General features: G+C 55.0%; 1 protein-coding gene and 1 non-coding gene across 2 annotated transcripts; one reads left to right on the forward strand and one right to left on the reverse strand.

Annotated features, from left to right (window-relative positions):
- On the forward strand, positions 2,511-14,219 carry LOC102163206. Its single transcript, XR_002336781.1, has 5 exons — positions 2,511-2,864; positions 3,451-4,635; positions 4,775-4,870; positions 12,654-12,734; positions 13,940-14,219. It is a non-coding gene; the product is annotated as an uncharacterized LOC102163206 (transcript).
- TUBGCP3 (tubulin gamma complex associated protein 3) lies at positions 18,152-59,679 on the reverse strand. Its single transcript, XM_001928111.4, has 22 exons — positions 59,407-59,679; positions 55,387-55,494; positions 53,473-53,540; positions 51,870-51,947; positions 50,299-50,522; positions 47,995-48,170; positions 46,535-46,653; positions 45,724-45,849; positions 43,237-43,305; positions 42,821-42,953; positions 41,241-41,407; positions 36,156-36,266; positions 35,776-35,884; positions 34,409-34,598; positions 32,220-32,355; positions 31,426-31,494; positions 29,031-29,166; positions 28,042-28,130; positions 27,816-27,947; positions 25,097-25,237; positions 21,266-21,382; positions 18,152-19,177 (listed from the first exon to the last, which is right to left on the reverse strand). The coding sequence occupies exons 1-22, from the start codon at positions 59,480-59,482 to the stop codon at positions 19,019-19,021; spliced, it is 2,733 nt and encodes a 910-aa protein (XP_001928146.1). The 5' UTR covers positions 59,483-59,679; the 3' UTR covers positions 18,152-19,018.

Consider the following 70,403-nt stretch of genomic DNA (forward strand, 5'->3'; position numbering starts at 1 on the left):
CTAGAAAGACCCCTCGAAATGTACCGGAAAAGGAGTTCCCCTCGTGGTGCAGGGAAATGAATCCGACTAGGAACCACGAGGTTGCGGGTTCGATCCCTGGCCAGCATTGCCGTGACCTGTGGTGCAGGTTGCAGACTCAGCTCAGATCCCACGTGGCTGTGGCTGTGGTCTAGGCTGGCAGTTTCAGCTCCAATTTGACCCCCTAGCCTGGGAACCTCCATATGCCTCGGCGTGGCCCTAAAAAGACCGGAAAAAAAAGTAACAGTAAAAAAACCCCTAAACAATCCAGTTGGAAGAGGGGTCAGACTGTCGTCCGCAGAATAATGGTCCCCAAAGACACCCGTACGCCCAGGCCTGTAATCTCCAGAATCTGGGAATATCATGGGTTTTACAGTCGAGGGTCATGAGGCTGCAGGTGGACTCAGGAGGCTAATAAACGGAATTTGGGAATTTGGGATGGGAGTGCAACTGAATTGCCGCCCTCGGTCCATATTAGGGTTCCCCAAGAGGCAGAGCCACAGGCAGGGGAGAGCGAGTGAGAGGTTATTTTCAGGGAACCGGCTCACACGGCGGGGGGCAGGGGTGGCAAGTCCCAAATCTGCAGCACTGACGGCAGGCTGGAGCCCGCGGAAGAGCCGAGGCCGCGTGCCCCCCGGCTCCCCCCCCCGCCCCCACACAGACCCTGGGCACGACCCCCACAGGCAGGACCCAGCGGGCTTCCGGCCGTGATGTCACAGACCCTGGACGTTCCAGTGTCCTGGAGACCAGGGAGAAGCCCAGGGGCCTTCTCCTTCGGCCGGAGGAACATGGCAGCCACACAGCAGCCACCCTCTTGGTCCTGCTGCTCTGCTGCTGGCGGGGAGCGGACCTCAGCCACTGAACATGACCACAGGTCAGTCCCGGGGACGCTGTGGCCGGGAGAAAACGGGCGCCCCCCTGGGCTGAGACGGGGCCCCCGGCCTTCCCCAGGGTCTCTCCCCTTCGTTTCTCCCCCATTTATTCCCGGGGAATGGAGCAAGTGTGAAGACCTTTTCAGATCCAGGACTCCATGGGGAGTGGCATGCTTTAAACGTTTAATTTTTAATTATGGAAAAGTTCTAACTTCCAGGGAACAGTGAAAAGAAATTCCATCGCCCGGTTTCAATCATACATGTTTTGCCACCTCGTTTTCTACACACACACACACACAATCTCACACACACATACACTACACAGGCACACACAATCACATATGCACACACACCTGGGTTTTTTGGGAGTATTTTAGCATCGTCCAAGATATCCTATCATTTCACATAAACGCTGTCTTGCTAAGATAAGGGCATTTTTCTTCGACATATCTACTGCGTCCTTAAAACACTAACAAAATCAACACAGAGCCCGTGCAGGGCTAACACCGGCCCAGGCTCAGCTCGCCCCAGCCCCTCCAGGCCGTCAGCCCAGCCTCAGACCGTCCGTAACTGGTGGCCAGGTCCAGGGGACTGATCAGCAGCCCAGGGCCCCCTGAGGAAGAGGTCACTGTCCTGTTTCCCCAGACCAAGCAGAGCACAGGCGCAGAACTCAGCGCGAGCCTGTCCTGGTGGCCAGGAAGCGCACTGTGCAAATTCCAAGAAAGACCCGTCGGTTCTCACGACGCGGACGAGGGGCCGGTGGGAAACTGAGTCGGGAAGAGGCGACCACAGGCGAAGCCCGGCGCAGCAGCTACACTAGACGACGCGCTTCAGAAACCGGGCGGATGTCACAAAACAGATCAGCAAACATAAATATTTTTCTGCACACGCTCCCCGGCGGGCTCCTGCACAATGCCTCCATCATAATTAGGGACAGACACAAATGAAGGGAATATTTTTAACAAAGTGCTTGCGCCAGCAGCTGTATCCATTCGTAATGACTCATTAATGTCGCCTCCGAAGAGAACGGTACTTTTGTTTGCTGCGTTTACGAAGGTCAGCACACTGGGAGGCGACTGTCATCACAGCGCAGACCTTCTGGCGCAGCTTCCCCGCATTGTTCTAAGCCCCGCGCCGCAGATGAGGCGATTGGTATGCAGATTGTCCATCATTAAAACCATTTGAAAATCAGCGCCGTCATTGGTTTAGTGCTGGAACTTGAGCGTCTGCAGACGCCACCTGAATGCTCTGCCTGCGGCGAGGGGAAGGTGGCCCTGCCCGCAGGTCACAGGGTGGCTGTCCGCTCTCTGGTCGGCCTGCTGCTCCCAGGGGCTTCAGGAAGGGACTGACCTTGACCCAGAGAGGAGGAGATGGACTCGGACACCCAGCCCAAAGAGTGGGAGGAGCCCTGAGGGGTGCTGCCTGGGTGGGGGACCAGCGCTCAGAGGCCCCCCACGCCGCCGGCCCAGGCGCACGGCCGGCGCACGTCTGCGAGGCCAGGAAGGTTTGAGGCCGGGGTCAGGGATCCGCGGAGGACGGACGTCTGGCGGCTGGCTCGCCACCCCCTCTCCCGGGGACTCGGACCGCCCGGCACCGCTCTGCTGGTGGAGAGGAGCCAGCGGGCGGCCCGACTGGGTGCCCCCGGTCCACTCACTCGCTCTCCGAGCACGTGCGGGGACCCAGCGGTCCTGGGAGACGCGCGCTTCCTACCCTCCCCGCGGGGCGGCGCCAGTGAGCAAGGCCAGGAGCGCGGGGTCACTCCGTCCTCCCCTTCCCGCCTCTCTGCACATGAGCCCCGAGTCCCCGGGGCCCCTGGAGCAGGCGGGTGGACCCCCCGACCGAGTCCGCTTAGAGAAGTCGGTGCGAGTTCAACGAACACGGTTGAACTATCAGGGTCTTTATCCCCGCCCGCAGGTCAAACCACTGACCTGAGAACCGGTTCGAAAGACCACGAGGACATACCTGGAGTATTTGGTAAGGAGCCTCCTCTTCCAAAGCTCTGGTCCGGATCCGCAAGGGGCGTGGGTGACGCCCAGGGGACCTGGCTCGAGTCACACAAGGGGCGAGAAGGGGTTTGCTTTGCGGCTGGAATCACGCGCCCAGGGCCCGCGCATGCGTGACTGAGCGGACTCAGCCCCTTAGCGCGGCCGCGCGTGGGGTCAGAGGGCGTGAGGCCGAAAGGCTGCCGCGCGGGGGAGCCAGCAGGAAGGGTCCCGGTGCCTGCGGCTCGGGGACAGCTGGGGGCCGTCGGGGGGGGGGGAGCCCAGAGAGGGGACGGGAGGCAGCGGAAGGGGAGTTGTGACCTGCCCGGGGCCAGGCTCCAGGTCCTGTCTCTGGGGACAGTGCTGGCTGTGCCAGGAGCTGATGAGCTCAGGCCTCAGAAACTAGTGGGGAGGCAGCGGTCGCCCCTCCCCAGACCAGGGTCTTTAGAAACCAAGTCCCATCTCCACGGAGTTCCGGGAGCCCCTGTTTCCATCCTGCATCCACTGGGGGCCTAAGGGGAGCAGCGGGGCTGGGTCCTGCAGGGCTGCTTTAACTGTGCTGTGTGCTTTTTCCCAAGATGAAATCCTAGTCCAAGAGATTCTGGAACCCAATAAATCGACGTCTAAAATGCCAACGGCAGGAACAACGCTATCAACAAGAATATTCAAGGAAAAAAGCAAGTACACATTTTTTTGTTTAGTGCGTGTCCGTGTGTAAGGAGCATGCCTTTTACTTTTTATTATGTACTTATTTATTTTGATCTGGACAATTTACCTTTTTTTAATTAAAGTGTAATTGGTTTAAAGAAATCAAAGTATACGCTTGGAAAGCCTTCATCGCACGTGTCCCCGGAGTCTGCGCGTATGCGCACATGCCTGTCCCGGCAGCTTTCTCGGAGGCCAGCTCTCCTGGGACAGCGGCAGGGATGCGGGAAGGAAACGGCATTCCAGAGGTTTCTGTGCTCTCCGGAGACTCGGGGAGTCAAACCTGGAGATGCAGAGCCAAGCTCCCTGGATTCCGTGGGGTCTCTGGGTGCAGGTGCAGGAGACGGGGATGCAGGGGTCGGGGTTTAGCCTCCGCAGGCCCGGGGCCCCCAGAGACGGGTGCATCCAGCTGCCCAGTCTGTCTGGTGCTCACCCAAGCCTTCGGAGGGCCCCCCGTGACCGCCACCCCATCTGACGGGGTGCATGAAGGTCTGAAGAGGCCGGCCCCAGGCCACAGAGCTGGCGGCCACCACAGCGAGCTTTCCCGGGGCAGCCCCCTGTGGCCCAAAGATACACAGATACTGCAACAGCCCCTGAGACGCAGGACAGGACTGTCCGTGGGCCTCGATAGGGCGAGAGCCGCGGGTGGGCGTCTCCAGGCAGCGCCTGAGCCTGCGTTCAGCAGCGGGGAAGGTCCGCATTTTCTCCACGTTTTGCATCCAGATGTAAATTCCAGTTCTTAGGATGAGCTCGAGCAACGTCTGGCGAGGCCCAGGCAGCGGGGTTCGAGGAGGTCAGGGGTCTGTTCAGACGCCGCAGCACGTGTTCCGGAGCCGCTGAGACGCGTTGGCGGCCAGCCTAGTGCGTTAGCCACGGCGGGGGTGGATCACAGTGTCCCTGAGCTGTCCGCTTATGGTCCCTCGTCTCTTCCGTGCTCTTCCTCAAAGAAGCCAGCCTCGAGGAGGAGGACGCCCCGTCGGCTGCTTCCGAGGGTCACCGTGTGCTCTCGGCGGTTCTCCCCGTCTCTCTCGGCCCTGAGGACAAGATGGTCAACAACGGTAAATGCAGCCAGGCCGGCGCCCGCCCGAGGTCCAAGCTGGCGGGAGGACAAGCAGGGGACGCCTCCCTCTGGGGGGGGGGGCCGCAGGTGACAGGTGACAGCACGGCCTGAGAGCTTTTCCGTGTCCTTCTTCACAGAACCCAGTACTGACGACACCTACCAAGTCGGCGAGCCCGAGGGCTCCCCGGAGCCACAGTACCCCCCCGGCGTGGGAGACGTACTTCAGAATAACGGTAAATGCAAAACCCGGGGCCCGGGCCTGCTTTCTGCACGCGGGGCCGTCAGTGTGGGCGTCTGAGCCGGCCGGGCACTGCACCTGGCCACCCGGGCACCGGCTCGCTTTCAATTGCATTTTCCCATTCTGTGCACGTTTGGACATCTCAGGTTTTAAGGGGCAATTTTTTCATCATTTAAAAATCTTTTCTTTCATCCTCTCCCCCCAGTCTTTTTCAAGGCTGATTTTGAAACTATAATTGAGAACATACAGCGCGGACTCAGCATCATGGGACCTGTAACACAGTGACTGGCTTTTCTTCTCCCGGTTTTATGGGGATGTAAGGGGCACCCAGCTCTGTGTCAGGTTGAGGTACAGCAACACGATGGCTCCGACTGTGTCATGCAGGACCACCACCCTAAGTTCAGGGACCATCCGTCGGCTCACTCAGACACAAAGTTAAAGAAACAGAAACGAATCGTTTCCCTGTGACGGCAGCTCTCAGGATGTATCCCCTGAACCGCCTCCTAAATAATGTTCAGCAGGGTTGGTGAGCCTCACCGCGTCGCCTGGCACGGGTGTCTCCCACGGCCCCAAGTGTGCGCCGTGCGCACCCCCTCCTCGAGAGTCCCTCTCCTCCCGAGCCCCGGCACCCCAGATCTGATCTCTTGGCCTAGAAGTGTGTTCATTTGTTTTTGAAGATAATGGACCGACAACACTGAGTGAGTGCCTGTTCCTGATTTGTGGTGAATCAATACTTCTGTGTATTTCAAACCGATTCACCTGCATGTCTTGTTCCAATATGTCACCCCCCAAAAATATGACACAGTTATTGATACATTCCCTACTCGGGACATTTCTTACCTATTAGTTGTTTATAACTAAAAGTTTGTACGTCTATGTCTTCCCCACCGATTTCTTTTTTCTTGTTAAAATGTAGCTGATTTGAACATGTTAGTTTCAGATGCACAGCAGAAGGCCTAAGTTATATAGAGATGTATATATATAAACACATACACACATTTGTATACATGTGTATACATTTTTTTTCAGATTCTTTTCCATTACAGGTTATTACACCATCTTGGGTCTCCCCTGTGCTGTGCAGTAGGTCCTTGCTGTTTATGTGTTTTATATACAGTGGTGTGTGTGTCTATTAACCCCAAAGTCCTAATTTATCCCTCCGCCCCCTCCTGCCCCTTTTGGGACCATAAGTTTGTTTTCTATGTCTGTGAATCTGTTTCTGTTTTGTCAATGTATCATTTTGTCACATTCCACATAAAAGTGGTATCATATGACACTGGTCTTCCTCTAACGTAGCACGATCATCTCTAGGTCCATCCACGCTGCCGCAAACGACATAATTTTGTTCTTTTGTGACGCTGAGCAACACTCCATTGTGTGTATGCACCACATCTTAATCCATTAATCTGCTGACGGACATTTGGGTTGCTTCCATGTCTTGGCTATTAGAACTAGTGCTGCACTGAACAGTGGGGTGCGTGTATCTTTTCTTTTGTTTTTAATTAAATGAATTGACCACATCTGCAGTTGTATAATGATCATAACAATCCCATTCCACAGGATTTCCGTCCCACAGCCCAAGCACATCCCCCACCCTGCATGTATCTCTCCAAAGTAAAGTTTCCTCCGGACGTGTGCCCAGGAATAGGATTTGCTGGATCACCGGGTAGTTTCCATGTAGTTTTGTACGGACGCTCCATGCTGTTTCCCATGGTGGTGTACCAATGTATACTCCTCCCTAGGACCCTTTTCTTCTTACTCTCTCCAGAATTTACTTTTTTCAGACTTTTTGATGATGGCCATTCTGACCAATGTGAGGTGATACCTCATTGTAGGTTTCTGTTTTTGTTTTTAGGGCTGCACCTGCAGCACGTGGAGGTTCCCAAGCTAGGGGCTGAATCGGAGCTATCGCCGCCAGCCTACACCACAGTTCCCAGCAACACCAGATCCTTAACCCACTGAGCAAGGCCAGGGATCGAACCTGCATCATCATGGTTACTAGTCAGTTTTGTTTCCACTGAGCCATGAGGGGAACTCCTGTCATTGTAGTTTTGCTTCGCATTTCTCTAATAATTAGTGACATGGAGCATCTTTCCATGTGCCTGTTGACCATCTGTATGTCTTAGGAGAAGTGTCTATTTAGGTCTCTGGCTCATTTTTTTGACTGGTTTTTCTCTCTCTCTCTCTCTTTTTTTTAATATTGAGCTGTATGAGCTGTTTGTATATTTTGGAGATTAATCCCTTGTCGGTCACATTGTTTGCAAATATTTTATCCGTTCTGTAGGTTGTTTTCTTGTTTTTTGTATGGCTTCCTTCACTATGCAAGAGCTTTTATGTTTAATTAGGTCGCAATTGTTTATTTTTGCTTTTGTTTCCATTAGTCAAAATATTTCTGCGATTTATGTGGAAGAGTGGTCCGCCTCCTCCTCTCGGAGTTTTATACAGTCCAGTCTTCCATGTAGGTCTTTAATCCATTTCGAGTGTATTCTTGTGTGTGGTATTAGTGTTCTAATTGCATTCTTTTACACGTAGCTGTCCAGTTTTCCCAGCACCATTTGTTGAAGACACTGTCTTTTCTCCATAATATGTTCCTGATTCCTTTGTCGTAGATAAATTGACCATAAGTGTGTGGGTTTATTTCTGGGCTCTCCATTCTGTTCCATTGATGCATGTTTGTTTTTGTGCCAATGCCACACTGTTTTGATCACTGTAGCTTTGTAGTGTTGTCTAACGTCTAGGAGTCTGGGAACAAAGGCCTCCAGCTTTGTTCTTTTTCCTCCGAATTACTTTGGTGACTCTGGGTCTTCTGTGGTTCCATATAAATTTTAGGATTATTTGTTCTAATTCTGTGGAAAAATGCCAAGGGTGATTTGATAGGGATCAAGTCAAATCTATAGATTGCTGTGGGTAGTATGGCCATTTTAACTGTTAATTCTTCCAACCTAAGGGCATGGAAAGTCACTCTGTTTCTCTGAATCCTCTTCAGTCTCCTTTATCCATGTTTCAGAGTGCTCAGTGGGCAAGTCTCTCACCTTCTCTCCTTAATTTTAATCATTTAATCATATTTTTAATCATTAAAATCATTTAAAACTTGACTTTTAAGTATACAGCTTTCTAAGGAGTATTGAGGGGGGAAAAAAAAGCATGAGTTAAGCCTGTGTACTTTCTTTTCTTTTTTTTTTTTTTTTTGTCTTTATGTCTTTTTTCTAGGGCCACGCCTGTCGTATATGGAGGTTTCCAGGCTAGGGGCTCAGTCGGAGCTGTAGCTGCCAGCCTACACCAGAGCCACAGCAACACGGGATCTGAGCCACATCGGCAACTTTCACCACAGCTCACGGCAACACCGGATCCTCAACCCACTGAGTGAGGCCAGGAACCGAACCCACAACCTCGTGGTTCCTAGTTGGATTCGTTAACCACTGCACCACAGCGGGAACGCCAAGCCTGTGTACTTCATTGACATAACTGGGAAAGCCTTAGAGCTTCACACTGATAGACTTTTGTTTTAAAACAAACTGATAAATGTGGGGTAAATCTGAACAAGAATTCCTGAGTGGGCGTTCCCTTGCCAGCCTAGAGATTAAGAATTTAGTGTCGTCACTGCTATGGCGCGGGATCTATCCCTGGCCTGGGAACTTCTGCATGCTGCAGGTGCAGGAAAAAAGATTCCTGAAGAGAACAATAACTGAAGCACTTGCTACCTCACTGCAACTGTGCAGTAGGCTGTCCCCAACCTCAGACGGGCATCTGCACAGCGTCCAGATCGTCCAGGAGGCATGTGTGCGTCTGTGTGACGAGGGGCTGGAGAAAGTGCTGCCCCAGCTCCACCACCACCACGTCAATATTCGCTCCGTCCTTTTCACTTCGCAAGTGCCATGCTTCCTGCTTCCACCAGGCGTTGACATGCTCCCCGTTGGCTCTGCAGCCACCCATTTTGGACTTTGCAGGACCTCTGGGACGATGGGTATCAGAGCCAGAAGAGCTGGGTGACCCGCGGGACCCGCTAGTTTGCAGAGGACAGACTGGCAGGGGGGCCGCACGGCTGGAGAGGAGCTCCTCATACCCCCTTGGAGGCTCAGCCCTTTGCATCAAAAGGAAATGGCATCGTGAAGCCCACCCCCTCCCAGGGTCTGCACCTGGACCAAGGGCCTGGGGGGGGATGGGCAGCAGTGCCCGCGGTTCCCACCCGGCTGCCCCTCATTGCCCCCTGCAGACAGAGTCAGAACTTTCCATTTTTAGAAAAGATGAAACGGAAGTGAGAAGGCGGCTCCCAGCCTATCTGGGTTCCTGAAGGGGACGGGGGTGAGGCAGGGCTGCTGGGGGCTTGGTTTCCTGAGGGAAAGCGCCATCTGTGCTTTGTTTCAGCATCTGCCTCATGGGTGGCTTGGAGGACCCCGTAGGATGTGGCCTCCTGAGGACACTGAGTCCTCCAAGCCCCCAGGTGCTCTGGCAGGACAGGTGTGTGTTGTTCTGAATGCACGGCTGGACCAACATGTCCAGCTGGAAGGAAACGTGGAGCCTGGAGCTCACCTGAGCAGAGGCCTGAGCTCACCCAGCAGAGGACTGGCCTCGGCGGGCATGCGCTCATCAGAGGAGAAAAGGCAAAGTCCACGATGGTCAAGCTGCACAAGCAGCTCCAATGCTGCTGGACGGAGCTGCTGCTGTCCCTAAGGTGCAGCTTCCAGGGTCCACACGGGAAGCCCGCCGACAGCTCGCCCAGGACACTCACTGTCTTGTGGGGTCAGGCGGGGAAACTGTGCCAGAAGAGGATGCTGTGGCCACGGGGCACTGGCCTGGAAGACGGCAGGAGAGAAGGTAAGGGAACGTTCCCTGGGGTCACTGAAGGCAACAGGCAAGGACGACCTGCGGCTGAAGCAGAGGAAGATCGGGCGAGATCTGGCTCCAGCTGCGGGGAGCCTCTCCCTGCTGGGGGCTGGGACACGGCTGGTCCCCTCCGCCTGGCCTGGCCGCTGACACCCTTCCACAGAACGGGGGGCAAGCCAGGGGTCTTCCAGCTGCAGAAAGGGTTGACTGGGTTGGTATCAGCCTGTGAAAGAACAGGGAGCCGAGGAACAGAATGAGTGAAGGCACGTGCTGGCGAAGCTCGTTTAGAGAGAGCAAGCTGAGGAGTGCGAAAGGCACTGCTTCGGGGGACACTTCTGGTGACACTGCCCTGAGGCTGAGGTCTGGGCCCAGGCGTCTGTGGCTCCGCAGGTGCCACGGGCAGTCGTGGGTCTCCTCGCCACACCGGTCTGGAGGGGACCCCTTGCTCAGGCACCAGTGCTGGAGGGAGCAGCTGGCGTTTCAGCATCCGCCCCTACGCCTCGAGTCCACCTGCGTCCGTTCCAGGCGGGGCCAGAGTGAAGGTCCACAGCCCCGACGACCCACCTCTCAGCTCTGCAGGCTGGGGCCTTAATCCACACCCTCCCCGCCGCTTCTGGCAGTTTCCCACCGTCTTGGGCGTTCTCCAATCTCCGCCCCCAGGAGGTCACCTGGCCTCCTCCCGTCTGCGTCTGCGTCTGCACCTTCCCTTCCCTGTCCAGGGCCACCCCCTCCAGTGTGACCTCATGCTAAATAAGGTCGTGCTCGCCACCGGCACAGGAAGCCCAAGTTCACGGGCTCTGGCTCTGGCCCCCTGGGAGCTGCGCATGAGTGTGGACGGCACCCTTCTGAAGAGTGATGACTGACTCTCTCTGCGACAGGGACAGAGGAAGCTAACCCCACCGCAGGGCTGCGCTCCTGCCGGCACCGGCGTGTTTCCGTTGCCCCACCGACCCCACAGCAGTCCTCCTCTTCTGAGGCCAACAGGCCGAGGAACCCCCGTGAGGCCTGGGGCGAGTTTCCCAGAGGCCCCTGGGGCGGCGAGGGCCACCCCTGGGGACCAGCTCTGGGGACCAGCTGTGACGGCCTCCAGCCTCCCACTGCCGCCCCTCCTGCCTCTGGCTTGGCGGGCCCTGCCTGCGCTGTTAACGTGCTGCAGACGCGCCATGAGCAGAGCGAGGTGGCTGTGCCTCTCTAGCGTGTGTTCACCGTGGAACAGGAGACCGTCCCGAAGCCAGATGCCCGCCTGCCTGCTGTGACGCGGAGGGGCCGCAAGCCTGGCCCCTGCCGAGACCGGCCCCCTTGGAACAGGCAGGACCATCCCCGGACCTCGTGGGTAGATTGATCTAGAATTTCCTCTTGTTGCCAAAGATAGAAGCACGTCCCGGCAGCTCCCCAGGGCCGTCGGCACCAACCATCTGCTCCCGCAGAGACACACCGCGCCCGGGCGCTCTGCACTGATGCACACCCCAAAGGAACCCCGTTCCCCCACCACCTATGACCCCAAGGCTGGCAGTGACACGTCTAAACTCAGGAGAAGTCAAGCCTGTGTTTTTTGTGGACAAGTCGCTTATGTCTGGGGACCTGGGAACCTCAAAATTGGACAGGATGGGTCATTGTCACGCCTCCCAGGGGACGTATCGGGCTGAGCCACTAGATGGCCCTGTTTGTGCAGATCCAAAGTGGCCCCCACATCCGTGGTTTCATTGGTCCAGACCGTCCCTGGATCGCCTTCAGGGCCCTGGCCCCAGGGACGCTCCCCCGACCCTGGGGCCCCCACAGGAGGCAGCCCCCTCCCCCTCTACTGAGCAAACACTGCCCCCCCCCCGCTCCCGCTCCTGTCACCACAGGCAGAGCCCTCCCTGCTCAAGGGCCTCCCAGCTCCTCCCCAGTGGACACGAGGCCCCAGCTCACAGGTCTGTTCCTTTGTTGCACAAGCAGAGCCACCCCGCGGATTCCGGACCGGTTGTCCAGGGTTACACCGAGCCCCGCCACTGACGCACGGCTCAGAACCTAAAGCCCAGCCCCATAACCTCGTCCTTAGGAGCCAGGGGCCACGCGCCCCTAGAGCAGGGCTCCCAGGACGGACCTCCAGCGTGGAGTCCGGGCCCCGTATGACGGACCCTCTCAGACACCCAGCCTCCTGCTTCCAGGCCTGGAGCAGCTTCCTCACCATGAAGGGGGGTGGCCCTGCTGCCCGCACAAAGCGTCCTCCTCTCACACCTGATGGTTGCAGCCTAAGAGGAACTTGGCTTCTTAGCAGCACCTGTCACGGTCCGGCCAGCCCCCAACATCTCCCTCTGCTGAAGAGGTGTGGAGACGGCAGCTTCCGAGGGCCGTGGGGACAGGGAGACCGTGCAGGGTGGAGACTGAGAGCCGGGCCGCTCCTGGCTCTGCATCCTGCTCACTGTGCAACCCTAGTCCAGCGGCCTCGCTCTCTGAGCCTGGGTTCCATCCTCTGAAAGCTGGGGCTGCAGTACCTTAAGCTGCGGGACACTGTGAGGATGCAGCGGTGGCTACTTAAAGAACCCGGGGAGGCAGAGGTGCTCGTGGGAAATGCCAGGCACTGTCACAAACCGCTTGGTGTTTGTTAAGGTACAGTTTATGCACAGCGAAAGTCATCTCTCAGCGTGCACTTGTGCAAGGTTTGACACGCATGGGGCCATGTCCCTGTTGCCTCGAACAAGACACCGAACCGCTCCGTCCTCCACCCTTCATCCCACAAGCCGCCTCCCCGGGGGCGGTGCCCTCCGACAGAGGAGGCGTGCAACGCAGGTCTCGGCCCGCACGTGCTCTGGGCCCTGGGCTCCTGGAAGGAAGGCTGTTTGGACGGCCTCTGGGCCGTGGTCATGTGCCTGTGAAATGCCACTTTTCTAAAGTTGGAAGGAAAAGCGACTGGAAGCTCGCCTCAGCTGTTCACCCAAAGCTTGATCCGTATGCTTGCTTTCTCCCCCAAGGAAAGAAGAAATCGAAAAATGATCAGCACGAGAAACAATCAGTTCTGGACAGGATCCTGCAAAATACTGAAAAATCTCCAGGTAAACGGCAGCAATACTGTGGCTTAACAACATAGCAGCTCGTGGTGCTGGGCTGTCCCCCTGGTTGAAGGGAGCCGAGCATCCAGTCCAGGCACACACGTGTCCCGTGAGTGGCTCTGCAAGAGCAGGTGCCTGGGTCCCCATGGACCAGCCTCAAGCCAGGAGGCCCCGGCCCCCAGGTCCACATTCCAGGCCTAACTCCCTCCCCAGGAGCAGCTGGGACATGAGTCCTTGTCACACACGCACGTCACCACCCTGTGACCAGGCCTTCTCTGCAGGCCCCCCAGGCCCCCGGGGCCTCCCTGACTCACCCTTACTGCTGAGGTAGGTGCACAGGGCCCCGTGGCTTCTGCCCCTGCCCCACCCTTGTTCCTGGAGCTTTCCAGAACCACCCCTCCAGGCCGGCCCACCCGCCCTAGCCTCTCCCAGGCAGAAGCAGCACCAGGCGACCCTCCGGCATCTTCCTCGCACTCCTGTCACCTTCGTTCAGCTCGTCTGTTTGCTGAGCACCTGCACCAGGCTCACGCAGGCCTACGTTCTTAGGCCTCATCCCCACAACGCGAAGCCCACGGCCCAGGGGTGCTCAGCTGGGCTGCAAGTCCCAGCCTAAGGGGACTTCTGGGTTCTGGCTCTTCTGTCGCCTGCTCCTCCAAGCCCCTGTCCTCCCCAAATCAGCAAGACCGCCCTCTGGTCCTGGGTTTACCCACGAGGGGGTCCCAGGCTGGGCGTGGCGACCCCCCCCAGGGGTTCAGGTGTTGTCCAGCACAGGCCAGAAGCCACTGCAGTGGGGCCTCCCGGCCTCGGACTATGGGACCAGAGCCCGTCCTGGGGCCCTTGCCCCACTGCAGCCGAGACCCTGCTCCCCAAAGCCCCCGGGTCCCTCTCCTCCCCACTCCCCACCAGCCCCCCTGAACCCACACCCTGCTGTCCCTCCATGGGAACACACCGGGCAGCCCTGACCGCTGGGGCTCTGACCTGCATCTGTGACATCCTCTGAGCTTGACCAGGGTGATGTCCCCCCTTGGGCTCTGCCCCCACCCTGGACTCGCTTCCCTCCCACCTCTGTCCAGGCTCACAGCCCTCAAGGGCTGCCCGCAGACCAGGGCGCACAGAGGGGCGGCTGGGACTCCCGGGAGGCTCCGAAATGCGGGCTCGGGAGTGCGTGGAGCTCTGAGGGCTTCTCAAGAAAATCTCTCTTCCAACAGGAAACTCCGTCCAGTAAATGGAGGAGAGCGAGGCCCAGAGGAGGCGTGGAGAGCAGCCCGTGAGGCCGCTGGCTCCGAGGAGCCGCCACACAGGACGCACGGACTGCGTGACAACAGCCCCGTCCTCAGTAATAAAGAGCCTATGTGCACACACGTGTTGTTGGCCACCCCACACGCAGAAAGCTGCTCTCTTCCTGTCAACTCAAGTAGTTTGTTCGTTCGTCTTTCTAGGGCCTCATCCGCAGCATATGGAGGTTCCCAGGCTAGGGGTCCAATCGGAGCCATAACCACCAGCCTGCGCCAGAGCCACAGCCACGTAGGATCCGAGCCACGTCTGCGACCCACACCACAGCTCACGGCCACGCCAGCTCCTTAGCCCACTGAGCGAGGCCAGGGATCAGGCCCGCATCCTAATGGGTACCCGTTAGCCAGGGAGCCACAATGGAAGCTCCCAAGTTTGTTTACTTAAACGTCAAGCTAGAGGGTATGTGGTTTCTTCGTTTTTGTAAAGAAACAAGAAACAAAATCTTATCGGGTCTGAAAAGAAGAGCAAAACATTCCTCTTTTCAAACAGGGTGAGGTTTAAGGAAACGAGCTCGGGGCCTCGGAGAACTCTCTGCACGGAGCTCTCTCCACCGTGCTCTCTCCTGAAAGCCGGCCCTCGCTGCCTGCCTCTTCCTTCAGCAGCAGTGTGCACACACACGTGCGGCGTGCACACACACGCATGCACACACAGGACGCCACTGAGCTGTCACGCTGGGTGTCTGCGGGAGGTGACGCTGTGTTCCAAGCGGCGTATCTGACCTGCAGCATTTTCTCGGGGGAGCAGAGCTCGGGGCAGCTTCTCTTTCCCAAACCGACCCTGACTGCGCACAGCCACACCCCTGCCCGACCCGAGAGGTGAGCAGCCTGGAAAGAGATACTCAGGTTCCCAGGCGAGACTGTCCCATTTCTCAAGAGCGGCCGGCCGGGGAAGGTCGTGATCTTGCCTGAGAAACACGTCCTGTCCCGAGGCACCGACGTGGCGGTGGCTGGAGTTGGCTCTGAAACAGCCCTTCTCGGGGCGGCTGCAGAGTGAGTCGGGCGGAAGCCTCTCCTTTATACCTGCCCACCGGGCGCTCTTCTCACAACAGACAAAAGCCCAGCCTCTCTCCCTGACGTCGTCAAGTCGACCGGAGAGCAGGACGGGGTTGGAATCCGAGAAGGAGGCCCTTGATCCACCCTCGAGATCGCAGCTGAGGCAGAGAGGGGCCTGTGGCTCACTGCCACCAGGCGAGCCGGAGACCGAGCAGGAGCAGAGCTCTCGTCTCCAGCCCCTCCTTCTTCGAGGACAGCAGCCCCCTCAATAAAGGTGTCAGTGCTGGGTTCTGTTTGGGGTCATGCAGTTTGAACTTCTTTCCAAGCTTGAATCTCAGGAGGTTTTCAGAGCACTCTGATTTGTGAATGGTTTCCACGCAGTCACCACAGAGCTGGGAAGGAGCTGTGGCACAGGTCACAGAGGTGGCTCAGATCCCAGTGGCCTGTGGCTGTGGCCGGCAGCTACAGCTCCCATTTCACCCCTAGCCTGGGAACCCCCATATGCTGCTGGTGCAGCACTAATAAATAAAAAACAAACTCCTTTTAGCATTTTAGTGTGGGTCTGAAAACATCGTCTTCACTCTTGCTGAATATTTTCCCTAAATAGACAATTCCAGGCTTGGAGTTTTCTTTGTGTCTTTAGGATGGGTTTCCAGTGTCTCGTGACTGCCATCGCCTCCATCAGGAAGTCTGCTGTCTCTGCGTCCTCGCTGCTCCTTTGACTGGAAGGCACCCCTCTTTTCCCTCTGGCACCTTAAAGAATTTCTTTTGCCTTTTGGTTCCAGGAGATTTATAGGGACGTGCCCAGGTGTATCTTCAATGCATTTATTATGCCTGGGGTTTATAGTGCTACTTGAATCTGTGGCTTGGTTTCTTTTGTAAGTTCTAGAAAACTCTAGGCTATCTCTGCAAATGTTAATTCTGCACCATTTTTTCATCTCTCTTCTTCAATGATATATTTTCTATCTTTTCACTGTGTCCCACGTCTACTTCCCTTTCTTTGTTTTCTTTGGCTTTTTTTTTCCAGGTGTTTTTATTTCTTACTCTCCTTGGATGTGGTTAATCTATTTTGTACTAAACTTCAGTCTTTGTGCTTTTCCATCCTAGAACCTCCATTTGATTGTTTCATGGGGTCCCCTTCTCTGTCTGTTGCATCATGCTGGTCATCGGCATCTGTACCTGTGTTCACGACCCCATCATGTCTGGGTTACCCAGGACTCTGTTCAGCTGCCCGCACTCTGGGAGTAATCGGTGGTTTTTGACCGAATGCTGGACCCTGTGCTGCAGAAACCTGCGGACACAGTGGAGGGCCTTTCGCTCTGAGGTCTACTTGGAACAAGGGCCGATCATCTTGAGTTGTTCTGACGGCAGGTCTTTGTCAGGTCTACTCCATGTCCAGTCCCCTCACTCTTGACCTCTGCAGGAGTTCCAGCTTCAATCTCAGGGAACGTACCGGGCCCTTGAATTTCACTCTTGTCTTGATACTAGGGGACTGCTTGGAAGCTCGTCAGCTGCTCAGCCTCTTAGCTGCCGGTCTGTACTCACCTCACCTTGGTGCCTCGGTCAGGCTAAGAGACTGCGCTGAGGGACGAACAGACCAGCTAAGTGGAGTCACAGTGCTGCACGTGCCTTCTCTCTGGCCCCTCGAGTGCTGGCAGGTCCAGAAGCCCTGAACTCCCGTGTCTGTCTCACCAGCCCCGTGAAATCACTGAACTGCTGAGTCTCGGTGGCCACCTAACCCCAACCTCACTGTCACGTCGTACCTGACCGGCACGTCGGCTGCGAGCTTCATAGTCTCATTCTGTGCATAAACCCACAACGTGTGTCCTTCAGTTGGATCTGATTCCATAAACCTGTGCTGTACGTTCGGCTGATAGTCAAGGTACTGTGTGTGCAGAGACCTTAATTACAAACGAACAGGGTGGACTTCCTTGCCTTTGTTGAGACAAAGGGAGGACAATAAAAACCTCTAAGGAAAGGTGAGGTGACAAAGAAAACCCAAGGGTGATTCCGGAGTGGACGGTTCTCATCCAACCAGCTGTGTGGCTTCAGCCTGAGACACAACAAGCAGAAGCATCTTCTCCAAATCTCAGCAAACCCCCCACGTGCATGGAGGAGGGTGTGTGGGGGGGACAAGGACGCCTGCAGTCACCAGGCGACCCGCCCCCAGGAGCCCCAAAAGCCCCCAGTCAGCCTGACTGCTCCACGTCTCCTAAGCTCGGGGAGGGTCCCCCCAAAACCCGACAGTCTTTCACAGAGCAGCTCCTACCAGGACTCTCGTCCGGAGAAACCCTTCCCGCGAAGCCCAAGCCGGCTCCCAGGTCAGAAAGTCTCAGGCAGCTGCTCTCGGGCCCACGAGATGCTGTCACTTCTGGGAAGCTGTGCAGCAGAGGAACCTGCTTCAGATTTCTGACTGGATGGATTTTTACCTGAAATTAAACGCACACATCAGGAGTTCCTGTCGTGGCTCAGTGGTTAATGACTCCAACTAGGAACAATGAGGTTGCAGGTTCGATCCCTGGCCTCGCTCAGTGATGCTGTGAGCTGTGGTGTAGGTTGCAGATGTGGCTCAGATCCCCCGTTGCTGTGGCTGTGGTGTAGGCTGGCGGTTACAGCTCCGATTAGATCCCTGGCCTGGGAACTTCCATATACTGTGGGTGCAGCCCTAGAAAATGACAAAAAAAAAAAAAAAAAAAAATACCCAACCTCCCGAGAAGCTCTGACTTCGCCAGGGGTTCACCTCTGCAGCCTTGAGACCCTTTTATTCTAGAGGGACCCGGCGCCCAGAGAGGTCAGTGTGGGATCAGGACACGAGAAGCCTGTTTCACACAGGCCCCCGGGGGGGAATCCTGCCAGCTGTGCACCGAACACCACACAGGGTCTAACGCCTTGGTCTCACTGACGGAAGAATTCCTATCCTGAAGCACCTTGAATCAAACTTCCGAACCTGGTGAGTGAACCCCCTCTCCTTAGACAACTCAAGAGAGAACCAGAGTTCCCTGGTGGCTCAGCAGGTTAAGAGTCGGGCGTTGTCACTGCCGTGGCCCCTTGACAGCTGCGGTGCGTGTTCGATCCCTGGCTCAGGAACTTCCCAATGCCACGAGTATGGCTAAAAACAAACAAAGAACCAATACATCTGAAAGATAATTGCTTTTAATTTTATAAGTTTTCACTTATGCAACATGATAAAGGCAGATTTATGTGACCTGATATGACATTTTTACAAAAAATGTCCCCCCAACATCTGGTCAATAGTATACAAATATTTACAATGAAAAAATAGGCAAAGGAAAAAGAGAATCTTCATTATTCAAGTCAGCTGCTCTCCAACGCTTATCAGAATTTTGAAAATAAAATACTTCATCAGCTTTCTAGTCATTCATATTTACATGCTGATTCAGCTGATGGTTCAAGAAATCCAGGCTTCAGGATGTTTTGTTCTATGTCACACCTGCTCTTTTTCTACACTATTTTCCAAGTGATCTAAGAGAGTAAATTAAATATAAAAATGTAAACTTTGAAGGAAGAGAAAAAAAGATAAACGTGAAAATGCACTGAGATAGAAAGGTCCTTACAGAGGTTAATATTTTACACTAAAAAACAAAATAAAATGCTCTATATAATAGTTTTCTTAGTAGGGACATTCAGTTTCCATTTCATTTATTATATTAACAAAACGTATCTCTAAAGAGGATGTTAAAAAAATAGCACTGACATTTACCATCTTAACTGATGAATGAATATCCATCGCCCTAATTTTCTCTAAAAGAAATGAAGATTTTTTAAAAAGTGGCAAATATATCGTGGACGGCTTAAGAAGCCTCAACAAAGTGTGGAATATTTTAAATACGAAGACTTTAAAAATAAATCTGAATAGTGCAGCCAGCCTGTCTAGCGCAGTGATGTTGCAGACACCTTCACCTCCGACGTGGACAAGCCGTCTGGCCCCGCGGCAGATCCGAGGCAGGGCTGCGTGGCCGCGGGAGGAGGCGGGCGGGCGCCTCACGTGTGGGAGCTGCGGCGGCCTCTGGTGCCCAGGGACACGCGCAGCCGGGGCTCCCGTGCCCGGTAGTGCTCGTTGAAGTCCAGCCTGAAGCTCAGGAAGCGCAGGCTCTCGTCGGAGCTGGTCGTCAGTGACACCAGGAACTGCTGCACGACGCCCTGGGGTGCACAGTGCACAGCTCAGGCCCCCGCCCGGGCGGGGGGGCGGGCAGGGGTCACAGGCACCGGCTCACAGGATCCCCCCAAGAAAGAGGACTCCCAGCCAACCCTCCCGCTTTGCCTCAGGCCCTGCGAGAGGGAGGGAAGCAGCAAAGGCCCTGAAGGGAGGCCACCCGCCCCGACTCTGGACAGCCGGCCGCGCGTGGGCCTCACCCTGACGCAGTCACCAACCCAGGCTGGGCCACAGACAGGCGGGGTACGGCCGGGCCCGGGGCGGCCAGCTGCGGTCGCCTCCCCAGAGCGGCAGGGGCAGCTGTGTCCCCTCATCAGGGGAGTGGTGACAAGTGTCACTCAAACTTCAATACAAGATCCCCAGCTGCTTAGTGGGACACAGCCTGTCCCCACCCGGTCCCCGCCTGTCTCACGCAGCCAGACCTCGTGTGCTCAGGGAAGCCCTCAAAGAAGCTCCCATCTGCACTGAGGTCACCCAACACGCCCTCACCCACCGCCCCCCGCAAATGCGAAGGGCTGCCCCTGTCCTCTCCTGCTCCCGGGGGAGCTCCTGGGAGCTGGTGCGTGTGGGGACAAAGGGACCTGACCGCAGGAACCGTACACTGAGCAAGTATGCTGCGTGCGCGTGGGCGTGTGACACTACCACTGTCTCTCTAGGGACGGAAGGCTCAGGACAAAGTCCCTAAGAGCTTTCTCATGAGGGTGAAGCCGAGACACGCTGATCAGTGACGCCCCGGCCACGAGGCACGAGGAGCATGTCTCCCGGAGGGTTTGGGACCCGTGTCCACTCTCAGGCAGCAAAGGACGAGCAGCTGACAAGACCCTCATGTGCCAGCCTCCAACACAGAGGACAGAAAGGCCCTTTCTGCTCAAGAAAAGAAAGCTGAATGCTGCTGATTTACACGAGAAGACTCTAATTTGCATCAAACTGGGATTATATTGATTAAGATGATTTTTTAAAAGCTGTAAAACCACATGCTTTCCACTGGAAGACTGTGGCGTCACTGTCCTTCAGAAATGAGCACATGTCACATTCTCAGTTACCGACTCCGCCTGTGCAGCTGTGCCACTGTCTCAACGGGAGGGGACCAGCCGCTGGGGACCGATCACTGGCCCCTGGGGACTGATCACTGGAACTGACCCCTGAGGACGGACCACTGGGGACTGACCACTGACCCCTGAGGACGAACCACTGACCCCTGGGGACTGATCACCAGAACTGACCCCTGAGGACGGACCACTGGGGACCGACCACTGACCCCTGGGGACTGATCACCAGAACTGACCCCTGAGGACGGACCACTGGGGACTGACCACTGGGTTTCCATTTTTAAGAAACAGGATCACAGGGCGTATATATGACCTGGGTCGTGATGGTGTTTAACCATCAAAGCACCAGTCCAATAGAGGTATTTCTGCACGGAACATAAACCAGTCTTACCACCATTTGTGAGACATGTTTGCAACAAAAATACAACCGCAGGCCAAGGCCACAGTGAGCCCACTTACAAAAGGGACAGGTTTACCACTCAGTTACGCTGAAGAAAAATTAAGACGTGTGAGGACCCTGGGAAGCAAACTGGACACCTAGGGAACTGGGCCGTGGTGCTTCACTTAACGTTCTGTGCCAGTGAATGATACACTGGCACAAAACACAGTGCGAAAGGTGTGAGGTCTTGATCTAGTTGGTTACTGGCAACTGGATGGGAAAACTCTTCTTCATCAATCTTTTCATCCAGTTGCCGTCACTAGACTCACCTTGAGAAACAGAATCAGAAACCAAGCCCTCAAAGAGAAAAGCAGAGCACGCGGGCTCTGCCTCCAGCAGCTGGAGGCCCGTCCATCCCACTGGGTGCCAGGCTGCCCGGGCGTCTCAGCCCCTGCGGCCTCCCCGCCCAGCCCCAGAGCGTCTGCAGGGTGCGTGGCAGCCTCGCCAGGGCTCACAGAAGTCCGGAGCTGTGCCCGCCAGAGCAGCCAGACCCCTGTCTCCAGGAAGGGTCACAGCCGGACAGACTGAACAGCGCCTCCGACAGCAGGGGTCGGGGGCGGGAGGGCCCGGGGTTCGCGGACACGCACCTGGTAGAAATGTGTCAGGATGCGCAGCTGGGAGCACATTTTAGGGATGGATTCCTGGAACTCCTGCACCCGCCTCTTCTCCTGCTCTTCCTCGGCAGCGCTCACTCCCCACTGGCCCTGCAGGGTCAGGAGGGACAGTCACCATTCACATGGGAGGCAGGTGCGGGAGGGGCCACGCTGGACGCCAGGAGTGGGGGTACGGGTCTCACGCCCTGTGCGCTGCTGGAAACTTCTCTGACGCCAAATGGTTCTCTGGCTTACTTTCTTCAATGAATAACGTACCTGGAAATGTTTCGTGTCTGTACACGCACACACACAACCCCCTCGTCGCTATTAATGACGTGCGTAGTTTGAAGTTTCACGTTCGTTAACACCTAACAATTTAGATGGTTTGTCACAAGCTCCCCAATCTTGTGCTATCACAAAATGCTGTACGAAACAGCGTGTGCCTTCCTGTCATTTGTACCTGTTTTGACAGACAGGGTCCCTCAAAGTGGAAGCAGCCAGTGCAAAGCACTGCACCCTTAAGCCCCGCGCTAACGCGCCACGTGAACGGGAACGCGGCGTCCCGCTGCCCCGCGGCGCGTGGCCTGCAGGACCGTCCCCACCACGGCCGGATCCGACCCCGTGCTGTCGGCAGCCCAGGCTGGGACGAGCAGGGGAGCCCATCAGCTGACACTCTAAGTTACGCACACAGACCCCTGCAACCCGTGCCTTCCCGAATACACCTCGGTCCTGCGGAACTGGGCTTTTAAGGCGGTGAGATGCTCCCACCCGTGTTTTCTGTAACCGTTTTTCCATCAACATTCATCAGCCACCTCAGGTGACAGGTATTTTCGCCCTTGGCATCAAGGTCATGATGTTGCTGAGCGGCATCCAGCTGGAGGAGCTCGCGGGGCGCCCGCGCTCAGGGCCCGGGAGCACTTCCGGCGCCGTCCCCGGGTCCTTTCCAGGCGGCGCGGGCGTGAATAAGCACCTGCACTTCTTGTCCGCGTGGTCCGCTTAGAGCCTGCTCTCTGTGCTGGGCCGATGCTGACAATCTCTAGAAAACCCCTGGCCGCCTTCCGGGCGCGGGCTGTTCTCGGAAGGGAGCCAGGCCGCAGGCGGTGCTCCCTCGCTTCCCGGGTGCGGCTGCGCCCACGACCTCACAGGTGACGTAGCAGCTCGTCCCCCACGCGGTGCCCGGGTTCTTCCCCGCCTCCTCCAGGCCACACGGCTGCCCTCCCCACGCCCGCAGCGCCATCCAGCTGGGGACTCGCCTTCTCGCCGCTTGTACTGTCAGCACGAGGGTCTTGCATTTTCACAACCACGTCTTCGGGCCTCCGTGTCTGAGGCGCTGGTCCCCCTACAGTGGTCACCCACATTTCCACAGCCGCGTCACCCAGGCCCCGCGCGGTCAGGTCCTCGGTGTGACACTCACTCTCTGTCACAAGCTGACCCTGCCTCTTTGTGAACCCCTGGCCCTCAAGAGAAACCTGGTTTCCTTTGAAGAATTCCACTGCCTCGTCCTCTGTCCCAGTCATCTCTGCCAGCCCAGAGCCTCCCGACCAGCTGGCCTGGACGCGCCCCCGGTCCCTCATTAACGGGTGAGCGGGCCACGCACCAGAGAAGTCCCCTTCGACACGGCGGGTGGATGGAGCCTGGTCACCTCCATCGTGGGACAGATGTGTCGCCGTACTTCTGCTCACTTGAAGGCACTCGTGCTTCGCCCCACGGCCTGAGCCATTTCCGATGAGCCAGGAGTGTGTATCTGTTGCAGCGGGTACCTTTAAAACCAGACCTCACACAGCAGCTCGTGTGTGTCCCGTCACTCAGTCGGCACCAACCACGGGGCTGAGCCGCGGTGTCCTCCACCCTGCTGGTCTCTCCCATCTGCGCCTTTTTTCCTTGCTTTTTAGGGCTGCGCCCACGGCATATGGACGTTCCCGGGCTAGGAGTTGAATCAGAGCTGCAGCTGCCGGCCTGCACCACCGCTCACAGCAACACCAGACTGGAGCCGAGTCTGCGACCTACACCACCGCTCATGGCATCGCTGGATCCTTAACCAGCTGAGCGAGGCCAGGGATTGAGCCCACACTGCACTCACTGCTGCCGTGCCACGACGGGAGCCCAGCCTGCACCTTTTAATGTGCGTGTGCCTGCTGGACTTGCTCGGTCGCCTCGGAAACTGTCTTGTGATGCTGGGTTTTAAAAGACGAGGAAATTAGAAAGCTTGTGTTGCTTCCTCTCTCTTTTCCCAACTTTCCTCCTTTTTTAAACAGTTTTAAATACTTTACTGCAGCACAGGACACATGCAAGAGGACGCAGCCCGGGAGCCCCCGCCCGATGCAGCCTGAGTCTGAGCAGGCCTCCCACGGCCTCCACCCCCAACAGGCGCCGGGCCAGTGCTCCGAACACAGCGGCTGCGCCAGCTCCTCCAGCCGCGGGCAGCACAGGGCTTGGCTTCACATCCTCGCCCACACCCGCTCTTGTCTGTTTTGAGAGTTTTCTGCGGGGTGGGGTGCGTATTGCGGGGGCTCCAGTCTCTGTTCACCTGACGACACAAGCCCGAGGCCTATCTCCAGTGGGGCGTCTTTCCGACTCACACGCCGGCCAACGGTCACTCAGGCCCCACGAGCACCTCCTCCCGGGCTCCAGGCTGGCTTCCTCCCTCCTGAGGTGTGTCTGATAAACGGATTTTACCAACTGTGACCAACGGTTCCTCTCAGATCCTTCTGTGATCATGCCTCGCGTCCTGAGAGCTTGGGCTGTCCTGTCTCCTTCCGAAAGCTCGAGTGCTGGACTCCTCTGCCCGCCCAGCTGTGTGTGTGTGTGTGTGTGTGTGCGTGTGGCTGAGGCAGGGTCAAGACCTTCACGAGCCTCCGAGAGGTCAAGTCACCAAAGGCACAGAGCCAGCAGCAAAGGCTTCCCCAGGCCAGGCCAGGAGGCTCCAAGGGCATTGCCCATCCTCGCATCTTGAGTCACGGACCCCTGAAGACACAGCGAGCACTCCATGCGGCGTGAGCCCCGCGGATTAGTGACCCTCCAGCACGGACCGTGTGGGGATGCTCAAGATACCCCTGATCAAGAGGCAGTTACTGAAAGATCTGTGCCACCTCCAAGAATAAGCGTCTTGAGGAGTTCCCATCATGGCACAGTGGTTAACGAATCCGACTAGGAACCATGAGGTTGCGGGTTCGATCCCTGGCCTTGCTCAGTGGGTTAAGGATCCGGCGTTGCCGTGAGCTGTGGTGTAGGTCGCAGACAAGGCTCAGATCCCACGTTGCTGTGGCTCTGGTGTAGGCCAGTGGCTAGAGCTCCGATTAGACCCTTAGCCTGGGAACCTCCATATGCCGCGGGAGCGGCCCTAGAAAAAAAGCAAAAAGACAAAGAAAAAAAGCAAAAAGACCAAAAAAAAAAAAAAAAGCAGCAGCATCTTGAACAAGCAAGCCATTGCCGCTACATATCAGATACAAGAAATCCCACAGAAAGCGAAACTCATTCAATAAGTCTTCGTCCTCCAAGGTCACAAAGGACATAACCCGTCCCCACATGTAGACGTGTGTCTGCCAGCTGCAGAGAGAGCCCTGCGGCTCAGGGCACCACCCAGCCGAGACAGCAGCACCACCCAGCCAAGCAGAGCAGCCAGGAGGCCTGCTTCCCCGTGAGCAGAGCCTTTGATGGGGACACGCCCTGCAAAGCAGCCCCACTGGCTCAGGACCCTGGGCAGAGGCGACCACAGCCGCAGCCTCAGGAGCGCTCCAGCAGAGGCGTTTCGGCCGCACTGCAGGTACTGCGGCGACAGTTCTTTATCTGAACCGACACGCTCGCCGGCTCCCACACCGCACGCACCTCAGCTTCACGCTGCTTCTTCTTCTCCTCAAACTGCAGGCGTCGTTGCAGCTCCTCCAGGGCGGCCCTGTAAATGGCATCCTGAGTATTCTGCAGCTCGATGATCTGATCGAACACAGCTCGGAGCTGGTTTAAAAGCGCCTGACGAGAGAAGACAAGTGTTTTCTTTTAAAGGAAAAAAAAAAAAAAAAAACGTTTGGAGCCCCAACACGCTCGTTACAAAGTTTTTCAAATAAAATATGGAAGTTGGTGAAAAGACAGTGCAAACAAGCCATGGGCGCCCACTCCCGAGGTGCTCTGCAGCTGCGGGCGGGTCCCTATCCGACCCCGAGCCGGGTCCCAGAGCAGCCCGCAGCTCCCCTAACTCCACAGCCTGGCCGAGCCCTGCTGGCCGGCCGGCCTGCTCAGATATGTCCCCTGGTGAAGAGACAGTGACACTGGGCTCAGCTCCCGTTTACTAAGCTGAAGCAGCACGTTAATGGCTGAGCTAAGGCTGACTCTCAAGTGAGGCAAAACTGAAACTACGCCCTGCCAGATGCCCTCCCGAACAACCTAATTCAAGAGGACACAGCTACTCCCAAACGAGCAGGGCACGCTCTCCCCACGGAGCACTCGGCCACGCGGAGCTGCTCCCCGAGGCGGCCGGGCTCAGCAAGCAGCGCGCACGCCCAGCACCGCCCGCTCCTGGAGGTCTTGGTCGTAACGAAAACGCGAAACAACAAATGGACACAGACTCGTTTTTTGTTTTAATAAGGATTTACTTCCTCTAATTTCTTTCTTTACTGTAGTCAAATAAAAAGGTACTGTTTTTGCAGCATCCTTTCCCCTCTGGGGTGGGTGATTCAGGGCTGTTTACTTCAAGCTGAGGGTGCCGTGTGGCTGTTCCCGGCAGGCTGTCCCCACGGGGCCACTGCAGAAGTGCCTTCTGTGCTGACATTGCTTTGCAGCAATTTACGGAGTGACTCAGAATCTTCCTCAACAACGCACAAACAAAAGTTACAAACACACACACACACACACCTGCCACAACCTCCAACTTCAAAGTTACGTGTATTGAACGGCTTGTTTTTCTTACTAAATGACAAAATAAAGATGCTTAAGTCATCAATGACAGATTGCTTTGTTTTATATATTGGCTTCCTCAACAAAAAACCTCCACTGATTCTTTTAAACAAATCATCAAAGCGAAAGGAAAACTGTCAGCAAAGAGGTCATTTCAGAAAAGCTCGCTGAGCCTTCGGCAAACAGCTCCCACCACGAATTCAGCCGGGACCACCTCACGTGTAAAGGCCCTGCTATCCCAAGAAGAGGCTGTCACGGTGACAAGGTGTGTGCCCGATGCTCTTCGCACCCACAGAAACCCTTGGCGGCAGGGGAGGCGGCCACCGCGCTTGTGGACATGCAACCGCTGTGGTTGGGGCCGGGGCTCCTGCCCGCCTCACCCAGATTAGCCTCGGCGCAGGTACAACCCACGGCGGTGCACGGCTTCTGAAAAGCACTCAGTCTAACAATTGCAAGCCGCCCTGTGAAACACCCAGAATGACTGAATCATGTACCAACAGCAGCAGAAACTCGCCCCAGGCGCGGTGACGGACGGCTGACCACCAGCCCCAGTTCGCGCTCCACAATTGGGGCAGAGTGAGTGGGAATTGCGCCTTCCGACCAGGAGAACACGGGCCAAGAGGGGCAGAGACACGAGGGGCAGCCGGGCCTGGAGCCCCTGCTGCCACATGGACCCTATCCTGGAGCCCCTGCTGCCACATGGACCCTGTCCCTGTGCCCTGTAGCCGGGCTGAACATAACCTGCCGCCAGCAGACACCTCGGAGGAGCCACGTATGATGTTGGCCTGAGACGGACCAGGTCTAGTGACAGAGGCCTAGAGACAAGTCCCTCGTGACCGTCAGAGTTTCCAGTCCCGCCTGCGCCACCATCTCACGATGTGCCCACCACACGTGCCTACCACTCTCTACACAGAAGCGCCTCTGACCGAGCGCGTCTACACGGAAGCACCCATGAAGGCAAATTCTTCATGGTGCAACCGGCAGATCGAAACACCAGTTTCCCAGCCACAGGTGGCAACCGGATATGCTGAAGGATCAGATGAAACGAAAGCCCTGGCGCAGCGCGGGGCCCCAGGAGGCCCTGGGAGGGAGCGGGCTTCTGCGGGAAGAGGCCTCCCCAGGCCTGACGGCACACACGTGACATCAGACACGCACGTGAAACTCGTCTCCGCTTCACGTTTGTCTCAGGGAAGGCAAAGCGCGCTGGTCCCTCAGGCCTCTGAACAAGACGCAGCTCGGGAGGACCCGCCACGCGGATCGTACGCGAATCACGCAGCTTTCGGCCCCGGGAAGGAGGCCGCGGCCAAGGCGGCCGAGCGAGAGGGACGCGCACACTGGCCGGGCAAGAGCGTGTGGCCCCGGCTCCGGAGGCTGGTCCCCGTGCTGCCTGGCGAGTTTATGTGGGTCAGATGTCCCCCCGCCCCAGCAGCACACGGGGAAGGGACCACAACCCGTGGTGGGGAGGTGGGCGCAGTAACCGCAGCCTGCGCGTCCCACGCCTGGTCAAGGGCGTCCTTGGCTCGGCACGACCACACCGCGCAGTCCTGATGCGACATCACACCACTGGTCAGACACCCGCCCGCCTGCCCGCCTGCCCGCCCGCCGCGTATGCACGTCCCAGGAAGCCAAGGACCGAGCCCCGGGGCGCGTGCCTCACCCGGGAGTCGCTGTCCAGCAGGCAGCGGGAGATGACAGTGCCCAGGAAGGCCTCGTGCGCGGCGATGATGTGGTCCAGGTCCTGCGCCCGCTGCACTCTGTTCCACAGCTCGTCCCAGGAGCACTCGAGCACCTGCGGACACAAGCAGACCAGCGGGGTGGCGCCGAGCCGGGCAGCGCCTTCCACGGGACGCGCCACCTCCCAGGCCCGGGCGGCGAGGCCGTACCTCGAAGGTCACGTAATACTGCATCTGGTGGATGAAATGGACCATCTCGGACGCCAGGATGTGGCAGTGGTGCAGCACCCCGGAGAACTCTGCAAGAGAACAGGCTGTCACAGGCCGACCACGGACGCTGCCACAGCACGGCGCCGTCCCAGCCACCTGCACCTGCCGCGCAACAAGCCACTCGCGTCAACTCCTGAGCCCTTCAAGCAGGAAGCAGCTTCCCCTGCAATTTCTGCGCAATGTAAACAAGGATGTAGCTACCTCATCGTGTAGGGGTGTATTACTGCACAGAATAAGAGGATCTAAAACGAAACAGCATGAAACAAAAGAACTGGGTTTGAAAATTAACTAGGAAATTTTTGTTTTATACTAAGTATGCAGTATCTTGAATGAATATCAGCTCAATTTTACGGTTTCTTTACAATCAGTCGGTCTGCATGCTGTGCATGAAGCATTTACTATTTCCTCGCTCTCTGGAGACAAAAATGACATTTCCTTAAGGACCAAATGTGCCCTTGTCGCTTGAGAAACATGACCTTGGAGGGGAAGCAGGGCGCAGACTCTGCTTCTATTCTGTACGAGACCATAAACCCACCAAAGGCTTGAAGGTCTCACCACAGAGCAGCCATTCTCTGCCCGGACTTTTCGCTTTTGTAGGAAGACTCCACTGGGCTGTTTAAGGAACGCAGGGCCCGCGAGGGTTCAGTCGGGACGGGTCCCTCAGAGGAGTGACTACAAGCGGACTTAGCACGGGTCAGACGTGCCTTATTGCACTAGGGCTCCGAGGGCCTTTAAGCAGCTACCCAGAGAAACCGCCTGCTGCTGTGCGAAGTCCTTCCTGACCCTTCCTCAAAGAGGAGGGACAACGTGAGAGACACGAGCGGGTGTGACAGGGCAACCGGGACGCGAATGCCTCCCGCAAGCGAGCACCAAGGGACGCCGCCGGCCGCTGCCCGGCCTGGCCCCGCCCCGGCCCGCCCCGCGCTCACCGGGCATGCTCCTCAGGAGCCGGGCGTTGCACATGTGCCCCTTGCGGATGTCCGTGAGGATGTACTCCACCCGCTTGGCCCGCCACAGGAAGTTGAAGGCCCTCAGGTAGTGGCTCATACACTCCCGGGTGAACACCTGCGGGCAGAGGACACCGGCCGCTTCGTCTCTGTGACGCGACGGCCCTCCCAGGGCAGGGCTCGAGCTCTTTGTCTCAACAAAAAGCCAGAGAACACACAGCCAGCCCTGAGGCGCTCCGAGGCGCCCGGGAGCAGCCAGCGCGTCCCTTGGGAAGAACCACCACACAACAGCTGCCTCGGCACCTGTGTCGGTGGCGCGTCAGGCAAACAAGCCCACGGGACAGGAGGGAGAGGGTTTCACACCAGACGGCAGATGCAGAGAGAGGCCTGGCGTGTCACCGCTAGAGAACGGCGCCGGGGGCTTTTAAACCCAGCCCAGGCCTAGCCTCCAACGTGGCGCCCCCTCGCAGCGTGTGTGCTGTGTGTCCTGGCCCGGCCCACGCGGGGTCACGGGAGGTGGCCCGAGCAGCTGCCCTCTGGAAAGAGGCTGCACCTGCTGCCAAGTTTCACACCCAGGCTGAGCCCTGGGGGCGGTCCAGGCCCACCTCCCTCCCTCGTACAGCAGCCAAGTCCCGGAATAAAAACACCGGAGGCACGGTTCGACGGGAGCGGCAGGTCCACGCGCACCGTCTTCTGGCCCAAGTCCATCCCGCGCACACAGGCGACAGGGGCCTTCTGTGCCTTTCCGCAGGGACGAGGGAGCTCAGCCGGGGCACATCCACCCTGCCTGCAGCTCCGGGCAGAGACGCGGCCACACGGCTGCCAGGCTTCACCATGCGGCATGGGCAGCTCCGCCCGGGGTCAGGGGCTTGGCGCTGCCCTGCCGCCTTTTCTAAGTGACCCTGCTGGGCTGCCCCTTGGCCTCCAGGTCAGAGGTCACAGTGCAGCCTGTGTGCAACCCGCCTAACTCGCCTCCTTTCTCATCCTGGCACCACTGCCCAGCTGGAAGGACCCAGAGGTGCTCGGCGCTAAGTGACGGCCCCACGGCCCTGGCCGGGGGCGGGAAGCTGCTCAGAGGGGCTCCCGAACCAAATACACGTGTTCTGGGGATGACCCTTTCGCGCTCCTGCCCATGGCCCGTGCTCCGAACATTCTCGCGGTCGGGGCCATGAAGGGCCCCAGCCCACACGACGCCACACAGGGCGCTTCGCTGGACAGACAGCGTCCTCCAGGGCCCTCTGACCGCCCAGCTCCCGGAGCACATCCATGGCCTGGGCGCAGGAATCCAGTGTGAGGGCGCTTCCTGAGAACTAGGAGCTGCGGGGCGTCCCAGGCGCCGCGCTCACACAGCAAACAGTCTCTCAGCTCGTCACGTGCCGCGGGACAAAGTGCACAGGGACACGCGGCCAACAGGACAGACATCAAACAAGCAAAGACGAATGTGGACGTGACCAAAAACGGAACCTGAGGGCAGTCGTGCATTTAAATCTGGGAGCCTTGATCCGGGAAAATCTCAACACTGGCAAAATCTAACAGCACAGCAGGGGCGCAGGGCGACAGCAGCAGAGCGCGGCTTGGGCGACACCCTCCCGCGGGAGAGGCCGCGACGGCCAGGGACGCAGACGCTGCGAGACCCGCTAAGGAGACCTTTCAGAGCCAAACGACGCTGCTTAAATGCCGAACCACGTCTGTACCACCTAAATACTAAAATATGTTTCCAAGAATGAAAAACTGCATGTCCTTCTTCAACATTTCAGATAAGAAACGACCGAAATGAATTTAAAGAGGTATCCTGGTGAAGGAGAGCCGCTCGAGTCTGAATAAGGCAAAACGGAGCAGCGGAGAGGGCACTTCAACCGCAGACACACACGCATGTCGCTGCTGCTCCGCCTCCGACGATCTGGCGACCGTTGCAGGAAACGGCGCTGTGCTTCACGCGCGGCACAAGCACCCGAACAACGGCACCGCGCTCTTCCCTCGGTGCGGACGAATACGAACGTCGGATCTCGTCTGAGTAGTAAAAACACGACTCCCTGAAACACACTCTATAGTTCCTCTCAAATGATCCCGACTTCACCGCTGGAGACTAAGGATAATGGAACAAAACGAATAAGCCACTTGCTAAGGACGCGCTGAAACCTAGGACAGAACGAAGGGTACTTTCGAGAATTCTCAAATACTAGAGCAGCCCGGTCCTCAGGGGCGACGGTTTAAGACACACGCGCAGTTCTGGCGGGAGGACCCCTTCGGTGGGGTCCCAGATTCGGTGACCCTCTCTCTAAGTCCTTAGAGAAGAAAGCAATTCTAACACGACGGGACGCCCAGCGGTCTACACGGCTGCGCTCTACACGGCCACGAGATGCCCAGCAGGTCTTACCGTTGCGATGGGGCCATCGACGTGGTAGTCCAGGCTGAAAACATCCCAGCCAGTGTCACCCGGAGAGACCTAGGAGCAAAAACAGACAAACAACTGCAGGCCTTCCGGCCAGAGTCACACCTACTGCCGCTGGACACGCCGAATCCTCCAAGAGCCCAGCTCGGAAAAGCCACTCGGCCGCGCTGAGCATGAGCCGCGTGAGCTGCGTGAGGGCGAGGACAGGGCCCTCCCACCCGCTCCTGTCCCGCATCCCCGCACGACGACGGGCACGGCAGGTGCTCTGCGGGCTCTCAGGAGTGGGGGCTTATTTCTGAATGAGGACTGTAAGGTCACCTTTTTCTAAAAATGACAAAAACCCACTGCCTTATATATTCCTAATCCTTAAAAGTAAACATTTTTAAAACCCACAGGTTCTGCTAAGGTGCCTGATCACAACGAAGCTCCCTGTACAGTAAGATACTGAAAAAGCCCTCTTCTACCAAACTGAAACGGAGACACTATTCGTGATAAAGGCCCATCGTGCCCGCGCCCGCACTGCTGCCTTCAGCGGCAGCTGTGGTCACTGGGTGCCCACGAGGGCCTCACCCTGGGACCAGAGCCGCGTGTCCTCGGTCCGCAGCCCTGTGCGTCCGTCTGTCAGGTGAGCGCCTGGAGGCGCAGGGGCCTGTCTGGGCAGGGACTCAAACGAGGGGTGTCCAGGGCCTCCCCCAGACCAGACCAGCGGAGCCTAAGTCACGAGCCTACGTGAGCGAGACGCCGCAGACCCCGCTCTCGGGTGGACTCAGCGGCGGTACCTCCAGCAGCCGGACGTCCAGCCTTTTGAGGATTTCAGGGCTGTCAAACTGGGCGTTGGTGGCTCGGACAGCCGTTTCAAGGATACCCGTCAGGTTGTGTTGATACAAAGTCGTCGCTGGACGGACAAGTTCTGGTCTAAATTTTTGTAAAAAATTCAAGTGTTACTTGAATTATCAATGAACTTTGTAAAAACGTAAAATCATAAAGATCAAGTTACAAAAACTAAGAAGTGAACCAACATGGTAACAAAAGTCTCACAGATGAACTAATCAATTGATCATCAAATATTTGGGGGAGTAAAACATTCCTTTAAAATCTAAAATTAATTTTTATTCAACTTAAAAATACGTGGGAGTTCCCCTGTGGCTCAGCAGTAACGAACCCAACTAGTGTCCACGAGGAAGCCGATTCGACGCCTGGCCTCGCTCAGTGGGTTAAGGATGCAGCGTTGCCGTGAGCTGTGGTGTAGGTCTCAGACGCAGCTTGGACCCCACGTGGCTGTGGCTCTGGTGTAGGCCAGAAGCCGCAGCTCCAATCTGACCCCTAGCCTGGGAGCTTCCGTGTGCCGCAGGTGCGGCCCTAAAGAGCAAAATAAGATAAAATGTAAAAAAAAATACCTAACTGCACCACACACGTTAACAGATCGAGTCTGCAAACTCAAAGCTGGCCCAGGCAGCCGGAACTGTGCCATTCCCACGCAGCCCCAACGGGAGGAGAGACCCGTATCAGATGAAGACGCCTGGCGTGTGGTCGTCAGCGTCTAAAGGCTGAAAACGACCGCCTTGCCGGCCAGCCTTTCAGCTTTCCCACGTGTGCGCTATCATTCCGGTGACCGAGCGCTGAGGGAATCGAGACCACAGCCCTCATCCAGGAGCAGAGAAACTGCCAAACGCAGCCTTCAGGGCAGAAAAACGCTGCGTGGCAACAGGTCAAAAAGGGCCCAGGACATCAGTGCCACGCGAACGAGCCCGAGGGAGCTAGAGACAGCATCCCCCCAAGACGAGAAACGCCGAACGCGTCTCTGAGAGAGAAACTCTGCGTGTAAGGAGCTCTGTCAGCGCCCCCTGAGGCAGACACAGCTAAGCCAGCTCAATGCCCCGGTCCTCCGAACGCTCAAGACACGCCTGCTCACCGCCGCCTGCACACCTGCTGCTGCAGAGCCACACGCGGGCTCCCTCCGCAGCCCTGCGTGCCACCTGAAGGACACGGCCCCCAACACGCAGCACCCCCCCATCCAAAGGCACAGACTCGGCCCAGCGCCCGACTGCCCGGCGAGCCCCTTCCTCACCCGAGCCTCAGCAAGAATAAGCACAAGGCCCCCGTTTAGCAGCTCAGACGCTCTCTCACGAGCTGAGTCGTCAGACAAGGTTCCCCACGAGCACGCGGCAGGGCAGTCACCGCTCTGCGTGCCCCCAAACTAGACGATCTTCCATACTGAAGACTGACTCCCGGCTGGGGTGGGACCCCAGGCACTTACAGGCCTGCAAGGGGTTCTCAGAGCGGAGGCCTCACGCCGGCAGCACGGCCTTCAGCCGGGCCTGGGGAACACTCCCTGCTCCGCCCAGACCTCGGGAGCCAGGCTCTGGGGGGCCAGCAGTCCACGTCCACGAGCCCGAGAGGGGTCCCAATACGCGGAGTGTGGGGACCGCAGGCCTGAAAGGCTTCACGCGGGCCTGAGGTGTCCTACAGGGACCGCCAGAGAGTCCTGGCTCCACGGCCACGTGCGCCTGGAGCCCAGGGCGCCGCCCGAGGGCTTGTCCCGGTGGGCTGGGGACACACGCGCGCCCTGGAGCCACAGAAAGCACCGCAGCATCTGCTCGGATGGGGGGGGGTTCGGTTTTCTGCAGAAATGACATAAACTAAAACACGGAAGAGAAAGTTCCATTCTAAAACGTATGTTTTATTCTTCAGAGCTTTTCAAACTGCAGCTAAGCTCCCTGTGACCACGCCCTGAGCCCCTCGCACACCCCATCCGCACAAAGCCTCAGGGGAAGAAACCTAAAACGGCAGAACTAAAAGGACTTCAGGTGACGACGTGACAGTTTTCTCTCTTCAGACTTTATCTTACCAATGTTCTATAGAGATTCAACAGATTCCCTCTAATGCCATCTGTTCTCTTTGAGAAAGACCGTGAGACCCCGGATGGTACTGAAATCTACGGCACATTCACCAGAAGCCCGCCCCTTACTTGAGCAGGTCCATCAGGTGCCTGATGAAGTCCCCTTGGCCGAGAAGCAGGTACCGCCGCATGGCCTGCATGTGGTCCAGCAAGCTGTACTTTTTATTGAGAACATCCAGGAGGTACTTGCTGGTCTCAAAATAAGCCGCATCAATTTTCCCCTGAAATGCATTTTCCAAGTCTGTGAATAAATCTGCAGCTGTAAAGAACAAAAGGGAAGAGCACACGCACATCTGTAATTCGTACTTCCCCGGGAGAAGCCAGCTCAAGGCTCGCTCGCAGAGCCGGTCCCCACGCACCGCATGGCCGGCATCAAGGGCGTGGTCAGGAGGGCAAGGTCAAGGCCGAGCCCGAGCTCTGCGCGCCCAGAGCGCCTCGTCCTTCCCCTCGCCTCTCCCACCGCTTCCCACCAAGCGGGCTGCGCCGCTCGCTCCTCTCCGCCTACACACTCTCCGTCCCGAGAGCAGGAGCTCAGGACACGCAGCACCTCCCTACAGCCTCGGCGCCTACACACAGAAACCTGGATGAGCAGACGACAATGGAGCCGAGACTGGAAAGCTGCCCCGCCCCATCGGTCAGCCGCGCACAGAACGCAGGAAGTCACCGAGGACGGGGCGGGCGGCAAAGGGGCAGCTGGGGGCGGCTTTAGTAAAGCCGGGGAAACCACAGAAGGGCCCAGGCAGACAGCGGTCGAGCGCAGCATTCTGACTTCACAAAGGCTGTGACTCCTTGCTGATTTCTAGGCAAGCCCCGAGCTCATCAGCAAGTCTCCATTTCCTCACTTCGCCATGGTCACTGCATCACGGAAAGTGACACAAGTCACCAAGGAGAGTAAAGTAGCTGCACGCAGTCCCACACGGACTGTCAACGCTATACAGCAAAGTGTACAAAGTGACAGATGTTTCACACGTGTCACACGGTGTGTTAAGGTATCCGGATAATAATTCCGAACATCTGTCAATATTACTGAACAAAAAATACTTCAAGCAGTACATACGTCACCGTCACCACCACCGCCACCACCACCGCCACCACCACCGTCACCATCACTGTCACATCATCACCGTCACCACCATCACCGTCACCACCACCATCACCGTCACATCATCACTGTCGTCACATCATCACTGTCACCACCACCACCACCATCACCACCACCACCGTCACCACCACCACCGTCACCATCACTGTCACATCATCACCGTCACCACCATCACCGTCACCACCACCATCACCGTCACCATCACTGTCACTGTCACATCATCACTGTTGTCACCGCCACCACCACCGTCACCACACTGTCACCGTCAACCACCACCACCATCACCACCACCACCGCCACCACACTGTCACTGTCACCACCACCCTCATCATACCATCCTGGGGTGATTCTGCAGACTTGGTCACAGCTATCATCTTTGTAGTGGGCGTCTGGTCATGACAGACCTGGTGCAGGAAATTTATTGATTTTCCTATCAAAAGGACCTTAAAAAAAGGAAAATATCCTAGGGTTACCTTTACACAAAATTAAAACGATCAAGCACCCAAGTCCTACAAATCCTAAGCAGCAACTTTGTCTACTGATTAAAGACCAAACAGCAAGAACACGTGAGATAGAACCGAGTCAATTCCACACAACATGGCTATTAGCAGTTGTCGCCACGTCGCTGTGGGCAATGGGAACGTACTTCGCCTCTGGAAGTAACCCTCAAAGGCAACCGAACGCGGACCTGCGGCAGGCCCGGGACCCGCCTACCTTCCTGCACTGGTCCATGGTCATGAACGAGGGAATCATGGGCTTCCGCAGGGCGTACTTGTCGTGCCACAGCCGGTCCGCCTTGACCGCCGGGTCCGATGCCACGAAAAACTGACCACAGGAGAGAGGAGCGTTAGGAAGGGATATTTACGGGAGCTCCCGTCATGGCTCAGCGATAAAGGAATCCACCTAGGAAGCATGAGGTTGCGGGTTCCGTCCCTGGCCTCGCTCCGAGGGTTAAGGATCCGGCGTTGCTGTGACTGTGGTGTAGTCGCAGACGCAGCTCGGCTCGGATCTGGAGTTGCTGGGGCTCTGGTGTAGGCCGGTGGCTACAGCTCCCATTAGACCCCGAGCCTGGGAACCTCCATATGCTGCGGGTGCGGCCTTAGAGAAAGGCAAAAAAAAAGGGGGGGGGGATATTTACGGCAGGGCAGGAGCTGACAGCAGCGTCCGAGAGCAAGTAACTCTGGAAGGTAAAACCCTCCAGCCAGAGGGGACTCTGCGTTTACGCCGCACAGCTGGTTCCAGAGGCATTTTGGACAGGTCGCTCTCAAGTGGAACCACGTATTCCGCACTTTTTAGAACCGAAATAAAATGAAATTAAGCTAAGCTCCTCCCGGAAGACACTCGGTCGTCCCTGCTGTCACCGTCCCGGCCTCTGCTGCGCACAGCTCTGGCAGCCTAACCCCAGCGGCCGCCCTGACCTCAGGACCAGCAGGCTTCAGGGCTGTGCCAAGCAGCAGCCCAAGCCCGCCCGTGCCCTGCCCTCCGCGGCGGCCAGCCGAGCCTCCTGCAGCGCCTGTCCTGGCCGGCCGGCCCCGTCCACCCTGAGGCGCGGAGGGAGCGACCTTCGCACGGAGGCCATCCCCGAGACCACCCGCACTGTGCTCAGAGGCACCCCGTCCACTGCCACCCCCTCCGACCCCGCCCGGAAGGGACTGGCAGCGCTAAGGAGAAAATGAGTTTCTAGTTCATTTGCTACCGCAAAGAAGCCACCTCCCTCTGCAGCCAAATGTCCTAACAGACTCGTGCTTTTATTTCTACAAACTCAATTTCTAATATCAGACCTGCTGAGTCAAAGAAATTTTTCATTTTTACAAACAGGGCCTGATTTCCCTTCCAAGTGGCCCCGTGGACTGCCACTCCCCCGGCAGCGTCTCGGCTGCTGCATCCTTGCTCCGTTCAGATTCTGCCAATCAGGCAAAATCATGGTCGCTTGTCCTGTTGTTTTACTGACAACAAAGGACACTGGCACATTTTCCTAACGCTGATTGCCGCTTGATTTTCTCCTCCTGTGAATTGTCTTTTCATCTTCATCCCATCCTGCTATTGTCTGCTCTCATCCACATGCAGAGGCTCTTTGTTACGGAGGGTAGGGCCATGGGGGAATCCTCACGTGTTGCAGTTTCCTGAGTTATCCGCGGGCCCCTGTTCGCAGAGACAGCCGTGTTTCCGTCCTGTCCTGTCGGGCTTGGCTCTGGCTATCCTGTCTTCCTACGAGTTCCCCATCCCGTTGCAGCAACAGTCTCCACAATTTTTACGAAGCGCACTAGGCCTCTGTACCCGCGGCGGGTGGAGCCCAAGGATGCAGCGGGGGCGCCACACCGTTTTACGTGAGAGGTTTTCGGGTCCACCAGTGCTGGCCTATGCGAGGGTCCTGGAGACAAGGGACAGCTGTGGTTCCACTGCGTTGTTTTCATCCCTCGGACCTTCGCCCTCCAGAGCGTGCCAGGCACACAGCAGGCACAGGGCGCCTCCTTCTCCTTCCCTACTGGCAGCCAGCACTCCGAATTTAACACGCCAGCCTCTCCTCTGAGCTAAGGGTTATCTGTTCATAGCTTTAGGGTTAGGGTTAATTTTCCCCTGTGTTTATATGCTCAGAAATGTTTTCATTGCACAAATATTTATAAACCTGAAAAAATACTGTTCAAAGAACTGAGTAATTCAAGCCAAGGAGTGAAGGTATGATATAGTGAGAGTTTTTTTAGAAACATCATTGTCCCAAGGCAACCATCTAAAAGCGACTGTTTCTTCTGTTCACAATGATCTACTCCTGAGGGTAATAAGCATATGAGGAAACAGCATTTCTACCGGCGTCAAGGTCTCCTGGCCGACCCTGCAGGTCGGGGCTCGACGACAGCCAGGCAGGAACCTGCACAGAGGCAGCATCTCCAGGACCGCGAGGACGGGCTCACCACACTTGGTTCCGGCTCCGATTCTCTTTAGGTAACAATGCAAATGATCAAAATACCTACGGATCTTTCTTTTTTAGACTTTTTGACTTACATTCCCTTTCTAACTTTAAACACATAAAGACTGCTTTGAGGAAGTGAACACAGCACATGACGAGGCTGTCACTCTAGCATGGACGTAAACCAGCCCTGATGGAAATTAGCGCCACGAGCCTGCCAAGAATCACGCGGAAGGTCCCTCACTCACACGACGCCCACTCCACAGCTCGCCAGGCAGCAGCTCCGGTTATCTACCCGCTACTCACGTCCACAGAAGAGCTGGTTTCCACAGACCGCACACTAATTTATGCTGATATTTGGAATGCAGCCGGATTTCTATCAGTATGAGCAAGAAAATTTAATTTACTTAATATCAAAAACTCAGGCATTCAGTGACCTTTAGAAGTTATGGCAGGGTCCCTGCGAGGCAAAGCAGCATGCAGTCACCCTGCTACCAAACATCTAGAAGCGACACCAAGAGGCCTGAGCACACATTATAATATGCAATTAATCTTGCGAGAAATACAGTAACAGAGGAAACGAACCAAAGTCAGAACACAACTGCAAACGCTTTTATCTTATCGACGCATTTTCCACTCCAGGCTCTCTAGTTTTCAGCATGTGTCAAACACAGAGAGAAGTGAGGCGGAAAAACAAAGCATAGTTGAACCGTGATTTCGCGCTGAGCATTGGATCAAGGGCCTCTGACCAAAACCAGAAACGAAGAGGGTAATTTCCTTAGCAAGCGACTTGTTGTCTAAGAACCAGATCCATTAATTCGGACCACAAAGGACCCCACCTTCCACGGGTCAACAGGCAGGCCACCCCCAAGAGAGCCCACCCCGGCCACACCTACAGGAGCCGGAGGCCCTGGACCAGAGGAAGGCGAGAGGGAGCTGGCTGGGCAGCCGGCCAGACGGCAGGTCTCCGGGGCAGGCACGGAAGACAGGTAAACTTTTAAATCCAGTGATTCCTGGCCTACGGGTAAAAGGGACGACACAGCAGGAGTGCTGAGTGGTCCACAGAGACATACTCCATCTTGTTCCATGAGCCGGTTTTGACAGTGTGCGTTTCAACAAACTCGCTCAGGTTTTATTTACCTGGACGCGTCTTGGCGCCTCCCTTGCCGTTTCTCAGGGAGAGTTTCTGCAGGAGGCAGCCGTCCTGAACCAGCCTCGGCCTCTGGCCTCCACGGTCTTGCTCAGAGATCAGCTGCCACCCCAACAGGGCCCCCTGTCCTGAGGCGCTCGCGAGGGTGCGAGTCCCAGGGGCTTCTGCGAGTGCCTCCCACGGCACCTTGGCCCTGTGGGTGAAGGTTTCCGTCGATTCTGAGCACCACGGGTCTCTCTGGCTCTTTGCACGTTCCTTCTTCTTCTTTCTGAGCCTCACTCGGGATAATCTCGACTGATTTATTTTCAACTTGCTGATTTTCTTCTTCATGCTCAAATCTGCTGTTGAGCCCCACTGGTGACTTTCTCCATTCAGTTACTGTATTTTTCAACTCCAGAATTCCTATTTAATTAATTTTTACTATTTGTTTATTCATGGTTTGTGGTTTTTGATTATAGATAGTAGCATTCTTTATGTCGATATTTAATGAGTTATTACGAGGCTCTTGTACAGCAATTTAGAATAAACCATACACTTGAAACATGATTTTATAACCAAGTTCTAACTCAATACACAGATGGAGGAAAAATTAACCTACATGGGAAATGAAGAGACAAAATTTCACAAATTTTTAATTATTTAAGGATCAAACACAATGTACAATGGTCTAAACAACAAATTCTTTTTTTTTTTGTTTTTTTGCCTTTTCGAGGGCCGCTTCCCGCGGCATATGGAGGTTCCCAGGCTAGGGGTCTAATTGGAGCTGTAGCCGCCGGCCTACGCCAGAGCCACAGCAACACCAGATCCGAGCTGTGTCTGCGACCTACACCACAGGTCATGGCAACGCCGGATCCTTATCCCACTGAGCAAGGCCAGGGATCAAACCAGCAACCTCATGGTTCCTAGTCCGACTCGTTAACCACTGCGCCACGACGGGCACTCCTAACACCAAATTCTTGTTCCTACAGCAAAGTAAAGAGAACCTCCCCAAAACTAATCAAAGACTTACAATGAATACTTCAGTATTTAGGGTTCGGCAGGAAACAGAGGAGTCAAAGCACAACACAAATAAGGGAAAGGCACGAACACCCCAGGGACAGACGCTTGGGGCCGCTGGATTCCCGAGCTTTCCCAGTGCTCTTAATCACAAACCAACAGCAGCCCGCATCCTGCAAGCCTACTGTCTGTCGGACTCACCCTCACACACACCAGCTCCCACCACACACCACACACGCGGAAGGTGACGGGGAGGCTGAGCCCCACACTCCGCCCCACAGAGGGAAACACGTCACAACAGGACACACTGACGCGGCCGAGCCCCTGCCACAGCCAAACACGGCAGCCTGGGGCAAAGACCTGAATAATTAATAAAGGATTAATTCCAGCTTCATCAACCGTAATGGTTTTTGAGGTAAACCAGTGAAGCAAACAAGAGCATCTGGGGCACAGAGGACTCTCCGAGCAAAACTGGCAAACCGCAAATAACAAATCTTGAACTTCCTGAGGTCCTGCCCAAACCCAGAACCTCGGTGTGAGTATCAGTGAACACAAACCTTCAAGAAAAATGGTTATTGTGAAGGAGATCCAGCTTCCCACTAACCAACTGCAGCTCTGACCACGGGGCAGCTGGCAGGACATGCAGGGCACGGAAACGCAGCGTGGGGCATCCCTGCCAGGAGACGTGCCACGGGGGAACAGTCACGAGAGCAACCTGGAGCCCGCCGGCGTCCCAGCCGTGCCTCACCTCGTGGTAGGTGTCCTCCAGCTCCCCGTCGTAGATCCAGCGGTACAGAAAGCTGAGGACGGGGTGTGACACCAGGCTGAGGATGTGCTGCACCAGCGACCGCGCGTACGGGTCCCCCGTCTTGGTGTAGGCGTGGACGGCGGAGGCCAGCTCGCCCCCCTTCCTTCCTAGGGACACAGGAAACACCCACGCTAAGAGTCACAGCAGGAACCAGGAACGGTACACCCACCCACAGAGCCACGACACAGAGACCTGGTGCCATCTGGACCTAGAAGCAGCTGCCAGCACATCGCGGCCCGGGGGCCGAGGGGCCAGAGCCTCCCGGGCTCCACACGCGCCAGAGCCCTTCCCCGGCACGACCACAGCGGAGAACCTGCCTTGGGAGAAGGTCTAGAGCAGGACTTGGCACCTGCTCTGACCGAGACGCACGCTCTTTAGACTCAGACTCGACACTGCGCTCTACCGCACAAAGCAGCAGGGGTAGAAGATGGACATTTGCAAAACCATACTCACGCCTGAGTATTTTCCTCCTGTTTTTTTTTTTTTTGGTATAATATGCTGATCTCAACTTGCTAAAATGATGTCATAACCCATGAACTGGTGGCACCTGCAGTGTGGCTCCGTGAGAACAGTGCCCAGAGTCCCAGGAGCACAGCCCAGCAGAAAGGGCTGTGAGTGGCCAAAACCAAAGTCGAGGCACACTGAGAATTTCCCAAGTGGGAAAAATCCAGGGTTTTACGAGACTGAGGGAAGATTTTAAGGATCTGCTCTGAGTAAGACCCTCTGCGCGTGTGCACACAAAGCGACAGAGCCAGGCGGCAGGTCACGACAAGCGTGTGAAGGCACAGAGCAGGGATGCCGGAGTCCAGGCTGGGGGCCAGGGGACACCGAAAGAGATGGGGCTGGGACGAAGGCAGAGGCGGGGCCTGCTGGTAGACGGGGAGCGCTGGGATTTATTCATTGTACTCGACTGATTTCCTTCAGAGGTAAGGCTGCCAGCCACGGTGAACGTGGCAGTTAGTCCTGCTGAGTTGTGGCTGGGGAACTGCCCCGAGGGGGAGGGGGCAGGGAGAGCAGAGGGCAGGCAGAGCACCGGCTCCCGAGTCTCATCTGGTCCTAACGGCCCTGGAGGTAGAGACTCTTAGTGTCCCTGTGTTAACTGATGAGACAAGGAAGTATAAACAGTGAGGAAAATGTCAAGAAGGCAACTAGAGATACAGACAAAAAGACCAGAAGAGGCCCAACCCACGGGCAAAGACGGGAGGCTGTCGCACAGCTGGTGCCCCACGTGGACCGCACTCCGGAGGAGCGAAACCCCAGGAAAGGCTGCTCATTGAGATGAGACAAAGGAACACAAACCAACAGCCCTAACGAGGCCCAAAACTACCCCCCGCCCTCCTCCCTCAGCTCAGGAGATCCTGAGCCTCCACAGGCGTGAACGCTGGGCCCTGCCGGCAACAGGCATTTTCCCCGCAAGGTCACGTCTACTCATTTGCATTTAATCGGCACACTTCTGGCTGTTAAGCATACAAAAGAGCGGGCTACCCCCTAAAACCCGCTGTGAAGTAAGGCAGAAGGACCTTGGCAGTGGTCCACCAGGGCTGCTAAGGTCTTCAGCCTCATCTTGGGGTCATACGTCCAAACCAGGAGGCGCCGCAGCGTCAGGCTGCTCTCGAGGCCCAAATTCACCCCCTGGTCGTCCTCTAACTGCAGCTGAAAATCAGGAGAGAGAACGAGTAAGCGCAGGTCACCACATACGTTACCCCCTCACTCCGTGCAGACCCGGGGAAGGGATTATTCCCATAAAAACGCAACAGACATGCCCTCCGAGATGACAGCTCAGGCCGCAGGTGACCTGCTGGCGCCAGGCCACCCGGGACCCTCGCGGCCCGTCCTTGCACGTATCGCCGGGTCCTGCTCCCTAAAAGCGAGGGCGGAAGCATCCGCTCGCGCAGCGCGGGGGGCGCTGGGCAGCTCCACGCCGGCGGGTGCTCACCTGGGAGTGCAGGACGGAGAGCAGGCGGTAGTACTCCCTGAGCTCCTGGTGCAGCGCCGCGCAGAAGCTCTGCGGGGGAGGGGGGAGGAGGCGCGTGAAGGCCGGACCCGAGTCCCGCACCCTGCACGCTCGCAGCAACGCACGGGAGCCGCGCGGGGCGCGCCACGAGCCCGAGGTCGCGGGTCCCTCGGGATTGGACTCCGCTTCTGGCCTCGGTCTTCGGGCGGGGCCACCACCACGCCGCCGTCCGGAGGGAGGGCGGGGCGAGGAGGAATCGGGTTCCACACAGCGAAGGCGCGTTGCCTTCAGCGAGGGCTGCGGGGCCGCATCCTTGTAAATCAAGTCGAGGCGACCCGCAGCACTGGGCGGGTCAGTTCCCCGCGGGCAGCACAGCGATTTGCTTCTGCACATACACGCATGCACTGCGGCTTATTCTTTTGGATTCTTTGGCGTGATAGGTTATTAGGAGATGCTGGGCCCCAGTTCCCTGTGCTGCACAGGAGGTCCTTGTTGTTTACCTGTTTTATGTACAGTCATGTGACTCTATTAATCCCCAAATCCTAATCTAACTCCCCCCTCGTGTGGCAACCGTAAATTTGTTTTCTGTCTGCAGGGAACAGGTTTTATCCTCTGCAGGTTCTGCCTGTCACGGGCTTTCGTGGAAACCAAAGCTTCCCCCTGAATGTCTCTGTCCCGGCTTACACCCGGAGTTCACTCCAGAAAATTCCGGTCACCAGAGTGTGAAGCTCCTTCCTACAGCTCTTGATGTGAGACCTCGGAATTTAAGAATGGAAACGTACAAGGCAGTTTTCAATAAACTCTGGACGGTACACACTGAACAATAACAACAACAATAATAACAATAATAGAAGGAATTGATAGTTATCGGTTTTAAAATATTGCTAGAGGGAGTTCCCATCGTGGCTCATCAGAAACACATCTGACTAGTAATCATGAGGACACAGGTTTGATCCCTGGCCTCCCTCCGTGGGTTAAGGATCTGGCATTGCTGTGAGCTGAGGCAGAGGCCATCAGCTGTAGCTCCGAATCGACCCCCAGCCTGGGAACTTCCATATGCCACAGGTGTGGCCCTAAGAAGACAAAAACATAAAAAAATAAAACAATTTAAAATAAAAAACCTGCTGTATAGAACTGGGAACTATAACGAGTCCCTTACAACGGAGCAGGATGGAAGATAAGGTGAGAAAAAGAATGTATATGTGTATGTGTGACTGGGTCACTTTGCTTATAGCAGAAAATTGACAGAACATGTAAACCAGCTATCACGGGAAAAATAAAAATCATTAAAAATAAAACTGAAATAAAATACTGCTAGCGAAGAGCATTAAAGAAAATGACACTTTCACACTAAAAATTTGGAAGGGAGAGACACGGAAGCAACCTACATGCCCACAGACAGAGGATCGGCTCCAGATGTGCATAAACACACGGACGCTCTGGACACTACTCGGCCGCAGAAAGGAATGGAATAAGGTCTTCTGCAGCAACACGGATGGACTTAGAGGTTATTGCATTAAGGGAGGTCAGAGAAAGACACGTATCTCAGAATATCACCTACATGTGGACTCTGAAAAAGTACAAATGAACTTCTTTACAAAACAGAAGCAGACTTGTGACAGAAAACAAACACGGTCACCAAAGAGGAAATGCGGGGAGGGAGAAACGAGGGGTTGGGGTTAACAGGTGCACGCTGCCATGTATAAAACAGATAAACAGGGATTTACTGTACAGCTCAGGGAACGCTTGCAAGAAGCTATAATGGAAAGGAGAAAAAGAATATAGACACATACACACATGTGTGTAAACAAAACACACTCTTGCATATGTCACTATACACAAGAAACACACTATTATAAATCGACTCTACATCCGTGTTTAAAAAAATATTTAAAAGAATCAGGTCAAAGGGAAAATACATAAAAACATGTCAAGTGGAGTTCCCGTCGTGGCGCAGTGGTTAACAAATCCGACTAGGACCCATGAGGTTGCAGGTTCGGTCCCCGCCCTTGCTCAGTGGGTTAAGGATCCGGCGTTGTCATGAGCTGTGGTGTAGGTTGCAGACGCAGCTCGGATCCCACGTGGCTGTGGCTCTGGTGTAGGCCAGCGACTACAGCTCCGATTCCACCCCTAGCCTGGGAACCTCCATATGCCGCGGGAGCAGCCCAAGAAATAGCAAAAAGGCAAAAAACAAACAAACAAACAAAAAACATGTCAGGTGACTCATCCATGGTCACTGTCCCTGAGAGCTCATTAAGCAGTCCTTGAGCGGCTATATTTGACTCCGCCTGTCGGTGCATACTGTGCTTTCTGTTCTCTCGGGTGGACCGCGACTGACGCAAGTCTATCATCCAAACTTCTCTCCATGGAAAGATTCCCCCTTCAGAGCTACCTTCACCCTAACACTGAGCAGAACAAGCATTTCCCCCAGCGAAGGCGCCCCGGGTGCCCCAGCAACAAACCACATACCTGACCTACGAGTCCAAAGGACCGGTCCAGACTCCTCTGGTCCGTGTACTTTCTGATCTTATTGTGTAACCACCCCAACTCCGCAAGTCTGACCGCCGTGTCCCTAAGAGACTTACTCAGGTTTGCCTGAAAAGCGAACATACCAAGAGTTAAAAATTCAAAAAATGTTTCAACACAACTAATTATTCTTCTTCTCAACCACACGTACTTTTATATCTGTATTTCTTACGCTTCAACCCAGGAAACTTTAACTGGTATACCAGCACTAAAGTGAAGACACGAAGCCTCTAGGAGACAGCTTCAGGGAGCGGGCGGGGAGGTAAAACACAAGACCTGGGCGCCACTGTCCCCAGGAGCGCCCAGCCAGGGCGCCCGGCGTAGGGGGACTGCCTGGGACATCAGTCACCTGGTGACTCAGCCAAGAGAAGCAGAAGGATGCAGGGAAGCCAGGACTGTGGAAAGGCAAGGTCAGGAGGACAGAAGCACAAGCAAGAAGCATCGTATGTGGAATCTGTATCGACGGCAAAGATGCCGAGACACCTGACGGGCAGGTAACTGTGGCGTGACCACGGAAGGATGCAGAGGCCGGCTGGAAGGGCAGCGGCCACCAGCGAAACAAGGCAAGGATGCAAGTGCTGAGGACGACGGCCCCCCAGACAAGGCCGCACAGGGACAAGAGCACAGCCTGACCGGGACTCCGAGTCTGCAAACCAGCTCTGTCACCCCCATCACCCCCTCCACCTCACAGCACTTACCTGGTCCTACTGACGTTTGACCTCTGAGCACTTGGGACGGGCTGGCAGCTACGTACCTTTCCCTCCACTGTGTAGCAGTTGTCAGCGTTGCTCATCTTGACATGCTTGCCGTCTATGCCCTGGAAGACGTACAGAATGTCTCTGACCAGGGCCGCCTCCGTAACCTCCACGGCACCTGCAACGGAGTTTCCACAGGAGAACCATCACCAAACAAGAGATGAATAAATTACAAAACACGGGTCGTCGCAGACTATATATCAGCAACCAGAACAAAATTTAAAAACTAAATAAATGAGTTTAAGGTGAAAAAGAACATGAAGTTCTAGGGAAAAGGATTTTCTGAAGAGGATACAGAGAGCCTATCATTTCTCTTCCAGAGTCTTTTAAAAAGACGAAGTAACATGTGGGAATCCGAGATGCAATCAAGGAGCAGCGCGGGACACACACACACACACACACACACACACACGGATGGGTCCTCATTCCACGTGGTGTCCAGAAAACTGGCTGAGCGCCCCACAAGCACACGAACCTGGCTGCGCCCGCACCTCCACCCCACAGGCGCTGGCACAGCACACGTGGGACAAAAAGCTGACTCGGGATTTAGGTGTGACCCTGTATCTGGACGACGAGGCAGAGCCCGGCAACCCAAGAGGCCAGCGGGAGGAGCACCTCGGGGCACGGCCGGGCCAGCGTCCAGGCGGGCAGCAATCAGCAGGCGGCCCGGGCCTGTACCCCGGCCGTGAGAGTGACTGTCCACTAAGTGCAAATGTGACCGACTGTCACTGCCCTTCTGCCTACTTGTCCATCCACGCCTGGGCGAAGCAGAAACCACCAAAGGCCTCGCGCCTCGACATGGGCGCAGGAAGCCCTGTGGGCAGCTGGACACATGGAGGCCATCCCACCAACCTAGGAGTGAGCCCTCATCGCGCCACCACGTGTCCCCATCCTCTGACCCAGCACTACCACCCAGCTTTCATACACTGCTGATCACAAGATGTTTTTTTTCCATCCATTTACTTGTACCGGCCTGCAGACACTGTCGGGCGGCGAGGCGGGACGCGAACAGGGCTCAAGAGGAGGGGGAGGGGAGCCGGCCTCGGGAGCCCCCGGGCAAGGCCTGCCAAGGGGACAGTGCCGGCCAGGACGTGGGCAGGGGGACACGGGGGCTGAGGGCTCTGAACCTCCCCAGGAGAAGGAGAAGCCACTCGAGGCTGTGCGCAGGGACTCCCGACCCGCGATTTAAACACGGGGGTCTCTGCTGTAAACAAAGCACGTCATCAAGGCCCTACTGCGCGGCCCAGGAACAGTACTCAGCCTCATTCTGCAATACCCTACGCAGGGAAGAGTCTAGAAAAGAACGGATGTGTGCGTGCATAGAACTGAGTCACCTGGCGGGACACCTGACACCACACCCCCGGGAAAGCTACTCCGCTCCGCCGCGACACGCGAGGCAAGCCGAAAGGAGATACCTGACGCCGAAAGGAGATACCTGACGCGGGGGCACCTTACTCACCAGCGGCAGCATCCCCTTCTCGCCTCGGCCGCGCCGCGCCGCGCGAGCCGCTGCTGGGGACAGCTTTCGAGGTAGTGGACGGCAAGGACGGCTGGCTGGCGGTCAGCGTCCACGCCAGGCGGGAGCCCAGCTGCTGCCGAAGACCATCGCCCACTCCTGGAGCCGGGAGGGGCTGCCTGCAAGAGGAGGGCCCTGCGGTCAGACGGCCCCCGGGACCCGCTCGATGCCTCGCTGCACCGGAGGACTGGACCGGCACCTGAGTGATAGCACCAGCCGTGGCTCCCGGCCCGGGGCGTCCACCTGCACACGGCTTCCCAGCAGACAAACCGAAACCTACCTGGCTTTTCTTCACAAACACAGAACAGACGTGACCCACCTTGGATTCACTACTAGTTTCACCCTGAAAATTAGCACTTTCATTCACTCAACAGTTGCTGAGTTAAAAAATCTAAAATACTGTCCCCTCTTCCCTGTCCTTACTGCCCGTCGGCCTTCACCAGCACTTGATATGAAAGAAATAATGTAATCTGCAATGAATTTTCAAAATGTACACCTTGGAGTTCCATGGTGGCTCAGCGGGTTAAGAATCCAGGGTTGTCACTACTGTGGCACAGGTTCGATCCCTAGCCCAGGAATGCCACAGGCACAGTCAAAAAATTTTTTTTTAATTAAAGGGAGTCTTGAGCTTACTTCAACGCATCCGAGGTCAAGATAGTTGTTTTTGTTTTGTTTTGTTTTGTTTTTTCCCACTGCCCCTCCAGCACAGGGAGTTCCCAGGCCACGGCGCAGATCCAAGCCACAGGTGGGCCCTACACTGCAGCTAAGGCAACACAGGATCCTAAACCCACTATGCCAGGATCCTAAACCCACTATACCTGCATCCTGGCGCTGCAGAGATGCCACCAATTCAGGTGCGCCACAGCAGGAACTCTCAAGACAGCTTTTAATGATTTGGAGAACGTGGAGTTCCCGTGGTGGCAGAGCGGAAACGAATCCGACTAGGAACCATGAGGTTGCGGGTTCGATCCCTGGCCTCGCTCAGCAGCTTAAGGATCCGGCGTTGCTGTGAGCTGTGGTGTAGGGTGCAGATGCAGCTCGGACCTGGCGTTGCTGTCGCTCTGGCGTAGGCCGGTGACAACAGCTCTGATTAGACCCCTAGCCTAGGAACTTACATATGCCGTGGGTGTGGCCCTTAAAAAGACAAAAGAAAAAAGAAATAATAATTGGAGAATGTGTCGAAGCTGCTCTTTGAGAGCTAAGAGCCTGACAGCTGATCTCTAATGACATATGTTTTGACAACTGCAACAAAAATAGCACTTCCTGGGGCTGCGAAGCACAAAACGAGAGTGTCGCCAGCACTGCGGCTGTGGAGCAGGAGCCCTGGCTTGTACGGGTGGTCCTCCGGCTCCTTCCGCGAAGCCCTGGCGACGTGAGAGAAGGAAACTGCCCGGCCTTCCCCTGATATTGAGGGGGAGTCAGCAACACTAAATGAAAGCTGTCTTTCTGAATACAGTTCTAAATCTAAGAAAAATTCTAAAAGACCACTTGAGTGCAAAGTTCTCTGCACAGTTTAATACCATGATAACAGTTTTTCAAGTACTTATTTTAAAGGTGAAAATCAAACAGTCTGTTTACTCCCTAGGCAGAATATGAGCTGAGATTAAACTTCAGAACGCACATGCTGTCTTTCTAGAACACTCGGCTCGGGTTAAAGTCCACACTGCGTGCAGCGTCTCTACTCTCTCGGGACTTTAACAGAACTGCACTGAGTCCCACAAGGACCCGAAGCCGCTGTGCTCAGGAGGAAAGCAGCATCGGACAGCGAACCCTTGGGCCCTGCTCTGGAGAAAGACCCACTTTCTGACAGCTGCTTGAACGTGACCCAAGTGTGAACACCGGGAGCCTCGCCCCATGCACTCCCGCACAGCCCCCGACGGCGCTGACCCGAGGCCCTCCTCTCCCACGCGCTGCTCACACTTGGGCAGGCGGCTGCCCCCGGGGCGGCTCCGGCCCAGGGCCTGGGGACAGTGCACACGCAGCCAGGGACATGCGCTGAGCCACGGGTGGCACTCCCGCCACGTCCAGGGGAGGCTGAGCCGGCGGCCTGACAGCAGCCCCTTCCCAAGAGCTAAGAACAAACACAGCGCCGAGCAGGGCCGGAGCGGGGAGAATTCGCACCCAGGTCACATCTGCGGGACAGCACCTGGGGCACTCCAGCTCTGGGGACAGTGTCGGGAGCGGAGCAGCCGCGCAAGGACCAGGGTGCCTGCTGTCCCCATCTGGGGACCCAGCGTGAGCCATTACCCGGGGAGGAGGGCGGGCGGTGGTGGCGGCGGGGTCGGGCCGTTGAGGGCATAGGTGCCCAGGCTGCTGACGCCACTGCTGCCCGCGCTGCCCGCGCTCTGGGCCGACGGCGCGCCGCGCTCCTGGTAGTTCAAGGGCAGAGACTGCGGCCGGGCGTAGTAGTAGGGAGTGGAGTGGGCGTCCCGCGGGAGCGCCTGAGCGAACAAGGCGGCGTAGCCGGAGACCTGCAACACAGCCGGATCGGGTTACTCAACGCCTCCCCATGGGAGGTTTCGACCAGATTTCCGTTCCCGGGCTGTAACTGGAGTTCCTACACGCAGCGCTCAGAGAGCACAGGCTCGGGTTCGGACCGCAGCACAGCCAATATCCCAATAAAACAAGTCACACGAATTTTCTGATTTCCCATGGCATCTAAAAGTCATGTTTACACCCTGCTGTGCTCTAGCAGGTGTACAGCAGCACTCTGTCCAAAAAGCAATATACATACCTTAATTAAAAACAGCTTATTGCTGGGAGTTCCCTTCCTGGCTCAGTGGTAATGAAAGCAACTAGGAAACATGAAGACACAGGTTCGATCCCTGGCCTCGCACAGTGGGTTAAGGATCTGGCATTGCTGTGGCTGTGGTGTAGGGTGGCAGCAGCAGTTCTAATTCAACCCCTAGACTGGGAACTTCCATATGCCACATGGGCAGCTCCAAAAAGCCAAAAAAAAAAAAAAAAAAAAAAAAAAATCTATTGCTTAAAAATGTAACCATCACATGACAATGCAGTTGCCACAATCCCTCAATTTGTAAAAAAATGCTATATCTGCAAAGCACAATAAACAAGGTATGCCTGTATTTATTAAATGATAAATTAATATGCTTGAAAAAGTCTCAGAAAGTTTTTGAATCTCAAAACTCCCACATGGTCTGATAACTAAACATTTCATGCAGAAGCCAAGAAAACTAAAACTCAAATAATTCGTCAAATATTTTTAAGTGTGGCATTATTGCATAATGAAAGAATGCTCACTACTTGGCCTAAGATTTTAAATATAAATTCGACTTTGTCACCCACATTCAACTTTTTCAACACTGAAATTCCTGCAGCAGAATGCTTTCTATACCAGCCTCTCCCAGGCTCGGACCAGCAGCCCAGTGCTCCTGCAAACACTGCACAGGTTGCAATGAGCTCACGGATACAAAGCTGTCACGGGTGTAACAGTGAGTGACATTTACGACACCTAAAAACGGGAAAATCCCAAAAGGTCTTCTAACTCTGAGCATGCTGAAGCTGTGCTGACATTAAGAACTTTATACAGTAAAACCTGAAGACTGATAGTCGGCGCTCTATTTAATCACTGCTGCGTTTGACGTACACCAAGATTCTCGGAAACACAGCACACTGACTACAAACGCCCTACAAACAAAAACAAAAGACGAAGACATCCCTTGACCCTCCGTGACTGCCCAGAACACCGGACACGTTTTTCTGCTCTTCTCGTTCACCGTCTCAAGCACAGAAGCTGGTCCCCACCGAAGTCTGGCACGGCTGCCCCGAGACCCTGGGCTGGGAAAACAGTCTCTCACCTTGCTCGGCTGCTTGCGGGGATCTTCACTGAGGCTCAGCAAGAGGTAGAGAATGGACCACTTATTTTTCAAAACTCCCTGTTTAGAGAGAAAACATTAAAAGAACAACTTGTACAACTCCCCGGTTCCACCTTCTTCTCTCCTAAATTACCGCATTTCCAAAGAGGAACGCATCTCAGAGCTCCCTCGGCAACACCCAATCTAAATCTGCTCATTCTTCAGGCCATGCACGTGGCATATTCCTCATCAAGGCCAGACTCCAGCGCTCAGCTAACCCCAAAGTCCCAACAGCAACATGTGCTTAACTTACATTTTCCTAAAAGACGGCAGTTCCTCCGTGAAACGGTACTTATAACAAGCAACTTCCCAGTGATTTTAAGAAAACTGCCATCAGGAGTTCCTGCTGTGGCGCAACAGGACAGACAGTGACTCTGCAGCAGCAGGGCACGGATTTGATCCCTGCCCGGCACAGTGGGTTAAGGATCCCCAACAGGTGGCAACTGCGGCTCGGATTTCACCCCTGGTCCGGGAACTTGATATGCCGTGGGGGGCCCAAAAAATGCTTAAATTTAAAATTAAAAAAAAAAAAAGTTTTTAAAAAAGAAAACTGCCCCTTTATCTCAGTCCTATCTAGGCCATAAAAAGGAGCACTGGAAAAAAAGAAAAGAATTCTAAAGCGCAGGCCGTCGGGCTCGGCATCGCTCATTCCTGAGAAACTCAAGGTTCCCAGGTTCTGGGATGAGCAGGTCACCGCAGTCCCTCGGTTTCTCTGTAAGGGTGTCACACGGGTTCACTCACGCCCAAAAGTCTCACTCCGCTGACAGACAACCTTGAGCGGCCGCGCCCCCTGCCCCCCAAGGCGCTTCATCCTGGATTTGCAGGGGGCCCGCTGCACTCGCTGCACTCGAGGAGCCCTGCCTTTGCGCTGCACCGGCCAGAAAACGCAGGTCCCCTCACTTCCAAGACAAACGGGAGACGGGCGCTCACATCACACGCGCTCATGGCCACGGTGTAAACAGTCTGTGCAAGTTTCACTAGAGAATAAGCTAATCCGTATTTAAATTACATGGATTAACTTAAAAATTTCTGATGCTATCCAGGTTCTTCTACAGCCTGAATCACAACAATTTCACCCTCGGGTGTGGCTGGTTAACTGAAGTCAAGGCCAGCAGAGTCTTTTATGAAAATAAATAGGTTAGAAAATCCATGCATGTGTGAGTATCTACACCCGATCACAAAACATTCAAAGCAACTTTTTTTAGGTTCTTCACTGTCACAGCCCAAATTACACCCCGACGGTGAAAAGGTGTATTGGCGAGGCGAGCCCTGCTGTCACGTGGAGAGCCCGGGCTTCCTCGCAGGAACCAACCGAGGCTTCGGGCCGGGCGCTCAGCGCGTACTAGTCTGACCACCCCCGCGGCGCTTCGTTCACCCTGGTCAGCACCTGAGCTTTCAGTCCGGCAAGAACCTGCCTCCACCCCGAGCCCCTTCAAGAGGCTCAGGCATCTGCAGGTAAAGGCCACTTCCCGGCAGGGAAGAGGCGACCGCGCTCCCAGCGCCAGCAGCCTGGCCAGACGGCGCGGTGCTCCGACCGGCGGGCTACCTGCGAGTGAAGCTTCCTGTGCAGTTCCGAAAAGAGCGCCGCGTCGGCTTCCCGTCTCTGCCGAGTAACTGCAAAGTTAGAGAGGGAGCGTGTTAGGCACCACAAGCCACGTTCACCAGAGTACGTCGCCAGCAGGAACAGACAGCCCTGGCGGCAGAGAAGGCCGGGAGGACGAGACAGTGTCACCTCCGCCCCGGAACCTCATCATCTCCCTGGATCCGACACTGGCGAGACAGGTACAAAATCAGGCTGGAGTCAAAGAGTTGATAGGAAAATTAGCTCAAGGACTAGACTGACCGGCTCCTGCAGCTGCACCTGTCAACAGTCCTCCGCAGCCCGTGAGGCAACTGCCACGCCTATAGCTGGGTCACAGGGCACCGGGCGGGGCCACGGGAAGTGACCTGTCTCTGGAATCCTGACTTCAAGGCAGTAAGAGAGGTGTACCCTTCACAGCAGTGTGACTTAAAACGCCCACTCTTAGCATTTTGCAGAGCAGCCACAAATCTGGAAAGGGAACGGTCTAGCAACACAGCCTGATGTTGGGGTTCTCGCTAATAATCTACACTATAAAACTCATCGGAAGTGGAACGAGCATCAGGAACAAGAAGAGTGTGAGCGCCCGTGTGTCTGTGTGACACCCAGAAGGAAAACCCGTCCCCACAGCAGCAGACACGCTGCATGTCCCCCAGCCTCCGGTAAGACACGCGCTTAGTGCACCAAGCTCGGCTCATCCCGGTCCAGCCCCGCCGATTTAATCAAGCCACCGCGGCCCCAGGCCCGCACACGCCCCGGCTCGGCTGCACTGCCGGCTCTGAAACAGGCTGTCCACACAGAGCCCTGGCCAAACACGGCTAACAATGCACAGCCAGAAACCCAGCCACGAAGAACCACCTCCTAGAAGCCGCCTTTGCGACCACCCGTTTCCTCTGGGCAGGGAGAAGGCACAGCCTCACAGCCAGGCTGCTTCTCAGAGGCAGAGCTGTGAGACGACTGGCCCCTGGAGCCCCACCCTCCAGCCGGGACCAGAGCCACTGTCACCAGTGGGGCCCTGGGCTCAGGGGCCCTCCCTCAGACACCCCGGGACACACAGGGCGGCAGCACCCACCCGCCCGCCTCGCACAGTGGGAGAAGGCTCGTAACCAGCTGCTTAGACGTGGAAACAATGTTTAAGGCTTTTGGCGTCAGCTCAGAATTACCGTGTTCAAACTCTAAGCTCTGGAGTACGAGATGTTTGGACAGGGAGAGTCCACAGAAGCAACATCTGACGCACTGACTTGTTTAAGGCTGCCGAGACAAGATCCTATGCTATCTGGTCAAAAGGCTGCCGTATTAAATGCTGAGAGTCGCAAGATGGGCGGGAAGTCACAGTGAGTCCTTTTATCTCCTCACACTCTTGAACCAAATTAGGTGGTTATAACAGTACTTAAAACCACCCCTTCCACTAGGGTCTAATAGGAGAACTGAGTCGTCCGTACTTTCGTCTTTTTTTTTTTAGGGCCTCACCCACAGCATGTGGAGGTTCCAGGCTAGGGGTCGAATCAGAGCTGTAGCTGCCAGTCTACACCACAGCCACAGCAACACGGGATGCAAGCTGCATCTGCGACCTACACCACAGCTCACGGCAACGCTGGATCCTTAACCCACGGAACGAGGCCAGGGATCAAACCCGCAACCTCATGGTTCCTAGTCGGGTTCGTTTCCACTGTGCCACAATGGGAACTCCGAGTTGTCTGTATTTTTAACATGTGTTTTTATATACATGTAATAGTCCCTAATATCTTAATGTGCTTGGGAACTACATGTATACACACACATATAGACGTGTGCGTGTGTGTGGGTGTGGTGTGTGTGTGTAGTTACGTTTTGACAAGCAGAAGAATGCAACATGTGATAACACTCAGGAAGAATACGTACGTTCTTTCTTGATTTTTTCAGCTACTAGAAACTCATCTCTTTCAACAGTTGGGGCAAAGTTGCTGCCGATGACTCGCACGGCATACTGGAACTGCTGGGCCACGTCGGCTGAGAGGTAAAAAAGGCTCGAGTTATTCCCGATCAGATTAGGTCCTGATGGCCTGAAGCTCCCACTCAAGACGATGCCTGGTCACGAGCACCCACCTGCCATCTTCCAGAGGTCTTTTTTTTTTTTTGTCTTTTTAGGGCCGCACTTGCAACATATGGAGGTTCCCAGGCTGGAGGTTAAATTGAAGCTACAGCTGCTGGCCTACACCAGAGCCACAGCAACACCAAATCTGAGCCACATCCCCAACCTACACCACGGCTCACAGCAACGCCAGATCCTTAACCCACTGAGCAAGGCCAGGAATCGAACCCGCATTCTCATGGATTCTAGCCAGATTCATCACCACTGAGCCACAACAAGAACTCCTAGAAGTCTTAACTGAGAGGAGAGAAGAGCCACCAGGAAGCAGAATGAGGGACTAAATGATCAAAATCATTTAAAAAAGAAGGGAGACAGCAACAGGCCAGAAAGGTTGCAAAGTCCTAGGAGACAGAAGGCGAAATGGAGTGATAACCATAAAATAAAAGGAGCAGGAAGGACACAGCCCAAAACACGGCGCAGACACAGATCGCAAGTGGCTAAAACAGCCAAAGCGGACGATTAACTCACGGACCTCCAGATAAAGAGGCTGGCTTACACAGACGTGTGCTTTGCTCCCTTCCGAAACCCCACTAGGAGCTCCCGCTGTGGCTCAGCAGGTAAACCCAACGAGTCTCCATGAAGATTCGGGTTCGATCCCTGGCCTCACTTAGTGGGTTAAGGATCCGGTGTTGCCGGGAGCTGTGGTGTAGGTCACGGACGCGGCCCGGATCCCAGGTTGCTGTGGCTGTGGTGGAGGCCGGCAGCTGCAGCTCTGATTCAACCCCTAGCCTGGGAACCTCCCTATGCCGTGGGTGTGGCCCTAAAAAAGACCAAAAACAAACAAACACCCCACAAGGACAGACCATTAAGTACAATTTTCAAATGACACCTAAACCTTTAAGACTTGGATATACACATAGGCGACATTTAGCGTACATTGTAAGATGCACATGATGAGCGCTAGCGTATACTGAACAAGTATGGATTCTCCCAAGCAGATCATCGAGGGAAGACTACGCTTTATTTGGAACTTCATCAAGAGCTCGTCGTCATCTTCAAAAATCATAAAACCCACAGCAACACCACCCGTGGTGCCGGAACCCCAGGACAGTGCCCCGGTCTCTGCCAGCCTGGTGGCGTGCACTGCCCCCCCAGGGGCATAGTTAGAAAGTTATAAAGTGTGAAACCCAACCATTGCCTCTGGCAGAGCTGAAACACTGTAACGTCATCCCAGGTGCAATTAGGTGACAGACTTGGAGAGCCTTCTCCTGTCACTGCTGGCACTGGGCTTCAAGCAACTCACAAGTGTTAGAACCTATTGTTGTAACAACGGTTACACTAACTTCACAAAAATGGCAAGCGCCCTATAGCTAGGTGCTTCACACCTGAAGATCTCTTGAAGCCAACCACAAAAAAAAAATTTTCATACTTTATCAGAAACTAATTAATATAAAATTTGCATTAAGAGTAACAAGTGTCTCAATGCCTCAATTTCATAGTATTAAAAAGGCAGTAAATTATAAAACCTTGGAGTTCCCGTCATGGCTCAGTGGTTAACAAATCCAACTAGGAACCATGAGGTTTCGGTTCGATCCCTGGCCTCACTCAGTGGGTTAAGGATCTGGTGTTGCCATGAGCTGTGGTGTAGGTCGCAGGTGTGGCTCGGATCTGGTGTTGCTGTGGCTGTGGTGTAGGTCAGCAGCTTCAGCTCTGATTCAACCCCTAGCCTGGGAACCTCCATATGCCGCGGGAGCAGCCCTAGAAAAGGCAAAAAGACAAAAAAAAAAAAAAAAAAAAAAAAAAAAAAAAAATATATATATATATACACACACACATATATATATATAAACCTTAAGGCCAATTGTTTGCAACACGTCATTAGAAAATGAAGTCATTAACTAAATGTTCTACTTACTTAACAGGTAAAATACATACCAATGAAATTTTTTTAAATCTCAAACACTGTAAAGGCAGCAATTAACATTGCTCTTTTGTTCACTAAGCTAGAACATATTAAAACAGAACAAGGCAGGCTTTAAAGACAGAAATTCTCCAGGAACAGGAGCATGATTTGGAATTACGAATCTAACTATTTGGCCATCTCAGCTGTCCAGAACAAAGAGAGCATCATTTTAGTGGATTTTACGATACAAAAAGTTTATTCTGAGATGATCCCCTCGGGATTGCAAGACGGCTTAGGTACTGTTTTTTCTGCTCCAGTTTAACTGAGGTCTAACTGACATATGACGCTGAACAGGTTTAAAGAGCCTGTTTCCTCTTAATTTAGACACAATTCTAAGTGGAGAGAGAAGAGGGTGCAGAACATTGCTGAAAAGAAGTGTTTCAGCCTCCGGGAATGGGTGAAGCCACGTCAACCAAAAGAAGCCTCAAGTGTTAAAAACTTTTTCAACTGAGAAACACGAGGATACCTCGCAATGAATGGTCTTCAAGGTCCAGCTGTGACAGTGGAAACGGATGAAAGTGGGGTCTACCCCTGGAGGGAACCTGAGGGCCCGCTGGTGTGATGAGAGCACTGGTGGAAACATGAGGGAGTTGTGGCCAGAGACTCAGCTCCCTCGCCCCTCCCACTGTCAGGAACACCAGCTCAGAAAGGCAACTCCAAGTGCGGGACAGACAGACACACACGGAGGAGCTGAAACAAAAGCAGGAGACAGCCAAGCTCCACCCCCCCAACCTCAAGGCCTCTGTAGGCTGCCCAGGGGCTGGAGGAACCTCCCTCTCCTCCCCCAGGTCTGTTCAGGTGGCCTCAAGCCTTCCTCCAATATCCCTCAGCTCTGCTTTATCTTTCCATCACAGCAGCAAGAATCGACGTTGTAAGATCACTAATTTTACCATGTCTCCTCCACTAGAAGGCAGGACCCATGGCAGGAATGCCCGGTCTGTCTACCCCGCCAGCACAGCACGGTGCCTGCAGGTGAGGAACCCAAAGATGCCTCAGATGAATAAAGTGACAGAGCGAAACGTGATAAACTTCAGCAAGAACTGGGAGAAGTCACTGCCACTGAATGGTCTGACACCCCCTCCCCATTCACCTTTTGCTCCTAAGGCTACCATAGTACATCAGATAAACTCTGTACACAAACTATAACGAACCATGAAATGTCAAAACAGTCTCCACTCCTCAATTTTGTTTACCGCCTTCCTGCCAAAGTTGCACAATTTCTTTCCCACATCATGGTGCTTAAGGAATATGTAACCTAGTTACTTCAGTTACCCAGACAACGCCTTCAAAGCTCATCCCCTCTCCCCCCCACCACCCCACCGCCAAAACAAACCATCAAGAGCTTAGACACCGCGCCACTTTTTAGAGTTCCACGACCACAGAGCGGCTTTACATCCTGTGCAAGACTGGTGCGGCACTGCACTCGCTCTGTGAACTCTGGGGGAACGGCTTTACATCAAACTCAACCCTCATTGTAGGAAATGTGGCAGGTAAGAGTCATAAACACCTTCGCATAAACACCCAGGCCCGCTAGACTTTCCTAACGTTAAAGGGACACGGCGTGGCCCGCCACCACCTGCACCTCCTCCGCGGCATCACCCTCCGCGTAGCCACGGGCAAGTCACCCGGGCCGGCCCGCCGATGTGCACCCAGACCGGCGCGGGAGTGTCGGCCCGGCCACGCGACCCAAGGAGGTGGACGCGTGGCCGCGGACAGTCCTCCCGGCTGCACTCGGGCGCCCACGCCGGGAGCGGTGACTCAGCCGCCCGAGCCCGGCCTCCTCCCCCGCCCCGAGCTGCCGCGCCCCGCAGGCCGGCCCGCCCCGGGGTCGCCCCGGGCCCCGAGCCGCCCGGTCCAGCCCCGCTACCTTCGCTCTTGCCCAGGATCCGGCAGCACAGGTTCTGCAGCAGGACGTTCGGAGACTTCTGGTCCGGGGTCGCCATCCTAGCCCGGACCTGCCCGCGGGGGCCCCGCGGAGCCCCCGGCCCTCGCCCACTCTGCCCTGAGCCTGGCGCACCCCGGAGACCCGGCCGCCGGCGTCTTCCCCGCGCCCCGCGGGCTCCCGGTGCCCCCACAGGCTAAGGCCCCGCGGGCAGCGCCGGCAAGAAGGGCGCCATTTTAACGGAACCCGCCGAAACGCGGGCCCCTCCCACAATGCCCCGCTTCTTCCGGGCGCTCGGGTCCGCGGTGCGCCGGCCTAAGGGCTCCCCTCGACCGCGGCGGCCCAGCCGGGAGAGTTCCGGCTCCAGGTGCCCCAAGCGTTTTCAGGTGTCGTCGAAGGTCAGTTGGCCATTTACCTGCTCTGAGAGTGCCTAGTGCCCAGTAGCGCCTTTAGAGGCCATGACTTTTTAAAAAGTCATTGGTTCGAATCACACTTCCGTTGGAAGAATTCTGTTTATTGAAGTATAAGGTCGATAAGGTTTTTGACACGTGGTAAAGCATGGCACGGGCTGCCCTGTCCAGCTTTTCCTAAGAGCACGTTTGGCTGCTCCCCACCCCCGCCCACAGCCCTCTCCCGCAGCCCAGGCAGCTCTAGCCGGTCTGAGAAGGGGGAAGGCCTGAAGAGGAAAAGCAAGAGCAGGCATGTGCACACCACTTCAAACAGTACTGTAGAAGCGTGCACAAGTGGACAAAAGAGCCACAGGAACTGAGAACTGCCCGGTCCAGTGATGTATGACCCGATCCTCACAAGGGTCAAGGTGCAAGAGCCCAACAGTGTCCTTGGCCCAGTGGATGAGATCCAGGACAAGTCCCATGCTGGACCAACCTAAGCTCTCCCAGGGATTTGGGATTAGGATAAAAACAGTGTGTCCCTCCAGCTGACCTGGTCTATAACAGAGAAAACAGGCACCGTCCAACAACCAAGAGAGCTGAGTGGGAGAGAACACCCTGCCCCTGCCTTCCCAGGGTCAGAGGAAAAGGCCAGTCTGTACAGACAGGACCACCCAGGCTTCCTGCTGAAGTTCAGGATGCCAGATGGTGCCTTAATGGGAGCCCATGGAAGAAGGGACAAGACCCTGAAGGAGCCCTGCCTGCCTGACTGTACATCACAACACCTATCAGCTACCATCCGCGTTCTAGGACTAGGAAAACTGCAAGAGTCACAAGACAGAGGCTCTGAGTGAGGCAGTTGGAGGCCAGAGGGCACATGGGAGGAGAAGTGCAGTTTCAGATGGTGGCGTGTCCATAGCTACCTCCTTCCCAGCCTTCCTGCTGCACTTGCCCAGGTTTCTGAGGTCATGGACCCCAGTAGCAGCCATGACAGCAACACTATGGAATGCAAAGACAGCGAGATGCGCAGAGAGGGAAGGAGACTAGAGAAGGTGGCCCAGCTTAGTGGGCATTGGGCTAGTGTGTCCTTAACAACCATCTCCTGTCACTGGAATTTCCCTGAATGTGCCTCTGCCCTTCCCAATCTAAAGGTGGAAATAAAGTAACTAAAATACAGTGTGGGGGACATGTAATGGGATGTAAAGCAGGACTTGTCTAAGAATGAGGGACTAAGATGCAGAACTGAGGACTTCAGTTTGTAAAGACACCGGAGGAAGACACTGCCCCAGGTTAATAAGATGCAGCCAAGTTTGCACTGCTTATGCTCCAGCCACTGCTCCCATCCCTGCAGGGCCATCGGCAACTGAGCAGGTGCCCACAGAGGAGGAGATTCTGGAGGTCCTGAGACCATTTTAGGAAGACCCCTGCACAGAACCCTAAAGAAAAGCCATATGTTCCCACCTCTGGAGAGTTGGCCTTGGATGCCAGCCACAGGGCTGCCATCCGTGGCCACTCAGGGTTAATAGAAAGCAAGAACCATACCAAGTTCATTAAAAGATTTTGATCCCGTGTTCTTAATCTCTCCATCCAGACTCAAATTAAGGGAGTTAAATTAGTGATGAGGGTGGCGGAAGCTGGGAGTGAAAATCACGGCTCTCCTCTCCTCAAGCACCTCCTCTGAACACGGTCCAGCTGCACAGAGTGAGGGACGGTCCTGGGCTTCAGGCTGGTCGGACACGGAAGTGTCAGAGGTCTGCCTGAGAAGTCACGAAGGATGAGAAGGGGAGAGTCTACCTGACCTCTTTGGAAAAGTACAGCTGGCAGAAAAGGAAACCTTTTAATGTTTAGACCCTCAGATGAGACTGCATATGCGCAGGTCACAGTGCTATCGTAGAGGAAGCTCTGGACAGTGTTCTACATTTCTTGCCCCCAGTAAACCATGCCTCCCAGAATCCTCACCTCTTTGTGATCCCCTCCCCAACTCAGGGCAGATCCCCTGACCTGCTTGATCTAGTACAGTGGGATGGGACAGAGGAGCTGCTGTGTGGGTCCCCAGCCTCTTGGGGCCACATGGAAAGGGAGAGATCCTGAGAGCTCACGAAATGGGGGGGGGGGAGCGCCTGGCTAGCCCAGCATCCCAGCCTAATCCAGCCCCCTGTCTACCCTCTAGCTAAATATGGCCACACAAGGGACTCTGCAAAGCCAGGAAACTGTCCACTGACTCCAGCCATGATTGCAGAATTGTTAGCTAATGAAATGTTTATTGCTCTCAGCCCTTAAGATTGGTGTGTTTGCGGAGTTCCTGTCGTGGTGCAGCGGTTGATGAATCCGACTGGGAACCATGAGGTCGTGGGTTCGATCCCTGCCCTTGCCAAGTGGGTTGGGGATCCCGCGTTGCCATGAGCTGTGGTGTAGGTGGCAGACGCAGCTCGGATCCCGCCGTTGCTGTGGCTCTGGCGTGGGCCGGTGGCTATGGCTCCGATTGGACCCCTAGCCTGGGAGCCTCCATATGCCGTGGGAGCAGCCCAGGAAATGGCAAAAAGACAAAAAAAAAAAAAAAAAAAAAAAGATGGATGTGTTTGCTTTACAACAGGTAACTAGTACAGATTATCTCTGCACGGTGGGTAGGATGCACATGCGGCTTCATGGAGGACAGACATGCCCATCTTTTGCTTATTTGCTCTCAGATCCATCACCTGCTCTCACCTGGTCTGAGCTCCATCCTAGTGGACACCATGACCAAGCTTCCTGGACAACTGGCCTCCTGGTAGGTTCAGCCACCGGAGTCAGTGGCAGAAATTTGGAGGTCAGAAGGAAGCAGCCCCGATGTCATCCTGCAGCAGCCTGCCCTCGCCCCGTCTGTGGCAATAGCTGCGTCTCCTGCATGGCAGCATCTCCCCCCCCCCCCCGTCAGCCCCTTCTCGCACAGCCCCAGCCTCCTCTGCAACTCCCACCAAGGAAGGCTCAGAATAGGGGTTATAGTAACATCACCCCCGCCCCCCGCTGTCCCTTCAGCCCTGCAAAGAGTAACCCCTTCCTGCACTGGCTGGTCTCTGAGCTCCTGACCACCTGCTTCAGCCTCGCACAGAACCAGTCCCCGTGTGAAATCCCCGGTGCGGGAATTGCTAGCCTGCTTTCTGCTCTGCGGGCTGGTTCCTGCTACACAGGCCGTGCTGGTGGGAGTGACCCCAGGGGAGACAGCCTCAAGATGGGCACCTGGGCTCCGCTGCTCACGTGGCTGAGCTCGGGTACGGCAGGGTCTTTTTGAAGGTGGAGTCCATGGGATGTTGGAACATCTTTTTTTTTTTTTTTTTTTTTTTTTGCTTTTTAGGGTCACACTGGTGGCATATGGAAGTTCTCAGGCTAGGGGTGAATCAGAGCTGTAGCTGCTGGTCTGCACCACAGCCACAGCAATGCAGGATTTGGGCGGTGTAGGTCGCAGAGGTGGCTCAGATCCTGCGTTGCTGTGGCTGTGGTGTAGGCCAGCAGCTGTAGTTCTGATTTGACCCCTAGCCTGGGAACTTCCATAATGCCATGAGTGTGGCCCTAAAAAGCAAAAAAAAAAAAAAAAAAAAAAAAAAAAAATTCACCTGAACCTTCTTAAATGCAGCACAAAACCTCTCCTCATCTGTGTGCGGACTGGCCTTTCCCCATTTCCTGAAGCAGTCGGGTTGGCTCTTCTCAGTGGCCAATAGAGCAGAATCCCAAAGGACTCAAATACTCCAAAGGAAGGAATGAAAGGGTGGGCAGAGACGCGAACGTCAGAGAGGACACTGAAATCCACCCTCCCTCCTGACTGCAGCAAGTGTCGGTGGCAGAAACGCTCTGTGAAAAGGCCAAGGTTTCCAGAAAGAGTGAAGGAAAAACGCAGGAGCTGGTCAGGGTCACATTAAGGTGTATTTTAATATAAAGACCTGCGTAGGTTGACAGCAAGTGGGCGGAGAAAAGGTGGACCAAACGAGCTGTGCGTATAGCAAGGCTGGGGCGGCCACACTGACATCAGGTAAAACCCACTCTGAGACGAGAAGGGTCCAGAGTCGAGAAGGACATCCTGCAGGGATGGGGGAGATCGCTAGTTAGGAAGACCGGCGGTGAATGTGTGTGTGCCTATGACAGGCCTTCAAACACATGGAGCCAGAGGGACTTCAGAGGTGACGGTGAGGATGTAAGCAAGCCCTGCACACACACGCAAAAGCATAAAACCAGACAGAATTGCCAAAATGAACCAAGCCGGGGCACTGGAAATCACACAAAGACAGACCACAAATTGCAAGCATTCATTCTTGGTGGGGCTTTTTGGGAGAAGAACGTGCGGCTGTTGTCTGTTGGGAGAGCCCTGGTCCTCCCAGCACAGGGTGGCTGCCGCACCATCGATCTGGTCCCAGAAGGGACAGGCTCAATCTGGGGCAAGAGCAGACAAGCCACGGCTCACCAGCGAATGGGAGCTTGGTAGGAAACAGGGTGACACCGCAGCTCCACTAGCCCAAGCCAAGCCCCAAGTTGGGGGCCTGCTTGGTTACAAGTGACAGCCCTGGAGGATTTTAATGCTGTGAAGGTTAGTTTTGTGTCACTTCGTCCAGGCTGTGGTGCCCAGATGTGTGGTCAGACATGGCTCTGGGGTTTCTGTAAGGGTATGTTGGGGTGAGATTAGCACGTCAGTCGTGGGCTTTGAGGAGAGCAGATTGTCCTCCATAGTGTGGTGGGCCTCATCCAATCAGGCGAAGGCCTGAACAGAGCAAAAGACTGACCTTCCCCAAGGAAGAGGAATCTGCCAGCAGGCAGCCTTCAGACTCAAGCTGCAGCACTGGCTCTTCCCCAGGGTTCCAGCCCACAGCTCCCCCTGCAGATTGTGGACTTGCCAGCCCCACACGCAGGGAGCCAATTCCTTAATAAAACTCTCTTTCCCTCACTCTGGGTCAATGATAAAGTAAAATGTAGAACAATAAAAATTTTATCCTCTGGGGGGAAGAAAAGAAATAATGAACAGAGAACAAGAGGGACACAAAAAAACACATTAAGATTGTATGTCGAAACCAAAATATCTCACGAATTGCATTACATACAAATGCACTAAATCCACAGAGGTAAGGCACAATCCCAGTGACACCCCGAGGCTGCGGGCTGTGGGCCCATCCGCTGCCAGTGTGGCCCTTGGTCAGCGCCCTCCTTTCCTCGTTCCTTTCTTCCTCTTTGGAAGAATGTCGCTGAGAGTCCACGCCTAGGAGTGGGTGGTTGTGGGCCCCTTCCCTAAATGGAGTATCTACATAGATTATTTAAAATTTTGCCTGGAGGTGTATCTCCCCCCCCCAATTATTTGTTTTTTCAACAATTTACTTGTAGTAGTATGCATTCGTGCATATTGATTTTATACTTTGAGTCATAAGCCAACAATACAGCACTTATTTTCTTGCTCAAATTTTTGTAGGCTTGGCCCTTTCAGCCCTTTGAGCTGGCTCCTGTGTCCCTTTGATAGTCCCTCATGGCTGTGAGTCCAGCCCAGACACGGTTCCCCTGCAATGAACATCCTGCGTTGGAGTGGCTTATCTCTTACAATTAAGAAGCTGAGGAGTTCCCGTCGTGGCGCAGTGGTTAGCGAATCCGACTGGGAACCATGAGATTTCGGGTTCGATCCCTGGTCTTGCTCAGTGGGTTAAGGATCTGGCGTTGCCGTCAGCTGTGGTGTGGGTCGCAGACGTGGCTCGGATCTGGCATTGCTGTGGCTCTGGCGTAGGCCGGCGGCTACAGCTCCGATTGGACCCCTAGCCTGGGAACCTCCATATGCCACGGGAGCGGCTCAAGAAAAGGCAAAAAGACAAAAAAAAAAAAAAAGAAGACGCCGAAGCCGACACATCAGTATTAACCCAGATTCACAGTTTACTTTACTCCAGTTCTTCTGGGTGGTGGGATATTGGGGTAAGACAGCGAAGCCTGTGGTCCTGCACCCCTGGCTCGCCTCTTCCGCCTCCTCTTTGCCCTCCATCCGAGGCAAAGTCCTCTGGGATCCCTCGGGGGCGGTTTCCACATCTGTTCGTGCTCCTTCTGTCCCCCGTGATGCACTGCTCCTCACAAGAGTGGGGCAGCTCTGTCTGACTTCTCCTTGGTGTGGGCCAGATTTAAAAGTCTTTTAGATGCTGTCTTTCATGTCGCACCTGACATTGTAGAAAAAGATGTATTCGAGCCGCCTCGGCGAGAAGCCTTATGATTAACGCGTGTTCAGCACCCGACTCAGTTATTATAAAGATTGTTACTGAGGGATTGACTGAAACCAGTGAACAATCTTTCAAATTACAATTAATTTATAAATGGATATTCACTTTTCTTCTTTCGAGACAATAATGATTTACTGTTCTGACATCGGATCAACAGAAAGAAACTCCAGTTCGGCTTTGAAAACTCATATATTTCAGGAAAATGTCATGTAGCCATTGTGAGGGGATGGATAAATTACTTTAGAAGTCAGGAAGTCTTTTGAGCCACTGTCCTTTCTGTTCTCTTGTTTTGTGTGCATGCAGTGTTTCTTCCCAGACTTTTGAAAATTGGAATCAGTTTTCAAAGGCTGCCGTCTGACACGGCTTTGCTATAAATACCGCCAGGATTGAGAACTGCTTTTGTCTCCGCCTCGGTTTGGGAAGCAAAGCGCCTACTTTTCTAGCCTTTGCTGGCCTGCCTTCTGCAATCTTATTTCTCAAGTCTGTGTTATGGGTTTTGAAGCATTTTATGGCTTTAGTTATGGTGTCTAATGCCAGAATATTGCTCCTTTGCTTTAAAAGTATTTTATGGAAGCTCCAGCGAGGATGAACCTGACGAGTATCCATGAGGATGCGGGTTTGGTTCCTGGCCTTTCCCAGTGGCTACAGCATTGCCATGAGCTGTGGTGTAGGTCACAGACGCAGCTCAGATCCTGTGTTGCTGTGGCTCTGGTGTAGACCGGCAGCTGCAGCTCTGATTTGATCCCTAGCCTGGGAACCTCCCTATGCTGCAGGTGTGGCCCTACAAAACAAAACAAACAAACAAACAAAAGAGTATTTTAAATTAATTTCAAAACAAATGGCTTTTCATAATAGGGATGAAATTTCCTTGTTTGGGTACTAAATTCTGTGCCTGGCGGTTCCACCCTCCCCTCACCTGGGAGCTCTGTATCTCTCCCGTTTAATCTGCGTTTACCAGATGTAACGTCCCAATTCACTCGTCATCTGGTTGAATGTTCTTCTCCTGTTGTCTGGGGGTGGCTGGAAATACGTGGAGTCTCTCGGCAGAAGATTGAACAGCTTCCTAGAGATGCTTCAAGTCTGAAAAAAGCCGTGGTGCGGGGTCAAGACAGTGTGCGTGTGCAGTGCGGGAGGCTCATTCTTGCTGCTGGTGGTCCTGCCTGCAGTGTCTGGTCTGAGGTCGCTTGCAGTGCTGGGCTCTGGTCTTTGGAAGACCGAACCTGCCTGCAGGCTTAGGGACCGGATGCACCTGTTGAGTCAGGTTGAAGGTGACAGCTGGACTGGCCTCCTGTGTCGGTGCATCACCCACAGGCACGTGATGTGGGCTGAGGTGTCCTCTCCCAAGGGCTGGTGGACCTCGGTCCGAGCTCTCACTGGACCAGGCTCATCCCAGAACAGTTTCTGAGGCAGGAGAGACCCTTTGCCCTAAGCCTGGGAGGCTTCTGGGGCCCAGGCCCTCAAGGCCCATCCCCGGGGCTGCGGGCGTCTGACTTCCATCAGGCCACCATGGCCACCGGCCTCATAGTTGCCAGGTGACAGGAGTTGTGACGGCTGCCTCCACCTGCTCTTTGTGTCCCGCGTGGAATAGTCCCATCTTCCGCCTGCACACAGTGGCACAGCCAGTCCAGGTGTCACCAGAAGTTACAAACCACTCGTGAAGAGCTCCGGGAGGGGACAGGGGCGGTTCCAGGGGTCACATCCGCAGGCAGCACCCGGAGGCTGCATCTCAGCCTCTCCCGCAGACACTCCTGATTGCTCAGCAACTTGTGTCGCTGCCTCCGGCGTCTTCAGCCCTTTGGTCCTGAGGAATTCGAGGACACTGCAAAGGAGACATCTGATGCAGCCCCTGCAAACAGAAGCTAATGAGTTTTCCGGATGATTGGAGCGCCTCTCCCCTTCTGGGTGAACAGACGCTTCACCAGAGCTGACAAACGGGAGGGAGGAGCCCCTTCGGACACAAAGCTCGGCTGCGGACCCTTCGGGGAGCCCAGGTCTCCGCGAGCCTCTCCTGCACTCCGAGCTTTGTGCTCGGGGATTGATTTGAAGCACGTGAGGGACTGGCCAGCCCGCTTATTTCTGTAAACGTCTATTCCAAGTTAACTTGGCAGCGGCAGAAATCCGTTCCTCTCTGCAAAGTGGAGAAAAGCATTTGTCCCTTGTCATGGTTTTATATTTTCTGTCCCTCAGAGAGCAACTGGAATGGACCCGTCCTGCCCAACCACGACTCTTTGTGCGTTTTGCCTAAAACTGGCCTGAATGTGAATTCAAAGGCAGAGCTGGAATATACACGGCGAGTCTCTAGAACAGGAGGTACAGAGTCAAAGCTGAGGACAGCCCATCTCGTGTCTTACACGTTAACTCTTAAAGGTACACGACTTACGCGCTCACACAGCTCCCCCGCTGCCAGTCACAGACCGTGTGCGACATAAGCGTGGAGTCCCTGCGTAGAGGTTCCCAAGGCCAGGTCTGCATCGCAGCGTCTCACTGTGTGAAGACAGAATTCACCTTCAAAAGCAACAGACTCGGGTTCCAGTTGTGGCTCAGTGGGTTAGGAACCCAGCATAGTGTCCATGAGGAGGCAGGGTTGATCCCTCGCTCAGTGGGTTAAGGACAGAGCGTTGCCACCAGCTGCAGCAGAGGTGGCAGCGGAGGCTCGGATGGCGTGTTGCTGTGGCTGCGGTGCAGGCCACCCCTCGCCCGGGAATGTCCATGTGCCGCGGGTGCAGCCACAAAAAAAACAACCACACTTTGAGAAAATAATTCGTGTGTGCATTCATTTCACATGTCTCAGTTTTCCAATGACATTTTTTAGTCGGGGACTTAATTGAGGGAGTGAGCGATTAATTTTTTTTTAATTAAAAGCAGCAGACCTACCGAAGCACAGGAACCTGCCTTCCGAGCTGAAAAGCAAGAGCTGCGGCGTTTTATTAGCTCCAGGTTCTTGCTGAAAGACCGGGTGAGTCAGGCCCATGCAGTTTGGCCTTGCCTGACGGCGACGCTGTCGGCCTTCCCAGAGCCGCCTGCCAAGAACGGCTGTGCTGGCCCCGCGGATCCGAGACCCTCTCGTGTTATGAGGGGGTTGTTGCCGTTTTCTCCTGAAACGGGGTAATTCGTTCTCTCGGGGCAATTTGATTTAATTACTAATCTCTATATCTGGTAGATTTGTTTTGCCTTGTTTTTAAACTCAGAAGCCATTGAGAATTCAATACAGCAAAATCCTAAATATTGCTGAGGCCCACAAAGTTATCATGCTTGATGTTCTATCTTTGGTTTGTCAAATGGGGCCGTAGGTCAGGTGTACATAAAGAAAGGAATGCAGAGGAGGAGGAAAGGAAAGAGACAGGTGTTGGTCCCTTTAATTCAGAGTTTTGTTTTGCTGCCTCTGCTCCAAGTCGCCTCTCAACGCCCTTATTTTAACTCTAAAAGTGTCACCTTCTCTCTTCAGATGAGCGTTTCTCTCGGGAACCTTAGAGCAGATTTCCAGGCAGCAAGGTCACTGCTTTAAAAAATCTCTATCTCCAGGATTCCAAAGAGCATTTCAGCGGCAAGCTGACGGGATTTGTTATTTTCCTGTGAGAAAACAGTGTGATCCAGGCCGAAGGCTTTGTTCAAGGTTCTCCCGGGTCTCACTCGTTTCACCCCACTTTCCTTAGTGTCTTGGGCTTAGGGCCTCTTACTTTCAATTTACGTACTTGTTTTCTATTTCTGAGGTTTTACTTTGGCATCTGTTAGTTGGAGAAATGGTCTCCATATCTTACCTTATGAAATTGTTTTTACTGGCTTGGTAATATTATACATATGCAATTATTTTAACATAAACCTTTCTTCTGCTCCCAAGAAAACAAACATGCATTGAAACAGTGAGAAGCCACAGAAGTGCCCGAGGGGTAAAAATCCGGCGTAATCGCACCATCGGGACAGCCCCCTCGGTGTTGCAGTCTCTGTTGGCGCAGTCTTCCTCCGAGCAGGAACACCACGAAATGCTGGACGTCGCTGCTGCTGTGCAACCCCCGCTGCGCTCCTGCGACGCCTCGAGTTTCCAGGTCATCGAAAGCCCGAAGCCTGGCCAGTAACGGCTGCGCCACAGTCCATCCATCGGGCGGCGCAGTTCCCGCCGTTGACTGCCTCTCCGTGTTCTGGGATGCCCCACTGGTTGGATAAGTTTTCCATTATTAAGTGCAAAGAACATTAAAGCCACCGTAGCTCTGGACCCAAACCGCTGGCTGAGGTCCATTTACAGAGCCATGAATTTGGGGTAAACCAGCCCGCCCTGTCTTTCCAGGACGTTTCCTTGAAGGTGACGTTGGCTGTGAGGGCATCGAATTGGATGCTGGAGCCATCGGGAAACGATTCTGGTCTATGTCCACGTTGTGTGTGTGTCCTC

The sequence above is a fragment of the Sus scrofa genome, chromosome 11 (genome assembly GCF_000003025.6).
Source record: "Sus scrofa isolate TJ Tabasco breed Duroc chromosome 11, Sscrofa11.1, whole genome shotgun sequence".
Classification (NCBI taxonomy): domain Eukaryota; kingdom Metazoa; phylum Chordata; class Mammalia; order Artiodactyla; family Suidae; genus Sus; species Sus scrofa.

What these genes read in the sequence shown, in the direction of transcription:
- TUBGCP3 (XM_001928111.4), bottom strand. Translation starts at nt 59,482, where the DNA reads ATGGCGACCCCGGACCAGAAGTCTCCGAACGTCCTGCTGCAGAACCTG. An exon ending in AGAAGGGGATGCTGCCGCTG is followed by an intron (nt 46,654 to 47,994) that starts GTGAGTAAGGTG and finishes ACTCCGTTGCAG; the next exon opens with GTGCCGTGGAGGTTACGGAG. An exon ending in TCCTGACACATTTCTACCAG is followed by an intron (nt 19,178 to 21,265) that starts GTGCGTGTCCGC and finishes TGTGCACCCCAG; the next exon opens with GGCGTCGTGCAGCAGTTCCT.